Here is a 72089-nt window from a genome sequence, read left to right as displayed (position 1 = left end):
CCCAAGAAGAAGAGTTTGTTAAAGAACATGGATTATGGGATTTTATTCTTACTACATCAGAAAACGAAGAAGAAAGTGAAGCCCTACCAGTAGAAACTAGGAGTAAAAGGTCTATTGATCCATCGCCATCTAATAAAAAACAAAGATCAGCTACTCCTATCAATAAAGATAATGGTGCAATAAAAAAATCTCATCCTAAGTCTTCAGAATCCATTTCCCCTCTTCATTTAAAAATCTTGTTTCTTCTAATAAATATATAGAATATAACATTGTGGAAGATATGAAGAATTTCAAGGCTAACATTTCCCTGTATGAGGCGAGGAAGTTAAAGCAACAATAAAAATTATTTCTTAAAGAACTAAATGTTGTTCCTACATCTCCTTTGCCAACTCCAAAAGCATCACAAGGAAAAGTTAAGCCTTCGAGTGACTCCCCAGATAAAATCGATGCTTATGATGCAATTCTAATTGGAGACAGGTCGAATTCTTATACTCCTCCTTTTCTTTTAACCTTTGAAATTTTTAATAATTTTTTTCACAAATGTTTGATAGACTCAGGTGCATCATCAAATATCATGCCGTATTTATTTTGTCTCAATCTGAACATAACACTTGAGAAATCTGTTGTCCAAATTGTTCAATTAGATACAACAAATGTTAAAGTATTGGGAGAATTAAACGTTGTTTTAATAATATTATCTTGAAATTCAAAGGCATGCCAAATTATTGATCTTTTGGTTGTTGATATTCCTGAATTTTATGGTCTTATTTTAAGCAGAGATTGGTCTGAGAAATTTCATGGTTATTTCACGACAGATTGGTCACACATTTTGCTTCCTTACAATGGGAAAACAAAGTAGATTCGGGTGGATAGAGAAAAGCATATGAAATACTCAGTTACCGATCTGGATGAAGAAAATGAGCCTGTGGTTTTCACAAACAACATCCTTGGGAATTATTCTTCTGAATCTTACTTTGGAAGTTTTGCAGCCCAAAGATCCCCTTTCTTAGTTAATTTTGTTTCATCTCAAGTTGAAAATTATTCACAAACATATTTTACTAAATGTATAAATATTGTAGATACACCTGTAATTAAGCATGATTCTTTATTTTGGACATTTTATTTAGATGGTTCTAAATCTAACGATGGTGCAGGAGCTAGATGCATATTGATAAGCCCTCATGGTGCAAAAATTATGCTGGCATGTAGATTACAATTTCAATGTACTAATAACATAGCTGAATATGAAGCATTAGTGCAAGGATTACATAAATCTATAAGTCTTTATGTTGAATACCTTCATGTCTTTGGTGATTCATAAATTGTTATAAAGCAAGTAAGAAATAGTATTCATTGTGCTTCTAATCATCTCAAACATTATCAATCCTTGATTCAAAACCTTACTTCACATTTCATTGCATTTAATATTTCTCCAATTCCTAGGCTATAGAATGCCAGTGCTGATCTTTTGGCCAATGTTGCATCTAAATTGATCCCACCTGAAGAGTTTAGTCCTGATAGGTTTTCTATAGAGTTGATTTTTCACCCTTCCATTCCTGACAACATCACTAATTGGCGAGTGTTTAATGATGACGAAGATATCCTATATTTTTTGACATCTGAAGAATCTTATTTTGACCAAGTAATAGATTAAGATGAGCATGACAGACAATTGAATAAATAAAATGAAAAAAAACATTTTGCCAATGCCTCTGGTTAATCTTGAGGATCTTTATGATTTAAAAGGCAAGTTTAAAAAGGTCACCAACTACAAACTTCAAAGTTCAACTTTGAGATTTGAAATGGTTAACCTTGGATCTGATATCAAACCTAAAAATATTAACTTAAGTATTGGGATCTCATCAGAAGAAAGAAATTAATTTATTCGTCTGTTAAAGAAATATAAGAATATTTTTTCTTGGAAGTATGAAGATCTTAAAGCTCATGATACATCCAACACATTATCCCAATGATACCAAATGAGAAACCCATTTAGTAAAAGCTCAGAAAGATTCATCCAAATTTGGAAATTCAGATCAAAAGTGAGTTAAACGAGCCTCTAAAGGCCAAAATTATCTTTCCAATACGGAATTCCAAAGGGGTTTCTAATCTTGTACCAGTCATAAAAATAATGGTGATATTCACATTTTCATTGATTTTATGAATTTAAATAAGGCATGTGAAAAAGATAATTTTCCCCAATCACCAATGGAACAAGTCCTACAATCAGTTGCTGGTTTTGAACTAATGTCTTTTCTAGAGTGATTCTCAGGCTATAATCAAATCCTTGTTCATCTAGAGGATAGATTAAAGATCACATTCAGAATAAATTGGAGAACATATGCATATCAAAAAATTCCTTTTGGATCGATGAACATAGGATCCACATTCCAAAGAGAAATGGACATCGGGTTCAGGGGATTGATAAATAAAACTATTGTGGTATATCTAGATGATATCACCATATATTCCAATAAGAGAAGTAATCATCTCCGTGACTTCAAACAGACCTTTGAAAGATGCAAAAGGTATGGAATTTCTCCAAACCCCAAGAATTCATTTTTTTCTCTTAGTGAAGGAAAACTCCTTGGCTTTATTGTATCCAAAGATGGAATTTGTATTGATCCACAAATAATTAAGTCAAATTATGAAATGCCTATGCCACACACCAAAATATCAACGCAATATTTTCTTCATGATGGACCAGCTGGCGGGCACTACAGTGGAGATACAACTGCTTACAAGTTCTTGCATGTTGGATATTACTGGCCAACCTTTTTCAATGACACTCACATTTATGTGAGGAAATGAAAAATTTATCAAACTTCTTGAGGAAGATAGAAGAAACCATGCATGCCTTTGCAGCCAGTTAACATTGAACAACCTTTTGAGCAATGGGGACTGGACATAGTAGGTGAGATCCTTCCTCATACTTTTAAACAACATAAATAAATTTTGACTACAACTTATTAGTTTACAAAATGGGTAGAGGAAATACCTCTGAATCTAGCCAATTCTGAGAGAATTATTGAATTCATTGATCAATTTATCATTAGAAGGTTTGCTATACCTCATGTTATTATTTTTTATAATGTTTCTTATTTTTCTAGAAATTCAATGACTAGATTTTCTCTGAAAATAGGATTTAAACTTAATTATTCTGCAAATTAATACCCTCGGGGAAATTCTCTAGAAGAATCCACCAATAAAAACCTTATAATAATTATCAAATGAATCCTTGACCAAAATGAAAAGAACTCGGATAAGAATTTAATATTTTCTTTGTGGGTTGATAGAATAACTCAAAATACCTCTATAGGTACTTCTCCTTTTCATCTGGTATATTAGAAATATGTTACCTTAACTCCTAATCTAGCACTTCCCTCATTAGCCCTAGTACAATTCATTGAATAAGAGCCTTCTTCTGATCTGCGATTAATGATGTCCCAAATCGTTAAATTGTAAGAATAAAGAAATATAGTTAAACAAGTCCATGAAAACCATCAACAATTGGTCAAAGCTTCATTTGATATAAATTCAGTCAACAATAAAATTTTGAAATTGGAGAATTAGTTCTAAAATGGGATAAATCTCATGAGGATAAGGGGAAACACACTAGATTTCAAAAACTCTCGCTTGGTCTATTTCACATTTTTGATAAGGTAGGTCCATCAACTTTTATCTTGTGAGATTTACAAGTGATCCAGGTTCGTGTGTGAAGAAGGACCTTTCCAAGACCTTTTCCTTCGTGATGTGTTAAAATTGCTTTTTAAAAGAACATTAACGAATACATTTGCATGTTCTAAAGAAGAGGAACATATCAATCATCAACACATGAAATAACAAGATGTTGATAACTAAGTTCGTCTAGGAGGGACTACGTCTCTGGGCCCGGTGTCAAGATGGTGTAGGCCACTGCATTAGGTGTTGTCAATAAAGATGATGTACATAAGAGATGATGTCGCGATCATACAAGGAAAAATTCCCTCACACAGGAGTGGCTCTAAGAGATATTCCACAACTAGAACTCTCAATCAAAAGACTCCTATCAGTATGACACAAAACAAGCATGGTGCGCATCTCGCCAACATGGCACAAAAGGGATGTGAAAGCAAAACACATGCATGACAACAACAAGAGTATCCCAACAACATACAACAAGGGATCTCAAAACATAACATGATAAGTTATGACAGCAAGTACATCACAAATAAGATTCCACATCAAATCAAGCAAGGAATCATGACAACATGTCATAAACAAGATCCTACATCAATCAATTAAGGATCCATGTAGCATAATGTAAAAGAATAAGTACATGAAAAATAATCATATACCTCACCCCACTGTCCATCTAAAGAAGTGGATGAAGAAATGGATGTCCATAAGACAATCCACGGTGAATACGCTATTCACATTATCAATGCGCAGGCACAGCTCGCTACCAATCTGTCACGACCTCACTACGAATGGCCGTATGAAGAAGCAGGGCATCTGAAAAAGCTGTCAATAAGTTGAAGCTCATTGACACGTTGATTCTCACAGCATCGATCAAGAATAATCTATCATAAGGAGAAGAATCGATCAAAGAAGAAGAATAATCGATCTCAATGAGAATAACCGCTCTCGACTCTTGGCTCTGTAGCTCACTGGCTATCTGCCTCTGTAGCGCTCTGGCTTATGTCACTACAGCTCTGCAATCTGCCTCAATCAAGCACTCTCTAGTTTCTCTGCATAATTCATAGCATTGTCAGGCTATCTCTAGCTCTCTGGCCCTTCTCGTTATCTGTGACTCTTCATCAGGCGCAGCCTCCTCCTTGGCTCTCTAGCACTCAGGCTCTTAGGCCTCTCCATGTAGCCTCTTGAGCTCTCTGCCCTCCATCACTAGCCTTTTCACCTCTCCTCACACAGCCTTTCACCTCCTCCTCAGCTCTCTGCATCCATCGTGTTTTATAACACGTTTGGGACAAGGCCGCTTAAAAATCGGGGGTCAGTTTTTCTTTATAATGGAAGCTGTTTGCATAGAAGCATCGACTAGTGAGATGAAATCCTTGGAAGAGCCTTCTTTCTGTTAAAACAAAAATAGACTAAAAAACTGATAAATCCGACCAAAAGAAAAAAGACCGAATCTCAAATTTTATCAAATCGGGCTTATAATGCCCATCGGGGCTGCCCCTAATTTCTTATTGCTATCACTTTGGCTCGGGTCCTTCCTTCAGCATCCACCGACACCACTTGCTGATGCCGATCGTTTTGATCGCCAATATCGGTGATCGCTAATCGCATTGTTGATATCCAGGGGTCCTAGTATTTGGCCTTTGGGTTTCGCCAATGCCAATTCTCCATCGCCGATTCGCAAGCACCGATATCGCAACTAGCATGCCCCCGATCTCTGATTAGTCAGAGATCGATGATTGGGGGTTCTAAAGGCTCGCTTGAGTCTGCCCTTTGGACTCCTTCCGATGCGATTTGCCTTATAAGGCTAAAAAACCCATTTTTATGAGAAAATCCTCCTTTTTCAAAGGAACTAAGGCAAACACTGTTCATGATAACTTCATCATCCAGACTCGGATTAATGAAACATTCGCACCTTCGCAATTAGGAAGATGAGATCTACGCTATGTTCCTGGTTCGACATCATTCTAATCACTTTTATTTTTTAGCATTCATAACCCTCTTTGTCCTACATTTCTTTCTGGAGCCACCTGGATCAATCCTTCCCACTGAGTAGCTTTTGGTCCTCCAAAAGCATAAAATTAATCTGCAACTCTCTCTATACCCTATCTGCATCACAAGCATCCTGAAAATTCCTCACTTCCATCTCCTCCACCTTTGTTCTTCGGAGCCTTAATTGACAAACCGACACCTGCTACTTCTGCAACCTGTAGTACATTGTTTTGCAAATTACATGCTTTGAATGACATGACCAAGTAATGACCCCAAACACCCCACACTTGCAACGAGTTTATAACACATACTCGGTGGTCAAGTTTACATCAAGATGGACGTAATACTCTAGCTATGACAATAAGGCCAACCCATCATGGTTGCTTCAAAAAGTGATGGAAAACACATCTTCACTGCAACACATGATTTACACATATAAGGCCAAAAACTATTGTTTCGACACGTGAGGGAAACATAAAATCCCTTTGAGAGTTTAATATGTGACTCAAAACATGACCAAACATCATTGTTGCTAACCACGTGATGGAAAAACATCATCACATTTACATTTTAAAATGCAACAACTGATTTACAAAAGAATGACCATGAAATGACAACATGTCTATAAACCATTTCTCACTAATCAATGTGAATGGGTCACCTCCCTGAGGTGGTTTTGCTTGTTGAACAACTTCTCTTCCTGGTTCACGCGCCGACGCTTTTTCTTTAAGGCATTGTTATGGATGGAGCCTCCAACAAGTGGCTCTCTGATGGCCATTTCTGTCACAATGACTACAGTAGGCTTTCTTCCTCCAAATCTACTTAACCCGTTTCTTTCATGCTGTTGAGAGGGTTTTCCATGCCTCATGAGTGCTATCATTCTTTTCCAACACTTAGCAAAGGTATGGGTAGGTAAACCACAAAGGGTGCATGTTTTTTGATGCCTTGATATTCGTTCATTATTAAAAACATGATCATAATCAAAATGAACATTCGAAGATCGAAAGTGATTATACCTTCCTTTGTTGTCGCTGATGTCAGTATGGCAATGAGAGCTTGCCCATGCTCTCTCCCTGCAATGGAAACTGTCATGGGATGATGAGGATGTTTTTCCATCATTCTCTTTCCTCGACGATGTCTCGGACGAATCTGACACCTTTGAGTACTCTCCTTTAGTGTATCTCGAGCCTGCAAATCGATGTTCATGCACATCCTCCAAAGGTTGAGTCATGCCTTGGTTATTAGCACCAAGTTGTTTCTCCTCATGCCTTGTCTTTGTAAGGAGCCTCATGTTTGTCCCTGTAATTGAGATCTCCAAATCTCCAACAGACATCATACTATGAGAAGATGAAATCGGAAGGAATCAACATCTTTTGCCTTTTCTTTCTATTTGGAAAGAACTGATGAGGGTTTCTCATCATCCGTTGTTGGTGGTTCACTAACTATCTCAGCGCATTCCCCAACTCCTTTCTTGACATACCCAAGTCCTGTTCGACATGGTAATTCCTCTACTTGGATGGGGTTGACAATGCCTTGGCCATTAACACCCAAGCCTTTCCCTTCATGTCCCATTCTCTTCAACAATTTGGAGCCAATTCGTGTGGTATGATCTTCAAAAATAGCAAAATCATCATCAAGAAACATACATGAAGATGGAGAACTACTTTTTACCTCACATCGGTATCGCTGCAGCTTTTCCAAGGCCTCATCCTTTGCTTGCAACTGTAGTAGCAAACTCTTCTTCTCCTCTTGCTCTTCATGTAGACGCATCTTCAATTCATCATTCTTTGTTTGAAGATTATGTCTGTCTTGCTTCAGTTCTTTCATGGCCTCTTCTGTGGATTTCAAATGACACTGTAATTTCTCCTTTTCCTCTGTCTCTTTCTGTAGAGTTTTATACATGATTTCCACTTTCTTGGAAATGTTAAGCATGGTCTCGTACATTGCTCTTTCATCCTCTGTCATTGCACATTCCATTGTTCACACTGTAATTCACATCAACGCAAAGACTACTCTGATGCCACTTGATGCAGGTCTGGGTGTGAAGAAGGACCCTTCCAAGACCTTTTAGTTTCATGATGTGTTTAAATTGATTTTTAAAATAACATTAACAAATACATCTACATGATGTAAAGAAGAGGAACATATCAATCATCAACACATGAAATAACAAGACGTTGATAATGGAGTTCATCTAGGAGGGACTACGTCTCTGGGCCCAGTGTCAAGATGGTGTAGGCCGCTGCATTAGGTGCTATCAAAAAAGATGATGTACAAAAGAGATGATGTCACGATCATACAATGAAAAATTCCCTCACACAGGAGTGGCTCTAAGAGATATTCCACAACTAGAACTCTCAATCAAAAGACTCCTATCAGTATGACACAAAACTAGCATGGTGCGCATCCCGCCAACATTGCACAGAAGGGATGTCAAAGCAAAACACATGCATGATGACAACAAGAGTATCCCAACAACATACAACAAGGGATATCAAAACATAACATGATAAGTTATGACAGCAAGTACATCACAAAGAATATTCCACATCAAATCAAGCAAGGAATCATGACAACATGTCATAAACAAGATCCTGCATCAATCAATCAAGGATCCATGCAGCATAATGTAAAAGAAGAAGTACATGAACAATAACCATATACCTCACCCCACAGGCCATCTGAATAAGTGGAAGAAATGGATGTCCATAAGACAATCCACGGTGAATATGTTGTTCACATTATCAATGCACAGGCACAGCCCACTACCAATTTGTCACAACCTCACTACGAATGGCCATATGAAGAAGCGGCGGATCTGAAATAGCTATCAATAAGCTAAAGCTTGCTGACACGTTGATTCTCATAGCATCGATCAAGAAGAATCGATCATAAGGAGAAGAATCGATCAAAGAAGAAGAAGAATCGATCTCATCGAGAATAATTGCTCTGGACTCTTGGCTCTGCAGCTCGCTAGCTATCTAGCTCTGTAGCACTCTGGCTTATGTCACTACAGCTTTGTGATCTACCTCGATCAAGCGCTCTCTAGTTTCTCTGCATAATTCACACCATTGTCAGGTTATCTTTGGCTTTCTGGCCCTTCTTGTTATCTGTGACTCTTGATCGGGCACAACCTCCTCCTCGGCTCTCTAGTACTCAGGCTCTCGGGCCTCTCCACGCAGCCTCTTGGGCTCTCTACCCTACATCATGCAGCCTCTTCGCCTCTCCTCACGCAACCTTTCACCTCCTCCTCAGCTCTCTGCATCCATCGTGTTTTATAACACGTTTGGGACAAGGCCGCTTCAAAATCGGGGGTGAGTTTTGTTTATAATGGAAGTCATTTGCATAGAAGCATCGACTGGTGCGATGAAATCCTTGGAATAGCATTTTTTCTGTTAAAATAGAAATACACTAAAAAACTAATAAATCCGACCAAAAGAAAAAATGACCAGATCTCAAATTTTATCAAATCGGGCTTATAATGCCCATCGGGTTCGCACCTAATCGCTTATCGTTATCGCTTTAGCCCGGGGTCCTTCCTTTAGCATCCACGGACACCAATCACTGACGTCGATCGTTCCAATCGCTGATATCAGCGATCGCTAATCGCATTTGCTAATATCCAAGGGTCCTAGTCTTCGGCCTTTGGGTTTCACCGACGCCGATCCTCCATTGCCAATTCGCAAGTGCCAATATCGCAACTAGCATGCCCCCAATTTCCAATTAGTTGGACATCGCTGATCGGGGGTTCTAAAGGCTCGCTTAAGTCCGCCCTTTGGACTCCTTCCGATGTGATTTGCCTTATAAGGCTAAAAAACCCATTTTTTATGAGAAAAGCCTCATTTTTCAAAGGAACTAAGGCAAACACTGTTCGCGATAACTTCATCATCCAGACTCTATCTATGCTCTGGTCCTGGTTCGACATCATTCTGATCACTTTGATTTTTGAGCGTGCATAACCCTCTTTGTCCTGCGTGTCTTTCTGGAGCCACCTGGATCAATAACTCAAAATACCTCTATAGGTACTTCTCCTTTTCATCTAGTATACTAGAGATATGTTATCTTACCTCCTAATCTAGCACTTCCCTCATCAGCCCTAGTACAGTTCATTGAATAAGAGCCTTCTTCTGATCTGCGATTAATGATGTCTCAAATCCTTAAATTAGAAGAAGAAAGAAATATAGTTAAACAAGTCCATGAAAACCATCAACAATTGGTCAAAGCTTCATTTGATATAATTTCAGCAATGATAAAAATTTTGAAATTGGAGACTTAGTTCTAAAATGGGATAAATCACATGAGTATAAGGGAAAACACACTAGATTTCAAAAACTCTCACTTGGTCCATTTCACACTTTTGATAAGGTAGGTCCATCAACTTTTATCTTGCGAGATTTACAAGGGACTAAATATACTCTTCTTGTTAATGGACTTATTCTCAAAATATATTTTTCTTAAAAGAACATTTGTTCTCTTGTAAAATATTTAAATAATCATAAATACAAAGCAGTGCTTTTAGTTTTATGTAGTACACTTTTGAGTTTACATTGGAGGTTTCTCTTCATTGTTAAGGTGTGCACTTATTCAAGAAAGATTTCAGAAAGCAAAACTATAAATTAAAATTTAGTATTTCATCTATTTCAAATCTTTAAAATGTTATATCCATTTAATTGTGAAATCTCATGGCTTGGAACCTTTAAAACATCTAATTGTTTGTAAATCAGTTTTGAAAAGTTGGTTTTAACAAAGTAGAAATTATATTGAAGCTATAGAATCCTTTACTTTAAATGGTCATCCAAAACCCTTAAGGAGTAAATGAAACCTCCCCATCCATTAATTTTAAATTTGTTAAGTGTAATTCAAAAATATAAGAAAAAAAAAACTTAAAAGATAAGAGGTCTCATCACAAGCCTACTTACCATGATTATGGGAGACTAATGACATTGAGATCATCACTATTGGCCACCAAACCAAGATGATGGCTTGTAGTTACAAAAATATAAGACAAGAGGTCTCATTACGAGCCGACTAGGAAATTTTATTACGAATTGTGAGTGGCGTTATCATCATTTTTCCACCAAACACGGATAATGGCTTTTCAGTAAAAAAAAGCAAAAAAAAATTGTTCAAAATAAAAATAATACAAAAAAAAGAGATTCAATACCTCTATTAATGCTATTATAAATTCGATGGGATACTAGTTCATTTTTTCTTAAATGATAACCCTGTCGAGGCTATGGACACCTACTAGCAGGAGTGGCTCTACCAGTGACAAATAAGTTTAGTCTATATTCTAAAGCTTCAAATACTTTCTACTTCACTTTTTTCAACCTATTAGTGATTGATTTACACAATCAAGATTTTCATCTATAACAAGCTTTGGGAAGCTTTACAATAAAATGAGTTCTTTCAATTCAAAGTTAACTTTATCAAATTTTAATCATTTGTAACTTTCTAAGATTTCGTGATAAGATCAAGATCTTATCTATTATTACAAAGATAAATTATTTCGTCCAATATGTCGCCAATTGTTGTTGTACTCAACAACCCCCCATTATAATTAGACTTAGAATAATAAATAATGGGGACCCTTTAAATTTTTAGAAAAAAGTCCTTTTGTTTTAATAATTTTTAATTTTTTTTTTTTTTTTTTTTTTTTTTTTTTTTTTTTTTTTTTTTTTTATAGCAAAGCTTAGTCTTTTCTTTAGACTTAAAGGCCTTTTTATAGTTTCTTAGGAAATAATATTACATAAAGCCATAACAAATAAAATTTAAGTTTAAAAGTCTGATCAACAAACCCTGATAATTGTATTTCCGATATAATGCCTTTGAATAACATTTCAAAGTTTCTAAATGGGTTTTGAGTAAATAAACAGACATATTATAAAAATTTGGTCCCACTAAACCACATATGAAGCGCAATCGGCTTATCAACATCGATGATTTCAAAACAAATACAATAACAAAATGTTGATCTCCAATATGACATTTAATCAAGTCCCAGCTCCCCGAGATCGCCCATATCGCATTTCGGATTTGTGATTGATCACATGACTTGCGATATCGGAGTTCACATATCGCAAGGTTCTAGCCGTATCACCCGATTAAAAAAGTTGATATAATTTTTTCGATAGTGATCCATCAATATAATGACATCTAGCAAAGAACCGCATGAACAAACATTTGATAATTAATGGACACTCTATGTCATTTATGGTTTCAAGCTCATAAACAAACAGTTATGATTTTGATGTAATGCCAAAGGATTTTTTATTAAACTCGCATTGAATTGAAAAGACTATTTGCATTTACGAATCCTTGCCACTCATCCTTATCTTTCTTCTTAATAGGAAAATCCTAGAAAACAGAAGTCAAAAAAGATGTCTAGAATTATTAAAGCAAAGAAGAATTTTGTAGTTCAACCATAGACAGCTTCGCATCCTGAAGAGATTGTCAAAATGTCACTGTTATTAACAGACACTACATGCACACCAGACGCAGGGTCCTCCTCTAGGGAAATCATATAGAAACTGTTCAAAAATGAAAAGCCAAGGGTAATTGAGAACGAAACTCCTACTGCATATGCTACAACTCCAGATGCTAAGTCTACATGGAACAATGTGGCCAATTCCCTTTTACATAGAATTGCAGCTCGTCCTAAAATTTTTCCCTACTCAGATATGGTGAGATGGGTCATCGACCATTTATATATCACAGACAAACGTTTCATGATGCCAAAGAAAAATATCATCGGATCATTCAAGGTTGAATATTTGAGGAAAATGTACCACTTTCTGTTGCTGCAGAAAAAGTATGACACTCAGTTTGTCCAGAAATTTATGAATGAAAATCCAAGACTAGAAGAGCCTATCAGAGAGCAGAGAAGGGACCCGAATAAGCACAAATGTGACGATAGGGGTATGTATTCATTAGCTTCTATTGTTGGACCTTTCTCTCATGTCACATCCATGATGTGTCCTTTATACGGTTACCCTAATACACAAAGATTCTCAGAAGAATCGGTACCGTTAATGGAAGCTGTTGCAGATGGTTATAATATGGATTGGGAAAATATATTGTCTAGTAATTTAACTACGGAAATTCAAAACTATAGAAAAAAGAACAATATTAATGATATATCTTTTCACCCTTTCTTTATGAGTTCTTATGTCATGGATGCTATTTGTTTTTCATATGAGTTTTCATCCATGGGATGGAAATGGACAATTCAGGATCCTACCCCCATTCATATTTTCCATGATATCTTGTGGGAATCCAAGTTTCATTCTCATTTTTATAAGATTTGTCATGAAGTCATCCTCCCTATTCACCAAGATGTTTTTGGTAACAAAATGCTCACAATTTCTACAGAAGCTAATAATTACTTAATTTCATTAGGAAGGTGGTTCAAGGAGGAGTCATTCACTTATATTCGGGTTTTCGGTAGCCTTTCCAGTCGTCACATTTTACCTCTTTTTGTCCCTAATAAGTTGTTACCCAAGGAAATTTCATATCAAACAGTTGGGAATGGTTTAACTAAAGTACTCAAGAATGCCAAGAAAACCATTTGGCCTTCTTTTCCTATTTCTTGCGGTATCTATACATTGGACAATTTCAAACATGCTTTCTTGAAATTGACCAAATTAAAGCTTTAAATTTTCCAACCATCCCAAATAGATAGTATGATCTACATGGGGTCGCAAAAGATGTCATAACAGAGGCTAGAATCAGACAATTCGCAAGCAAGCCTAATAGATTTGATGACTTGTTTGAAATGGTTCTAGAATACTCCATGGTTGGGAAGTTAGCAACGGGTCGACTAAATCTTGACGAATTGACTGATTTCAATCAATATTGTAGTCAAAGAATAGCCCATTTGCCAAAATATTTGTTGAGATATTCTCAACAAGATACTGAAGTTCCAAAGGCATCAACCTCCTCATCAAGAGATCCAATTATTTATCACGTCTCAGAGATAGCTACTTGATCGGTCGAGGAAACAAAGAAAATTCAGGGAGAAAACAAGCTGGATGAAGTTAGGGAGGAATTTAATCGTGTCGTATCAGCAGAAGAAACTCATGAGTTAAACACTACAATTAATAAAGAACCATTGCAGATTTCAGAAATTGAAAGGAAAACCTCGTTCACTATTGAGGCCCCTGATTAAACTATTGTTGCTAAATATATGGATATCATCCCAATATTTCCTACATCATAGATAGTTTTGAAAATTGAAGAAAACCCTCCTTTAGATGTGTTTTATAGTCCTAAACACAAAGAAGCTATGAGAAGACAAAGAAGGAAGAGAAAATTTGAACATGCATAGGAATTAGTATCTAATGAGACTCCTTTTCTAGTTCTTGGGAAAGGATCCTAATCAGCCCCTGATGAAGAATTAAACAAACTCTCAAAGTTTGCAAGGGATTATGTCAGTGCAACTATCGATAAAGAAGCAAAATTCCAACTACTTATAAAGGAGAAGGACCAAAATATTGTTCAAATAGAACAAAGTTTCCAAAGTGAAAGGCAGGTGATAAAACAACAATGGCAAGCAAAGTTTTCCGAATTACAGAAGAGTTTCAATAATTTGTAACTACAATATGAATCTGATATCAAAGATAAAGATGCACAAGTACAACAACTGCAACAAAATATTAATCAGTTGAAAGAAAATCCATAAATCAATGAAGTTAAAAAGGAAGAAGGAGAATTCGATAAACTCCTTGTTAAACAACATATTATCATTTATCATAAATTAACTTTAATTCATGATTTGTGTAAGTCTAGTGATCCCTTAGTTAACCTGTTGTCTGAACTGAGGACATTTCATGAAGAAGTTGATGATAAGATTTGTGAGTATATAGATTCGCAAGATAGTGGTGAAGGAAGATCAAAAGCTTCCTTGAACTATAGAATCTGATAAAGATATTATTTTTCATGACGGGGACATATAGTTGAAGCAAATAGAAATGGCTCTCATCAAAGTCATAAATCTTGCTTCTAATCTCACTAAATATATTAGTGACAACTTTTCACAAGCCAATTTAATACAAGAATTTCCATGGGACACTTTACCGGATGTCCAATATCTAAAGAAGTCATGGTAGGAAACATCATAGAAAAAGGTTGAAGATATCAAAAGTTTATCAAAAGTAAACTTTGAAATTTATTTTCATTTCCTGGTAAAACCACATATTCAATGGCTTATGTTGAGGTGTCCTTCTAATGCAACAACTCATCTTCTACCAGCACTCAGTGATGCAATCTTTATGGAATGGATGTGCATGTAGTCGATTCATCCCCCCAATTAAAGCCAATGATAGACATATGTGGACTCAGAGAGAGAATCGAAAATTATCCTATTGCACAATCATGAACTTATTGTTACAACATAATGCAATCTTTACCTTATCCTAGCTTAGTTTGTTGGAACTGTTTTAAGATCTTTATTTTTATTTTACTATTTTTATAATATTAATAGACTATAAAACCCCTCTCATGTCTTTAGATAAGGGGTTCTGAATTTTTGAAAGAAAAATTTGAAGTTGCAGAATTGTTATTCCAAAGTTATCTAATAGAATAATTGACCAGAATTTATTTTTTTCATGAGAAGAGTCTTGATGTATTGGGTACTATTATCTTTATATTCCTGCTATGTTTCATTGAGATAGATAATAAATTTTCTATAAGTTATTTCATTGTATGTATTCTTTGCAACCAGTCAAACATTATCACTATTGATGTGTAGGATTATTTTATTTTTATAATATATGAAATGACGAGATCTTATATGTGATTGATTTAATCAACTAAATTAATTAATTATTTAATCAATTTAGTTTATAATTTTCACTTTCTTTTCATAAAGTGTTAATGATCTATATTCTTTCATACTTTGTGAAATATTTTTTATGAAACACATATAAAGAAATAGTATCCCGAGAGATACATAGAATAAGTTTAGTTATCAATACCATCTCTAGCTTTAAATTATTCCATTATTCGCATTCTAATTCCTTCATTCATCTATATTTCTTTTAAGGGAAATTGGTCCCATTATCCCTAGTTGGAGCCACTAATTCCAATGAAAACAGAGTTGTCTTAAGTTCCCAACCGAGTGGTATTCCCCGATGTCGAGGCAAAGAATTTCCAGCCTTCAACAGGTACATGCTATGTGTTGTAGTGGCTACAAAATCCTCCAAATTTTTTCCTTAGCTAAATTTTGGAGCCTCCCTACAAACCATCCTTAGCAACATGTCTTGCGCTAGCTAGGTACTTACGCTTTCAGTTGAGTTTCTTTGGCTTATCCGCTTATGTTCACTAACTTGTTTTCCTTTCACCCACAAGATGACTTCCCGTGACTTGTTCTTCTACCGGTTCTTGTGCTAACTGGGAGAATTGCGCAGAAATGGAGGGAAACCAACCTTACTCACCATAACTGCGCAGTGCATCCTTGCAACCACCTGCTCTCCAAAATTGCGCAAAGCAGACCATTAGCTTGATCTCATAATTTTCGTAGTTCTGGCAGGTAACCTTGGCTTCAATCTAGAAATTGCGCAGAGCTTAAGGTGCACCGAGAGTCACTCAGCCCAGAAACTATGAAGAAGACATCCCAAGGCTTGCTATTTGTTGCATGTGCTCACAAATTGATCGGTTCCCTCCAGGATTGAGCAATCTTGCCTTGCATGCATGGGAAACGTTTTCCCAAAAAATCGGAAAACAAAAAAGCAAAAACATCCCTAACTTTTAGGGATCTATTTTTAGCATTTGGGGGTTACATGCAAAAGTTGTTTTAGAAACCTCCCACCAAGTGTCACATTTTCCTAGAATTATGGCATGCATGTCATAAGCCTCGATATTGTCAAAACTATTTATTTGATACTTAAAAGCTCATTCTTCACTTTGATCTTCGAGCTCTGGCATCTCCAACGCATCTAGGAACCTTCGGCACACTCAACACAACTTTTTCCAGGTAAGCCTGCTTTTCATGTCTTTTTCTACTTTTCTGTCACTTTTTGTATTTCGGTTTGTTTTCTTGGTTTTCCATAATGATTGTTGTCATTTTAATTCATGTTATCTTGTAGAAGCATCATTTCAAGTTTTCCATTGCATTTCCTCATTGTCGCATGCATGAAATTGTTTCTACAATAACAGTCGTCGTTACGACAACTCGCTTCACACACTTTGTTGTCTTTCCATTTTACTGAATCTTGCACTTACTGATTTCATGCATATTCATTCACTCATGTCTGCACCCATCTTTTCACATGCTTTCATTCCTTATTGTTTTCAGTCGCTCGTTGGTAGGTTTGAGCTACCTTGGCCCGAACCTTGCCTTACCCGATTTAAACTGTGCATTTCTCAAATGGAAGGCCTTACCTTTCTCCCATAAATTTCATAGACCCTGCCTCACACTAGCCACCTAGGATTCGCTCTATGCAATTTTGAGAGGCACTACATCAGTTCGATCTCGGGATTGCACAATGCAATTTTCACGGGTTGTTGTCATGTTGACTGAAATTGTGCATTGCACAGGTCCAGTCCTCATTAGGCCAAGATGGATTGTGCTCTACGCATTTTTAGTAGTCAATGAGCTCACGGGTAGGGTGGATTATGCTCTGCGTAGTCATGGCAGTCAATATCCCAGCCTCCTAGATAAAATTGTGTGAATTTCCTAATTAGTCACCCAGGTGTGTTGTATGTCAGTCCTCAAGTTGCTTTTGGTTTTCAACTGATAGTTTTCTTTCCATGAGTGTTTCTTTGTCTCCAGGTATCACAGGTTTTCATAAGTCTCTCAACAGTACAAGTACAATGGATTCCAAGAGAGCAGGGTCAAAGGACACCATTGACAATGCAACTGGAGATGTGGTCGAGCAAGTGTCTATGAGCTTGCCCATCTATGAAGACACTAAGTTTTTCATAGACAAGGAGATTAAGATCAAATGGCAGGACATCAATGGTATATTTTCAAGCACATTTGGGGAAAATCTGGAGGACTGCAGAGTCTATGTCAGCATACACAAGTCTAGCTTGTACCGGGTTGCATGCAAATATCCCACATTTCCATGTGCAGACATGATCCACTAGATTGTCTCGCATACTGATCAAGATACAATGGTATTGAGAGTTGTCAATGGCAAAAAACTTGCTACCTTTAGGGAAGAGAAAGTTCAGGAGATGTACCACTTTTTGTAGTCGGTGAACACAATGGATGCATCCTTCACCAATCCCAGCAGCAACGCAAACTCAAGAGAGATATTGAAGAGTTGGGTAAGAGAGTCGTCCAATTTTAGGGTGACACCCAACCAAGTATAATATACAAACATACTGAAAAAGGCTTATCGCTTCTTCGTCATCTTCGCATGCTTCTTATATGGTCAGGAGAGTACAGAGACATTCCCTTAGAGTTGGGTGATTGTGTTGGATCAGTTGGTGAATGAAGGAAGACCTTTCAATTAGTTTGACATGTTGGCTCTCTGGCTGAATGGGTAAGTAAAATATGTCCGACATCTACCTAAGGGTCAGCAAGTTAAGTTGTTCATGTCCACCTACATTCTTGATGCAATCTATGGCCATCAGCAGTTCCCTCTCTTGGGTTGGGCATGGACACCTTCAGAAACCTTTGTGCACACCTATTGTAGGTTTTTCTTTGAGTTCACCTTCCATGGAGTTATACTACAACTATCAAACCACTTCGTGACCCTGATGTACAGGATGATCTTTGAGCAGGATCCGCCTTGCCTGTCACAAGCAGTGATGGAGGCATTGGTTAACATATCGGATTGGTATGCCTCACCCCTTGGCACCTTCATCTATATGTACAATGTGGAGAAGGCTCCGCATCTATTACCGAAGTTTTCCATGGATAAGTTGGTCATGCAAGAGGTAGCATAGCACATCTCGACAGGGTTGTCAGTTAGATTGTAGAAGAGGAAGAAGGCACCTTATTCTGCTCTTCCTTTGTGGATCGGGTTTTATGAGATCCATAATCTAAAGCATGCTGACGCGGAGACAAAGGAATTCAAGAGGTTCACCTTTGGCACCAGAATTTTCAATCCATATGACCCGTATCGCTTAGTGGAAGACCACCGTGCGAGAGTGTATCATCCTTGGATCCATGACACATGTCATTGTCTTAAGGAAGACCCATGGAGATACTGCTATAACTCCTCAAGGCTTAATGAACCAATCAGAGTAGCTGTATAATGGTTAGCAGTGCAAAAGGAAATAACATATTAGAGGGAAGCAAGATCAGCAACAACATAGGGCAGCACACCTGTGCATGACAAAGGTAAGAGGAAGGTTGCTAACAATGCAGAGGTGGAGAAGAGCTGCAAGTTCAAGGCAGATCCTCTTGTATTGAGAGAAACTTTGGAGATTGAGGCAAAGAAGCGACAACGCAACAGAAGGATTGCGCAAAGACAAAGGGAGAATAAAAAAACTAGAGGAAGAAGAAAAGAAGTTGCAGGAGGTGAAGCATCAACTAAGGGAAGAACAAGAGTTACGCAGAAGAGAGAAGGAAGTGCAACAGAAACATGAACAAAAGGAAGTGCAATGTCTACACATTGATGAAACTGCGCTAATACAAGTTATTGGACCATCACAGCTAGAAGATAGCGAATAGGGTGAACAGTCGCAGGAGCAGGACTTTTCTTAGGAGATTGAATAGATGTTGGAGCAGATGGACACAGATGTGGTTCAGCGAGAGCAAGATTAGGATACAAACCTCATGCCCAAGGACCAAAACATCACTCCATTGGCTTCACCAGATCCTAGAGCAAAGAAAGTCCCAAGTGATCAAGGAGACACTAAAATCCTTGAGGACAATCCAGAAGAAAATGAGCACAACATATGCTTCGACAAGTCACAACACAGAGTTTTGCAGTCGCATAGAGTTTCCACACTGGATGTCCATGTATCTCATGCGCATTTTCAACAATGAGTGATCAAGTTCGATGTGCGCAGACATCTAGCTCCATTGGCTGATGCTACAAAGGAATATGCCTAAGCCACCAGCCCATGTGTGAGAATCTTGATAGTTGAGAATGAGCGCATGGGTAAGGAGTTACTAGCGGCCAAGCAGAGTGAAGACCAAGTTACAGCATCCACCAGAGAAGAGTTGAAGAAAGCAATATTTCATGAAGTATCGTCTCTCAAGGCAATCATTTAGAAGTTATACTTCAGGTTCGTCACCGTGCATAATTCAGTTGTCAATCTTAATGGTTTGTAGTAGTGTTGTGATAGGAGAGCACGCATCTTGACAGACATACACATTGTTGTTGACCACATGAAGATATCGACAATGAGGTACAAGGGAGCCTCGTTGTACTTTCCAAAGGTGATGAAGCCAAAGGTAGTGGAGTTGAAGGCACACATCCAAAGTTAGGTTCGGAACTATGAGGAACTCCCACAACTCATCACCAACTTACAGGCTTTATATGCACGAGTGTTCAGGAGCATGGATGTCATTGTGCACACGCATGTTATCCCATCCATTGGCACACTCACCGAGGTGAGCGCAAAGAACAAAGTCCTGTTGGAGTTGGACATGTTCTTCGAGTAGTTGATGTGCATAGCCACCAACGCAGATTTTCAAATGAGGACAAACACTATGCACCAATATGTCATTTGTCTGGCTGCACTCAAGACCATGATGCACATGATATATGAAGAGTTGGACAGAGGTGCCAAATCAGTGAACTTGGATGCAACAGAGGCAAGATTTCACTTTCAGAAGGATGTCACCATGGAGTATGCGAACACCATAATAGACTACCAAGCTTGGACTCATCTCGCCACCATCGATCACCAAGAGAATGTCAACGAGTTAGTCTTCCCACAATTGTCTGAGTCTCAGTGATGTCTTGTATGGCTTACTGAAGCCCATTTTTGTCTCACATGGGTACATGTGTAGATTGTATTGTAAACATGTTGTAAAGTGAAAGACCAAGTGTTAATAGTAGAATGTAAATAGTCATGTGTAAGTTGAAGAGTCATGAGGGTAGTTGAAGAGTCACAAAGGGGAATGTCAAGGGTCACCCCACCCTTCACTATATATAGTACCTCATAACTCATTGTACAGGGTTTTGGGAGCCAAGCTTATGATAGGTATAACTTAGAGAAATCTTGGAGTGTATTGTAACTAGGCTTGGCTTCTCCACAGTGCAGAGTGAGTACATCTCTTTTGAGGAGTAGGCGACAGTGACTGTAACGTTCCACTATTGGGGCTAGTGGGTGTCATGGTTGTATGTATGATTGTATATTTCACTCTTTTCATATAAAAAATCCAACACATTTCATGCATATATTGTTATTGTAGTTCAGCTATCCTATTTACTCTAACGATGTATGTACTTGTAATTTACGCATGTATGTATGGACTATTCCGTATGTGTTTTAATGAATCTTATCGAAGTGTGTTGTTGGTATAACTCATCACTTTGGATTATCGGCTATCCTGCTTTCCATCTTGTGATTTCTTTTAGCTCGTGTGTTCCCTTTCGAGCTCATGTGTTCCCCTTCCATGTGCTAGATCCTTTCATGCACCTTCCTTGACTTGTTGCAAGGTCACACCGTTACTTCCAACAAGGAAATCTTACTTACATCTGTGCGCGACCGTAGCCAACGTGATACCATACTACCCACTGTTGGGACTCCTACTCTGAACATTCTTAGGTCTACTTGGGACTTCTTACCATGGAAATCCCCTGACATGTTGGCAGGTCCAAAACCATCAACATTTAAGGCACTAGAAGGAGGGATAGATGACAAGCTGAGTCCTCCCAATCTATTTTGAATATTCGCACATCTATCATGGAGTTTGTTATGGTTAAACCTCCGCAATGTTTTTCCAACGGACATCCCTTTGAAGTTGGGAGGTATTTCTTTGATGACTTGTCCAAAATCACATATGATGGTGAAGGCGAAGTGGCTTGGCCTGAGCACTTAGATGGCTTCCATGAATTCATGGAGAATGTGGAAGGTTTTATTGAAATAGAGGTCTATATGTTGCTCACACACTTCACAAATAACCATTGCTATGGTGTCGCACACTACCTCCTAATTACATGCACTCATTCAAGTAGTTTTGTGATCTAATAGAATATGTTTTTCACCATTTCGATCCTAAAGCACTTAATAAGAAAATGTTACAACAATGGAAGGCCCCACATGAATCCGAAACGGAATTTTGGCAGCACGTCCATCTTCTCTCTTTTAAAGCTCCAAAAATTCAAATGAAATTCCAATATTTTTGGGACAGGTATGAGTATGCCTGTATCAAATCGCTCTATCTCAAACGGAAGAAAAACCTCAAACCCTACTCAGCATACTTCGGTGATGGAGTTGTGAAATCACAAGTGGACACAGTCACTGTCACAAGTGATTGTTTTCCTTCCCATCATCAAATAGCTCCACCCCCGCAAAGTGATGCGGGAGAGCATTCACACAAGTCTGTTCAATTGTCACATCCTCCCACCCTCACTACTCTCAATTTTTGCACAAATTTGGTTGGGAAGCCCATGGGTTGTCATATGCACTTGTTACCTCAACCTCTATCCCCACATTCTGTTGATCCTCCGGATTGTATTGTCTTTTGTTCTTCCATTCTGGACTCCACCCTTATTGTGGATGAGGATCAAGCTATTGATGGAGTTGATGTTGCAAAACCAACCTGCGTCGTCATTTACGATTAGTATGACTAGGAATCTGAGCATGAAATTGTGGTGAAGGATGACCTCCTTCTATCCGCACCTCCTCCGCTTTTTCCTGACATCTTTGGTTATTCTACTATCTTTGATTTTCCTTGTGTAAATCCATCTACGAATGCATCTACTATCGATCATTCACAGAACACACCCAATGTCAGTCCATCATTTGAAAACAGAGAGGTAAAATCTTCCATTGAGAATCCACTTGAAATTTCATCTACTTTTTCCGGAAATGCAGAGGGCCAACATTCTTGTTTCTCGTCTACCACTCTGTATGATTCATCAGATCATGAGGATGATGATGAACTCATTGATTTTTCTTATCATAGCTATCACGGTCCCTTTAATCCTATATTCGATCAAGAAGTTGATTAAATCATTGTTAATCTTTCAAAGCCACCTATTTATGATGATCTATATATCAATGAAGTCGAAACCCCATAGGCTGTTGAGGAACTTTAACCTGAGATGATGGTTATGTTAGGTCCTCGCTGTCCTAAGGTTAGTTTCACTTATGATCAGGAAATTGTTGAACCACCCAAGGCTCCTCATCACTCCTCTGTATGCAATGAAGATCAATCCAATACATAGATTTCACTTCCTCCACCTGAATCACATGATCCCATTGCTCATGCATTAGAGGAATCACACACAGCAAGCACACTTTCAAGACGTAAGTTGTTTCTTTTTCTCATGTTTTCTTGTATGTCATAGTCAAAATAGTGTGCATTCTTATCATTCGCATGCAGTGTGTCACAACACCATGTTAATTCTGCAGAATGCTTGTCTTGTGATTTCACTCTTTTCTTTTTTGTGGATGAATTTAAACTCGGAGTGTGTTGGTCTTCCTTGTTATATATTTCATGTTTGTTGGTTCGCTTACCTGTCCTTTTCAAAAACCATGCCTTCACCAAAATGGGTCGACCAATGCGTCGGTGGCTGCATTGGAAATATCACTTCACGTGAGCAGACCCATGCATTGTTAGCTTAGGAGTAGGAGTAGAGTTTCCTTTATTTCTTGTTTTCTTGCATGCATGTTTGCTTTGTTTGTTTGTTTGTTTGTTTTAATACCTACTTGTGTTGCTTATTTTCTTTTCTTCTGCATTTTCTTGTGCTCTTTTCTTTGTTGTTTTGTTTGCTTGTTTACTTTTGTAGGTTAGTTTCGCATGTAATCATGTGACTCTTAAGACAAGAAGGGTAAAGTACAAGAGGACTTGTACAACTATCAACACTCAGTTATTTGTTGTCTTCTCTCTTTATGCAGAATTTGTTGTCTTCAATCAATGATACACCAATAGAAAATATGTTATGTTCGAAGTGAATCTTGGTGAAAACACAACACTTGTGCTCTAACTAGTACTACCTACTCTAGTGAGTTGTTTTTCAGTTAACCTTTGTCAACTCAGTCAAGTAGAGTAAGGTGAGGGGTAAAACCTTAACAAGTATGTCAAAGGTATAGATAACATACTTCTCTAGAGGAACAAACTCTTATGCTCTCAATAAGTTGGGATCCCTCTTCCAGCTCTGAAATAAATAAGTGCCTATGCACAGTTCTATGAAATTAAAAAAAAAATGAAAATATGAAAACATTGAAAGAAGAGAAAGGCTTTCTGCACTGAGAGGTGATGCAAGTAATTCCTCCAGGGTACTGATCAAGCTCATTGGTAGTAGAGCGATGCTTGTGTTCTTGCATGACTCCGCCAGGGGCCTGGTGGCAGCGAAGCAACTCTAGAGATGAAACTTAAACTCTGAAAGTCATATTACTTGTGCACCAATATAACCCTCAGCCCCAATCGAAACAACTAAGTTGACTTGGCTTGGAATGTGTCATAACCAATCAAGAGCATGGCAGATGCTACATCTTTCACTCAAGTTAGTGCGGAAACCATGATGATTTATGAATTGAATAATACTTCGGGAGGAGTTAGACTTTCTTTTCATGAAACAAGTTCCATTCAGAGAGCTGGAGTTCTACTAGTGTGTCGCCAATGTTGTAGCGGCTACAATATCCTCCAAAATTTTTCCTTAGCTTCGTTTTGGAGCCTCCCCACCAACCATCCTTAGCAACGTGTCTTGCACTGCCTAGGTACTTACACTTTCAGTTGAGTTTCTTTGGCTTATTAGCTTGTGTTCACTAACTTGTTTTCCTTTCACCCGAATGTTGACTTCCCGTGACTTGGTCTTCAACCAGTTATTGTGCTGACTTGGAGAATTGTGCATAACTTGAGGGAAACCAACCTTGATCTCCATAATTGTGTAGTGCATCCTCGTAGCCAGCTACACTCCAAAATTGTGCAGAGCATGCATGCTGCCTTCCCCTTAAAAATTATGCAGAGAAGCCCATCACTGGGCTTGCTCTTAGAATTTGTGCAGTTATGGTTGGCTGCCTTGGCTTCAGTTCAAAAATTGCACAGAGATTGAGGGGAAGCTAGAGACATTCAACCTAGAAACTGTGCAGAAATCATCCCAAGGCTTGTCATCTGTTGCATGTCCTCACAAGTTGACTGGTTCCCTCCAGGATTGACAATTTTTCCTTGCATGCATGGGAAGATATTTCCCATAAAGGGAAAAAGAAAAAAATCAAAAGCATTCCTAGATTTTAGGGATCTATTTTTAGCAGCTGGGGGTTACATGCAAAAGCCGTTTTAGAAACCTCCCTCCAAGTGTCGCTTTTTCCTAAAATTGTGGCATGCGCGTCATAAGCCTCGATCTTATCAAAAGTATTTATTTGATGCTTTAGAGCTCATTCTTCACTTCGATCTTGGAGCTCTGGCATGCCCAACATATCTAGGAACCTTTGGCACACTCAACACAACTTCTTACGGGTAAGTCCGCTTTTCATGTCTTTTGCTTCTTTTCTACCGCTTTTTGTATTTTCGTTTGTGTGAATGTTGTTTTCTTGGTTTTTTTTAATGCTTGTTGTTGTTTTAATGCATTTTAGCTTGTAGAAGCATTGTATTAAGTTTTTCATTGCATTTCCTTGCTTTTGCATGCATGAAATTGTTTCTGCGCTAACGGTCGTCATTGCAGCGACTCGCTTCACACACTTCGTTGTCTTTCCATTTTAGTGAATCCTACACTAAATGATTGCATGCATGTTCATTCACTCATGTCTGCACCCAGATTCGCACATGATTTCAGTCCTTACTATTTTCAGTCACCTGTTGACGGGTCTGCTCTGCCTTGGCCGGCTTGCGCTGCGAATTTTTGGGATGGAAGGCCTTGACTTGCTCCCAGAAATTGGTAGAGCCTGCCTCACACTTGCCACCCAGGAGGTTCCTTTCACAATTCTGAGAGGAAATGACTCAGTTGGCCTCCAGGATTGCATAGTGCAATTTTCTCGAGTTGCAGTCATGTTGACTGAAACCGCGCATTTCGCAGTTCCAGCCATCAGCAGGCCAAGCTGGATTGTGCTTTGGGCAGTTTCAACAGTCAGTCAACTCACTGGCAGGCTGGACTGTGCTCTGCACAGTCTCGATTTTCAGTCTCCCAGCCTCCTCGAGAGATTTCCTAGTCAGTCACCGAGGTATGTTGCATGTCAGTCCTCAAGTTTCTTTTGGTTTTCAACTGACACTTTTCTTGCCATGAGTGTTTCTCTGGCTCTAGGTATCACAGGTGTTCATAAGTCTCCCAACAGTACAAGTACAATGGCTTCCAAGAGAGAAGGTTCAAAGGACACCATTAAGAGCGCAATTGGATATGTGGTTGAGCAAGTGTCTATGAGCTTGCCCATATATGAAGACATTAAGTGTCTATGAGATTGGATCCACAGTGCATGTCATTGGTCTGAGGAAGACCCATGGAGAGACTACTATAACTCCTCAAGGCTCAATGAACCAGTCAGAGTGGATGTAGAATGGTTAGCCTTGCATAAGGCAACAACATCTCAGAGGGAAACAACATCAGCAGTAGCAGAAGGTAGTAGACCTAAACACGATAAAGGAAAGAGGAATGTTTCCGATAGTGCAAAGGTGGAACAAAGCTACAAGTTCAAGGAAAATCCTCTTGTATTGAGAGCAACGTTGGAGATTGAGGCAAAGAAGCGACAACGTAATAGAAGGATTGTGGAAAGATAAAGGGAGAAGCAGAAACTAGAGGAGGCATAAAAGAAGTTGTAGGAGGTGAAGCAACAACTAAGAGAAGAACAAGAGCTACACAGAAGAGAGAATGAACCGCACTAGGAACAGGAACAACAGGAAGCACAGTGTGTACACATTGATGAAACCGTGCCAATACAGGTTATTGACTCATCGAAGCTGGAAAATACAACACTTTTCTCACGAGATTTAACAAATGTTGGAGCAAATGGACATGGATGTGGTTCAGCTAGAGCAAGATCAGGATACATACCTCATGCCAAAGGACCAAGAGTTCACTCCACTAGCTTCACCAGATCCGAGAGTAGAGAAAGTCCCAAGTGATCAAGGAGACACTGAAATCCTTGAGGACAATTCGGAAGCAAAAGTGCACAACATATCCTTCAACGAGTCACAACACAGAGTTGTGCAGTCTCATAGAGTGTCCATGTGAGGTGTCCATGTATCTAATGTGCATTTTCAAGAATGAGTGATCATGTTCGATGTGCAGAGACATCTAATTGCATTGACTGATGCTACAAAGGCATATGCCAAAGCCACCAAGTCAAGTGTGAGATTCTTGATAGTTGGGAACGAGTGCATGGCTAAGGAGTTAGAAGTGGCCAAGCAGAGTGAAGAGCGAGTTACAACATTCACCAGAGCAGAGTTGAAGAAGGCAATACTTGATGAAGTATTGTCTCTATCCCCAATCATGCGAAAGTTGTACTTCAGGTTCGTCACCGTGCAGAAGTCCGTTTTCCATCTTAATGGTTGGTAATAGCACTATGTTAGGAGAGCACACATCTTGATAGACATACACACTCATTTTGACCACATGAGGATATGGATGTACAAAGGAGCCCCAATTTACTTGCCAAAGATGATGAAGCCAAAGGTAGTGGAGTTGAAGGCACGCATCCAGACTGAGATTCAGAACTATGAGGAACTCCCACAGCTCATCACCAACTTACAGGCTTCATATGAACGATTGTTCAGGAGCATGGATGTCATTGTGCACACGCATGCGATCCCATCCATTGAAACAATAACTGAGGCGAAAGAAAAGAACCAAGTCGGACTGGAGCTCGACATGTACATCGAGCAGTTGATTTGCAGATGAGCGCAAACATTATGCACTAGTATGTCGCTGGTCTAGTTGCACTCAAGACCATGATGCACATACTATATGATGATTTGGACAAAGGTTCCAAATCAGTGTACCCAGATGCAACAGAGGCAAGAGTTCACTTTCAGAAGGATGTCACCACGGAGTACGCGGACACCATAACAGACTACCAAAATTGGCATCAATTCACCACCATTGATCACCAAGAGGATGTCGACGAGTTAGTCTTCCCATAGTTGTCTGAGTCCTAGTGATGTCTTGTATGGCTTACTCAAGCCCATTTTTGTCTCACATGGGTACATGTGCAGATTATATTGTAAACATGTTGTAAAGTGAAAGACCAAGTGTCAATAGTAGAATGTAAACAATCATGTGTAAGTTGAAGAGTCATGAGGGTAGTTGAAGAGTCACAAAGGGGAATGTCAAGGGTCACCCCAACCTTTGCTATATATAGAACCTCATAACTCATTGTATAGGATTTTAAGAGCCAAGCTTCTAATAGGTATAACTTAGAGAAAGCTTAGAGTGTATTGTAACAAGCTTTGTCTTCTCCACAGCACAGAGCGAGTACATCTCTTTGGAGGAGCAGGTGGAAATGAATGTAATGTTCCACTATTGGGGCTAGTGTCTGTCATGGTTGTATGTATGATTGGATCTTTCACTCTTTTAATATAACAGAGCCAACATGTTTCATTCATATATTTTTATTGTAGTTTGACCCCTTGTTACTTTAACGATGTATGTAGCTGTAATTTACACATGTATGTATGGACTCTTCCGTATGCCTTTCTATGAATCTTATCGAAGCATGTTGTTGGTATAACTCATCACTTTGGATTTTTGGCTATCATGCTTTCCATCTCGTGATGTCTTTTAGTCCGTGTGTTCCCTTTCAACTGCGTGCTATCACAGGCTTCTAAGGGGCGCACTCTTCTCCCCTTCTTTATGTTAGACCCTTACATGCACCTTCCTTGAATTTCTACAAGGTCGCACCATTTCTTCGAACAAGGACAACTTACTTACCTCTATGCGCGACCGCAGTCAAGGCGATACCGTGCTAGAACTCCTACTCCAAATGGTCTGAGGTGTAGTTGGGACTTCTTACCAGGGAGATCCTTTGACATGTTGGCGGGTCTAGCACCATCAACAATGTGCGAGATGCAAATTTCCCCCCTGGAACGTCTAGAAATGCGGATCTTTGCCCCTGCTATACCATCTAGAAATCACAGGACAACACATCCAAGTGCCCTTGAATATATAATATATATGCATTAGAGACATGTGTATTTGAATATATACTTCGTGGTTATTATTTTATACACTGATTTGCATCGCTCCTCTTATAACATTGTCCATCATGGCTGCAGCCTGAATATTCTGAGGCATTCTTCATATGTATTCTTGCAGAGTTTGTTTCGCTTCCATTGCTTGTCTTATCACATTGTCAATGGTGGCTCCCACTAAGTTACTTTTGCAATAATTCAAGTTTCTATTTTAAATTATCACAACACACATTTTCATATTCACTGTTATTAAAACCTAATCTAACCTTTTCCAAGTTGAACATTGGTTAGATTGATCAGTACCTGGAGCTTTGCCTCCAAGAAATCAAGGATAGTTGCTAGAACATTCCCTCAGACTAGTCTGTCAATACTTAGAATTGTTATCATGTTTCCAGTAGATAGGATTCCTACAAGCGGTAGCCATGGCTAATGTTCGATGACATCTAATGCATTAAACGAGTCAAAATCCAATGCTAAGTATGAAATGTGGTGTCCAGGTGTTTCTTTTGTAAGTTGTATCACCACGACCAAAAGTCATTAGTGCAACTCATTATGGAAGATCTTGTGGGGTCATCTGTAGGATTAGATCATCATCAAGAAGCAACTGGATGAGCATTCTGGCAGTGAAGGGTAGTTGGAGTATTGTCTCATCATCAGGAATCATCAGAAGGCCTAGCGTAAATATTCACCCCTAATCGAAAAGAAAACCAAATGAAGCAGACGCTTCAAAAACAAATAATAGTAATTAATTCCACAGGAGTTGAAGTCATTCAGGATGAAGAATGATTGCATTGGCGTTTTGAGAATGGAAGAAACAATTAGGGTAGCTTCCAAGTTATAAAATAAATAGAGCCTAAACCATTAATTCCCGTTAATTACTTGTGAGATAGTTATGGCTTCATCTGACAGCAAGTCGTGAGACGGTTATGCCATCATTTGATGGTTGGCGATGGTTCAATCATCTAACACCATATCTAACGATGTAGAGTGGTGCAGAGTGGCATCTAGATAGTTTTTCCCAAAAAAATGCCTTACAACTTAACAATTGTATCAATTTTTTTGTTGAGAAAATAACATGGCATGTATGTATGGGTAAATATTGATTACATTATAATGTTTATAGTTTTTTAATAAAATTATAATCTTTGTATAACAATTAATTACTATTTTTATGAAAAAAAACCCTTCAACATTAAACTATATATATATATATATATATATATATATATATATATATATATATATATATATATATATATATATTACTGCTATTTGGAGAGACTATACTAGCGTGAAATACTGGTTTTAAATGGATTATGAATAACTTTTACCATCTCCCAACAAATTTTCTGTATAGTTTTTTCTATTTCCCTTTGTCTCATATATATATATATCTAAAGAAAGTGGATAAAATTTTCCATCTCCCAACGATTTTTTTCCGTTTCCAAAGAAGATAGCGGTATTTTATGGACATCCTTTTCCCATCTCCCAAGAGGATAGCAGTGTTTTATGGACATCCTTTTCCCATTCCCAAGAGGATAGCAGTGTTTAATGGACATCTTTTTCCCATTTCCCAATTTTTTTTTTTCCATTTCCCAAGAAGATAGCAGTGTTTTATGGATATCTTTTTCTATGTCACGACGATGACGATGATTAATTGAACCTGGAATAATTATGAGGTTTGAGTGTCATGTAAAATTCTATGACGGAGTTGATGAAATGACATTTTTGGACTATATTATTTCGGGTGGTCATACATTTTCCTATCACGTTTCATTTCATAAGCGCTACGATTCTTGCTTTACCGACCAATTATGCGACGCACTTTTTGTCCACATCGATATTTCCATTTTATCGCGAAAAAATCGGGACACACCATCTAAAAACGAAATGAAGATAGGAGAAAGGAAGAGTGTTATTTTTAAATTCTTCATGGCCAATGAAAATTTCATGGCACACCGGGGATGGAATTGGATAACTAGCATTTGCACTTTATGTTGCAAAGGAAACGTCGTAAGGCATAGAGTGGGGAAGAATAGCATAGAGTGGGGAAGAATAGGGACATGTGAATGGACATTGTTGAAAACAACAGTGGATGATAATGAGTTACAATTGCAATAGTTAATTATGTGTATTCTGAAAATGGATATTTTGTAAATAATAGTAGTTTGTGGAAGAATAGTGACATGTGAATGGAGATTGTTGAAAGAAAGAGTGGATGATAATGAGTTAGAGTTGAAAGTATTACTTATGTGTATTTTGAATATGGATATTTTGTAAATAATAGTAGTGTGTGGGAAAAAAGCAACATATGAATGGACATTGTTGAAAGCTAGGGTGGATGATAATGAGTTATATTTGAAATGATTAGTTATGTGTATTCGAATATGGCTATTTGGTAAATAATAGTAATGTCTTGTAGAGGTTATCCATTATCCATGTTGTTGTTTTGTTTATGTGAACAATTTTTTTTATTTTTTTTATTTTTTTTATTTATTTTTTATTTTTCTATTTTTTTTCCCGAGATGTAATTTTTCCATATGCTACCTATTTATGGTGTTATTAGAAAATACTATTATATTGTAATGGAAGAGGTGAAAGAAACGATACGACATTGTGAACAACATCATGGTCGTCATTCCATATTTGAAAATGCATAAAAAATTGTTGGAGCCATGATGATAATAATAAAAATTCCAGCATGATTTTGAAAAAAATTAGCTAAATTTTTTCAAAATGTGGATTATAGTTGTCACTTTTTAGAATTTTGAGTGGCTTAATTTTGCACAGAAAATGATAGAAATTACAGGATGATTTTGAAAAAATCCAGCGAATTTTTTTTAAAATGTCAATTACAGCGGTCAAGCTTCAGTATTTTGGGTACCCGGGCATTCATGATGGATGCTAAATCCATTTCCGCCATCCAAAAAAAATGTAAACACTCCCACAATCAAATTTCGGAATTTTCCGTCCAGACAAAATTGTGACCTCTTTAGATAAGACTGGAAAAAAAAGGTCTACCTTTGTGTGGGAAACATGATTGAACATCAAAGTTTCTAACGAATGCATACACGCATAGAGGATTATTATGGAAGATTCCTTCTTCAAGGAATCGTAATATAAGCCATGAGGATATTAAATGTCCTTAAAAACTAAAGCACAGAACTTGGGAGCTTCAAGTCCCAGGAATGGAATTTGGCATTTGGTAACATTTTACAAGGGAAACATGATTGAACATCATAGTTTCAAACAAATGCGTACACGCATAGAGGATTGTTATGGAAGATTCCTTCTTTAGGGAATATTAATATAATCCATGAGGATATTAAATTTCCTTAAAAACTACAACACAAAACTTGGGAGCTTCAAGACCCAGGAATGGAATTTGGTAACATTTTTAAATGGAGTTTCCAATACAAACTGGCATGAATCACCCAGAAGCTTTCAAGTCCATGGCCCCTAATTTTTTGCATTCTTGATAATGTTTTCTCACTGTTTCAGTGTCAATTTCATGATGCTTCCAAAAAAAAAGTTACAAAACAATTTTATAAGTTTTAATTTCTATCTATAAAATAGCTACTCCATCGTGAAGAACAGAGATTATTGCTACTCCATCATGAAGAATAGAGAACTTGCGAGCTTCGGGACCCAGGAATGGAATTTGGTAACACTTTAAATCGAGTTTCCAATACAAGCTTTCTTAATCTGACAGAATCACCTACAAGCTTTCAAGTTCGTGGGCCCTAAATTTTTGCATTCTTGATGATGTTTTCTCACTGTTTCAATGTCAATTTCATGATGCTTCCAAAAAACTATAAAACAGTTTTGAAGTGTTAGTTTTTATCTATAAATTAGCTACTTCATCATGGAGAATACACATTTGTTAGGTATTATTTGGCATTTCACATCATGTTGTATTATGAGTCATTGTGTAAGTAAAGCAACATTGTGAATCTAGTGTGAGGAGGACCAAGGTGTATTTGGTAGTCACAATTGATTGAGGGATGAGGCACATTGAAGAGTCATAGATAAGAGAGATGGATTGAAGAGCATTTTGGTAGTACATCATAAGAAACTGTGTGAGGCATTTTTCCGCCATTTGGTCATCTCAACATATTTGTTACTTTCTGAAACTAGCATTTCCCATGTATGATTGTCCACTAAAGTTTGTTATGTGATTCACTGTAGTGTTGTAAGTTACACTGCATGGTTTCTTAAATTTTGCTGTGGTTTTACTAATTCCCTTTATGGTATGCTAAAGCCAAAATATTATAGCTTATGACATGAGGCTCAGATTTTAATCAGTATTGATTACTGTTTAGAAAACAAAGCGCACTAATCAGCACAGCATCATACCAGAGTTTGAATTCCATACATAAAACATTAGAGTAAAAAACAGAACTGATTGAAAGAAAAAATTTGTATATAGAGAGATACAGTATAATTGTAAGGAGATCGTCCATATTTATAATAAATTGGGAGAAGCCCAACATTGAAAACTGGTCGTTGGACAGTTCACCAACCAAGTAATGATAGGTCAAATGTGCACAGTAATTAGATCACTGACCTAAATAAATTTTAGACTTTAACTCCATGGTGTATGTACAACAACAATTATGATTACCTTTTCATGAGATCTGCAGGTAACCCTTGTTCGTCAAGCCTCCATTGCCTATACACTACCGAAGAAATCTCCAAGGCATACTTTCCAGTAAACACTGTTCTTTCAAGAATGCCTCCGCCATTTATAAGAATCTGGCAAGCCAGAGCATTGATGTTGATTGTATCCCGGAAATGAGGGCTCAATAGCTTGTGAACGGGATGCATCACACTCAGTTGTCTGTTAGTAGCAATAATAAATGGTTCCATAACTGCATGAGTCTTGAGCCTAAAAGAATCCGACCATTACAGTCTCAGTCTGGACTATATATAGAATGATATTGTAAATATCAAACAAATTCTCCAGGTATTCTATTAGTTGTGGCTATTTGGGTTTTACCAGTGACTGATAAGCTGATGGTAACCAGAATCATTAACGGTCACGTACGCTTTAGCCAGCTGCCATAGAGCTCCTTCTGCGCCTTCCTCTGCTGGAGTAAACACCTTCCCAACACTTGCCCAATCTTCTGAAGGGGGTAGGCTCAACTCGATTGCAACTGGCCTTAATGTGCCATCCTTCTTCAGGAAGAGAATTGAACGAGAAGCATATGTCTTGGTGATAGACAGAGCATTTATTCGATCCAGATGGGGCATCAAGGCGTCATGGTGGTCCAGAATGAAGAGTCTGTTATCCCAGAGACCCTGAAAATATCATATCCATCTATGAATACATGAATCTATAAGAGTTCATTAGATAATGTGTTCTACAAACCCCTCTCACATACTCAACTGCATGAATGCCCTATTCAAGAAGCCAGCTATTCAAGTAAGCATGTGAATGAAAATCACCTATACAATTTACAAATTACAACAACAACCAACCAACAAAAAAAAATGTAATCAGTAGACTAAGGCAACAAACTGGTCAAGTAATAATCCTCAAAAGGGCGAATATACTGGGACTGTCCATTCAACTAGGTACTACCACCTATATTTTATCCTGATTTAACTATATTTCCAGTAACAATTCACCAAACCGTACTCAACCTATGTGATGAAACAATATCACCAAAAGTTCAAAGTAAGCATGTTACCAATAGAACTGTTGGCTAAACCTATAGACAATCTTAATCATCCACTTCTACCAGGTGTGTGATTAAGTTGTTTCTCACCGTTTATCAGCTACCAGGTTTGACAGAAAAGAAGTGCAAATTTCCTGCCTCCACTATCTAACAGATCTGCTAATTTCTGAATCATTCAAAACTTGAACAGGGCCAATGTATTGAAATAACACCATGAGAGTCTCAAAACTTGTGCCTCCATTTATAAGCTATCTTAACTAAGCCATTTCTTATTCATGGGACCCTTTTTCTGGAATGAACCTTCTGCTTATGGTGGGCCGATTAGGCATGTATCCGGCCTAAGGGTATTGCCCAAAATTAACTGTAGCATGAAGAGCAGAGGCCACCCATATGATTGTTGTTATTGCCTTTTCAACTTCTTCCACTCTCTCCATGCTATACCACCATGTCTCGTCCTTCTTGTCTCCGTGACCAACATTTCTGATTTCGTTCCACCATGCTTGCAGCTCTGTATCAGATTTCACTGCATCATCATTCTGGTAGTACAAGGACAGGTACTCCTTAACCCATGAAACTATTGTGAACCATATCTCCAATCAATCCATAGCGTAAGGGTAGTCTCCGATCATCAGCTTCAGCCCGTAGGGCATTGATGAATCCACCACTGCCATACCCCTGTCAAGTTGTAGCCACGTTCAGGTAAAAATATTAATCAAAATTCAAATGGTTGAAAAAAAGATGAGGCTTAGATTTTAATCAGTCTTGATTACTATTTAGAAAACAAAGAGCACTAATCAACACAACATCATACCAGAGTTTGAATTCCATACATAAAACATTACAGTAAAAAACAGAACTGACTGAAAGAAAAAATCTGTATACAGAGAGATACAGTATAATTGTAAGGATATCGTCCATATTTATAATAAATTGGGAGAAGCCCAACATTGAAAATTGGTCGTTGGACAGTTCACCAACCAAGTAATGATAGGTCAAATGTGCACAGTAATTAGATCACTGACCTAAATAAATTTTAGTCTTTAACTCCATGGTGTATGTACAACAACAATTATGATTACCTTTTCATGAGATCTGCAGGTAACCCTTGTTCGGCAAGCCTCCATTGCCTGTACACTACCGAAGAAATCTCCAAGGCATACTTTCCAGTAAACACTGTTCTTTCAAGAATGCCTCCGCCATTTATAAGAATCTGGCAAGCCAGAGCATTGATGTTGATTGTGTCCCAGAAATGAGGGCTCAATAGCTTGTGAACGGGGTGCATCACACTCAGCTGTCTGTTAGTAGCAATAATAAATGGTTCCATAACTGCATGAGTCTTGAGCCTGAAAGAATCTGACCATTACAGTCTCAGTCTGGACTATATATAGAATGATATTGTAAATATCAAAAAAATTCTACAGGTATTCTATTAGTTGTGGCTATTTGGGTTTTACCAATGACTGATAAGCTGATGGTAACCAGAATCATTAACGGTCACGTACGCTTTAGCCCGCTGCCATAGAGCTCCTTCCGCGCCTTCCTCTGCTGGAGTAAACACCTTCCCAACACTTGCCCGATCTTCTGAAGGGGGTAGGCTCAACTCGATTGCAACTGGCCTTAATGTGCCATCCTTCAGCTACGAGGTTTGACCGAAAAGAAGTGCAAATTTGCTGCCTCCACTATCTAACAGATCTGCTAATTTCTGAATCATTCAAAACTTGAACAGGGCCCTTTTTCTGGAATGAACCTTCTGCTTATGGTGGGCCGATTAGGCGTGTATCCGGCGTAGGGGTATTGCCCAAAATTAACTGTAGCATGAAGATCCAAGGCCACCCATATGATTGTTGTTATTGCCTTTTCAACTTCTTCCACTCTCTCCATGCTGTACCACCATGTCTCGTCCTTCTTGTCTCCGTGACCAACATTTCTAATTTCGTTCCACCATGCTTGCAGCTCTGTATCAGATTTCACTGCATCATCATTCTGGTAGTACAAGGACAGGAACTCCTTAACCCATGAAACTATTGGGAACCATATCTCCAATCCATCCACAACGTAAGGGTAGTCTTCGATCATCAGCTTCAACCCGTAGGGCATTGATGAGTCGACCACTGACATACCCTTGTCAAGTTGTAGCCACATTCAGGTAAAAATGTTAATCAAAATTCAAATGGTTGACACAAAGATGAGGCTCAGATTTTAATCAGTATTGATTACTGTTTAGAAAACAAAGAGCACTAATCAGCACAGCATCATACCAGAGTTTGAATTCCATACATAAAACATTACAGTAAAAAACAGAACTGATTGAAAGAAAAAATCTGTATACAGAGAGATACAGTATAATTGTAAGGAGATCGTCCATATCTATAATAAATTGGGAGAAGCCCAACATTGAAAACTGGTCGTTGGACAGTTCACCAACCAAGTAATGATAGGTCAAATGTGCACAATAATTAGATCACTGACCTAAATAAATTTTAGTCTTTAACTCCATGGTGTATGTACAACAACAATTATGATTACCTTTTCATGAGATCTGCAGGTAACCCTTGTTCATCAAGCCTCCATTGCCTGTACACTACCGAAGAAATCTCCAAGGCATACTTTCTAGTGAACATTGTTCTTTCAAGAATCCACCATTTATAAGAATCTGGCAAGCTAGAGCATTGATGTTGATTGTGTCCCAGAAATGAGGGCTCAATAGCTTGTGAACGGGATGCATCACACTCAGCTGTCTGTTAGTAGCAATAATAAATGGCTCCGTAACTGCATGAGTCTTGAGCCTGAAAGAATCTGACCATTACAGTCTCAGTCTGGACTATATATAGAATGATATTGTAAATATCAAACAAATTCTGCAGGTATTCTATTAGTTGTGGCTATTTGGGTTTACCAGTGACTGATAAACTGATGGTAACCAGAATCATTAACGGTCACATGCGCTTTAGCCAGCTGCCATAGAGCTCCTTCTGCGCCTTCCTCTGCTGGAGTAAACACCTTCCCAACACTTGCCCGATCTTCTGAAGGGGGTAGGCTCAACTCGATTGCAACTGGCCTTAATGAGCCATCCTTCAGGAAGAGAATTGAACGAGAAGCATATGTCTTGGCGATAGACAGAGCATTTATTCGATCCAGATGCGGCATCAAGGCATCATGGTGGTCCAGAATGAAGAGTTTGTTATCCCAGAGAGCCTGAAAATATCATATTCATCTATGAATACATGAATCTATAAAATAAATTCCTATCTGAAGCCCTGAGTAGGCTATGAGTGAGACTTTTTGCCTCTACATAAGAGTTCATTAGATAATGTGTTCTACAAACTCCTCTCACATACTCAACTAGATGAATGCCCTATTCAAGAAGCCATCTATTCCAATAAGCATGTGAATGAAAATCACCCATACAATTTACAAATTACAACAACAACCAACCAAAAAAAAAAAAAATGTACTCAGCACTAAGGCAACAAACTGGTCAAGTAATAATCCTCAAAAGGGCCAATATACTGGGACTGTCCATTCAACTAGGTATTACCACCTATATTTTATCCTGATTTAAGTATATTTCCAGTAACAATTCACCAAACCGTACTCAGCCTATGTGATGAAACAATATCACCAAAAGTTCAAAGTAAGCATGTTACCAATAGAACTGTTGGCTAAACCTATAAACAATCTTAATCATCCACTTCTACCTGCCTTCTTAGTATTAGGATTTTACCAACAGGTGTGTGATTAAGTTGTTTCTCATCTTTTATTAGCTACCAGGTTTGACAGAAAAGAAGTGCAAATTTCTTGCCTCCACTATCTAACAGATCTGCTAATTTCTGAATCATTCAAAACTTGAACAGGGCCAATGTATTGAAATAACACCATGAGAGTCTCAGACTTGTGCCTCCATTTATAAGCTATCTTAACTAAGCCATTTCTTATTTTTGGGACCCTTTTTCTAGAATGAACCTTCTGCTTATGGTGGGCCGATTAGGCATGTATCCGGCGTGAGGGTATTGCCCAAAATTAACTGCAGCATGAAGAGCTGAGGCCACCCATATGATTATTGTTATTGCCTTTTCAACTTCTTCCACACTCTCCATGTTGTACCACCATGTCTCGTCCTTCTTGTCTCCATGACCAACATTTGTGATTTCGTTCCACCACGCTTGCAGCTCTGTATCAAATTTCACTGCATCATCATTTTGGTAGTACAAGGACAGGTACTCCTTAACCCATGAAACTATTGGGAACCATATCTCCAATCCATCCACAGTGTAAGGGTAGTCTTCGAACATCAGCTTCAGCCCATAGGGCATTGATGAGTCCACCACTGCCATACCCCTGTCAAGTTGTAGCCACATTTAGGTAAAAATGTTAATCAAAATTCAAATGGTTGACACAAAGATGAGGCTCATATTTTAATTAGTGTTGATTACTGTTTAGAAAACAAAGAGCACTAATCAGCACATCATCATGCCAGAGTTTGAATTCCATACATAAAACATTACAGTAAAAAACAGAACTGACTGAAAGAAAAAATCTGTATACAGAGAGATATAGTATAATTGTAAGGAGATCATCCATATTTATAATAAATTGGGAGAAGCCCAACATTGAAAACTGGTCGTTGCACAGTAATTAGATCACTGACCTAAATAAATTTTAGTCTTTAACTCCATGGTGTATGTACAACAACAATTATGATTACCTTTTCATGAGATCTGCAGGTAACCCTTGTTCATCAAGCCTCCATTTCATATACACTACCGAAGAAATACTTTCCAGTAAACACTGTTCTTTCAAGAATGCCTCCGCCATTTATAAGAATCTGGCGAGCCAGAGCATTGATGTTGATTGTGTCCCGGAAATGAGGGCTCAATAGCTTGTGAATGGGATGCATCACACTAAGTTGTCTGTTAGTAGCAATAATAAATGGTTCCGTAACTGCATGAGTCTTGAGCCTGAAAGAATCCGACCATTACAGTCTCAGTCTGGACTATATATAGAATGATATTGTAAATATAAAACAAATTCTGCAGGTATTCTATTAGTTGTGGCTATTTGGGTTTTACCAGTGACTGATAAGCTGATAGAATCCGACCATTACAGTCTCAGCCTGGACTATATATAGAATGATATTGTAAATATCAAACAAATTCTGCAGGTATTCTATTAGTTGTGGCTATTTGGGTTTTACCAGTGACTGATAAGCTGATGGTAACTAGAATCATCAATGGTCACGTACGCTTTAGCCAGCTGCCATAGAGCTCCTTCTGCGCCTTCCTCTGCTGGAGTAAACACCTTCCCAACACTTGCCCGATCTTTTGAAGGGGGGTAGGCTCAACTCGATAGCACTTGGCCTTAATGTGCCATCCTTCTGCCATCCTTCTTCAGGAAGAGAATTGAACGAGAAGCATATGTCTTGGTGATAGACAGAGCAATTATTTGATCTAGATGCGGTATCAAGGCATCATGGTGGTCCAGAATGAAGAGTCTGTTATCCCAGAGAGCCTGAAAATATCATATCCATCTATGAATACATGAATCTCACTACTGCTGTAGATCAAAAGACAATCCAAATTACAAGGAACAAGCATTGAGTTGGATCAATATACCTGCTCCACTGTTAGACCGTCGAGATTATTTTCGATGTGTGAAGCAGTAATAGAACTGATCTGAGGACCAGATATCAAAGGGTCCAATTTACTTCTCGGAGGAAAACTCTGTGAATTCAACCATTCACAACATTAAAATTATGTAGCCTAAGCTTAATTAAAAATAGAGAGGAGACAGATGGGGACTAGAGGTCTGATTACTTGGAGTCTGCTGATTACTTGGAGTCTCTGTATAACAAGAGGATTGACTCCGGCCAGCATCTGGCGCGCAAATTCTTCATCTTTCCTCCATGCAAATTCGTCATATGCACCCATTAATCCCATTTCCAGTAAGTTCGATTATTTAGAATCTGGTAGAAATCAAGCATAGAATAAGAAGATGCATGGACGTGTTTGGAAGAGAAATACTTACGGGCTATAACTTGAGAAAGGGGATACTTGAACAATTTTTCGCCGTCTGTTGTAAGAAACTCTTTGACAAGCTCAAAGGGAATGAAATTTTTGGCAGCTTCCAGAATTGAGTTGTTGGGCAACTTTTTCCCATCGGAAAAGAGCTTCTTAATGTCTTTAAAGGAGTCGAACTCATTCATAGTTGAATCAAACAGCGATTTGAGCTCTGGTACCAGGAATTGAACAATTGCCTTGAGGGAATGCGCTAAGAAATCAGACATTTTCAGATGCCCAAAACGCTCATCTCGTGGGACACATCTCGTACTGTTTACAGCATCGACACCCAAAATCCAGGTTCCGCTGGAGAAATTGCAGCAGCAATGGCTGCCGCGTCCATCGTTTTCTGAACATCCGACTTCTCTTATTCTCAAAGTCTTTTCAAACTGCAACTCAGGGAAATTAAACCGCCATTGCCATGAGCGAGAACCGCTAGACGAAAATTCATGAACCGTTTCAGTTTCATGAACCGTTTTTTGGACTAACGACCAAACTTTGTTCAATCGTCTAACACCACAAATCTACGATGAACAATAGGACACGGCGACGGCTGGGGCAATTCATTTCAAAGGGAAACGCCTACAGCGTAATTATCTTTGCAATGTAACGCAGATAAACTAGAAGGTAAAATTCAGGTGAAAGGGATTCAGTACGGTCTCTTGGTGTTCTTGCAAGGAAGGAGGAATAGATAAAGGCGGCAGAGTGCATGCAAAAAAAACTAATATGTATTCAGTATGGCCACGCCTCCTTTTTTAAGAGCTAGGATCCTCGTTTGCAATACAAAGCTTTTCCTTTTCCACTGGTAAAGGTGGCGGAGAGTCAAATTGATCGTAAATGAATCTGGACATTTGCTAACTGCAGATATCAAATGCAGCATGCCCATTCAAACTTTAAAATTCAAATTTTAATCTCCCTGTAGAGGGAATGGGCATGGTGGCATGGTGGTGGGGTTCTGGAGGTGGTGAACCCAAAATCTGTTTTGAATGAGATGCAGAGGGAGAAAAGAGGGGGAAGAGCTTGGTAGGAAGTTTAAGTTTTCATAATGGGTTCATTGTGTGATGTAGTACTCAACATAATGGGCTTCTGTTGGAATTAACTTATGTCAGCATTAGAGTTATGAGGAAGGGGGTGTGATTGCGAAAGGAATTTGTGAACGGTCTTATCCAGGATGATAGTGAGTAATGAGGTGATTTAGCTAGCCCATATCCCACGCTATCCAGGGTATGACAAGTTATGGGCACAGGTACCTGAGTATAATACCTAGTACGGGTACGTAAATCAGACCCTGTGGTACACATTCCCTACCATAGATCATAACTTGAAAATTCCCTACCATAGATCATAACTTGAAAGATGCAGAGAGACCAGTGCCTCCATATGTGTCGGATTACAAAATTTATTGAATCAGACAAAGGAATTAAATCTTTGAAGCTCTAAAGTTTGGTAGAAAAATGGTCACTGAGGATACTGGAATTTACAGGCAAGAAACTAACTATAATTATTGCATAATCACAAAATTAATTAAGAAACATTTATACCTTCTAATGGAAACTCACAAAATTTCTTGACTAAAATCAAAATAATGAACAGGTTGAGTGAATAGTAAAGATTGCATCGATTGCAATCTTAAAGATTGCATCGATTGCCTATTCACGAGAATAGAATGCCCAAGGGCAGTAACATAAATCCATGAAGAAGTTAAGGCATGAAACCATAAATGTATTCAATAAGTATGATGATACAATATACATAATGAGAGGCTATCTATATAGTACAGATGCCTCAGTCATCTATATAATTACGGCTAATCATAAATAATGACCATATCATACGTCCATTATGATATAGCAAACCATATCACATAATGCCAAAAACCCATTGAGATTTTCAATCAGCAGTGTCACATCCTGCACATTGGTTCTGGGAGCTTAATTTGAGACTAGAGAATTCTCAATGTCAATTACAAAGCGATATTTCACATCTTTGTTAATCATTCGTTCTAAGGCCTCATTAATACACTGGATAGGAATGACTTCAATGTTTGGATATACTCTTTCCTTTGCACAAAAATCAAGCATTTCTTGAATGTCTTTGGTGCTACCTGTTACACTCCCTACAATCGAAATCATGCCTGCATGCAGAAACTCAAGTATGGATGTTATACTTAGTGATTCAGAAGATAGACGAGAATTGTGCAAATAACACATTTATTTTTCCATCAACTACAACTGTATCAGTCTACTTATCAGATTTTTACTTTTATCCTCAGATGATGCACCTTTAGTTTTTTTGGTAAAACACATAATGCACATAGAAATTTATGTTACCTTAAACCTAACACGTTTAGCATTTAAATAATGAATATATCTAACTTATAAATCATTGCTGTCATAGGCAACACGTGGTTCTTATGGTCTGTAGTATATTACAAGTTCCATTCTACAAAAAATACTGCATGGATCTTGGTGCCACACACATACGCCTAGTGACTTGAAACCAGAGAACTCTTAAGAAATGAAATACAGTACACTTGATGAATCTTTCCTCTTTACAAAATAAAAATATATATGTATGGCATGGACTACTATTTTAGGAAAAAACCGTAATTTACTAATAACCCTTGTAAATTTGGCAAGCATGGTAAACCTGGGCTCTATCTTCCATAAATGGATTTTAGAAAACCTTGGCCAATTGGTGAACTTAATTTGTTAACAAAGGTAGAAGGATAATCGATTGGCAAAGAATGGCACACATTGCTAAACATTGTAGTGGTTTTTTTGGCCTAAGGACAATAACAATGAGATGCATCTAAGGATAACAATGCAATGTAATGTAATAAAGTGAGGAATAAGTAAATATATAATAATAAGATACGACATTTACGTTAATCTTATATTAAAGAGATTAGGTAAGTAGTTCTTGAGAAAATAATGAAACTTTCCTGATATAAATATAACACCCTTGTATGCCATTTTTTAGCACAATGATATAATACTAATAACGGGATATCTCATTTTCCATCTCTTTTGTCTCTTCATATTCTCCATATTTTAGTTTAACATTATGTCAGAGCCACGCCACATTGATTATGGCATTGGCCCATGACAAGAACCATGCCATTTAAGGTGACAAAGCATTGTGTCAAAGAACAATATCAAATCAAGTTCAATAAGCAGTTCGAGAAATAGAAATTATATCAGTGGTTGTTACAACAAAATTGTTAAGAGAAAAGACTTCAATTAAATGACAGATGAGGTGAATCAATTTTTTCTAAGGATCAAGTCATTGGAAAAGGGGCCAAGCTTTAAGAAGCAACTGACATCTAACCAAAGAGAAAACAGTCCAGCAGTTGTAGAAGTAGACCGACCCCAACCTATGATCAAAGGACAGTGAGTTCAAGTTTGTTGAGCATGGTTGTATAGAGATTAGTAGATGTCTAGCAGCATACAAGTCTACAGTGACATGTATTGACCTGTTGAAGGAGGTGCTAAGGGTAGACAGATACTTGTGTGTATTGACCTGCAGCATACAAGATAGTTGGACCTTGGAGCTAATTAAACTGCTAGTGACTGATAAATAGCTTGAGCCCACAAATCTAGAGCAGAAGATTGATCAATTCAACCTAGCATCATTGAACCTTTGAGAAAGTACACAATAATTTATTTCTAAGTGACAGCAATTTGAAATCTGTCTTTTAGAAGCAATATGAAGTAAATCCTCAGTTTTAAAACCCTCTGCTAATTGAAATTTTGTTTTAAACTGAAAAGTATGTTTTAAAACCCACTGCAAATTACAAACTGCAAAACCCTTATTGCATCTTGCAGTTACAGGCAACATTCTCAGAGGGGTTATAAGTTGAAATTTGTAAGCGAACCTTAAGGGTTTATGTTCTATATTGGAGTTAGAAAGAATTTTTTCTTGGAGTAATAAGGTGATTGTGTATGGAACCAGGCACAAATTTTTGGAGGCACAAGCAGATCTGACCCATACCAATAATATTATGTCAGAATATCACATCACAAATTGAATGGGAAGAATTACCCAGCAAGGAAACAAAGAATGAACCTACTCCTTTCCTATCATGATCTTTGGGAGTTGGTCACTCCAACATGTCAAAAACTAGATCCCATGACTAATCACTATAAGAAGAAAAATAAAAATGTAACACTACTCACTTTTGCTCTTGAGGTCGTCATTCTTCATCATATCAGAGGCCTTAGCACTACTATTGAAGTATGGAAGAAATTATAAAGTTTGTATGAAACCTCTAATGAAATTTATAATTTATTATTGAAAAACAAATTAGCAAATTTGAATATAACAAAAATCAATTCTATAATAAAACATGTCCAGTAAGTGCAAGAATTGAAGAAAACTATTTTCAATCGATACCGAAATTAAAGACAAAATAATGATTACTATTTTATTCATTAGCTTGCCTGAGTTGTATTAAAATTTCAAATCATCATTTTATTCTCAAAATGAAACTTCAACTGAAGAAGTTGTAGGTTTTCTAATCCAAGAACAACAAAAAAGAACGAGTGTGAAGGTCCACACAGAGCATTTACAAGAAGGCTCAAAGGAAGTGGCCAAAACTAACGTCATGGCAGAGACAAGCATAATAGGTAATCAAGTTAGCAAATAATTATATAGTTGCCAAGGTAATTCACAAAATACCAAATCCAAATTTTGCAAATATTGTGGTGGAAATAATCAGTGCAAAAGATTGTTTTCTAAAAAAAGACAATGACGATGAAAGGATTGGAGGTAGAGGTTGTAGTGGCAAGGGAAGAGGATAAAGAGATCAAAGTGATTTTGCAGAAAGTAATACAATGGTTCCTTTCACTGAACAGAGAAAATAATAATCTTTTAATAGCCAGACACAGAAGTCAGTGCATCACGATGCATTTGGTATATTGATTCTGGTACTACCAAATACACCATTCATAAAAGAGAAGCCTTTTTCCGAGATTGATAGATGTGAAAATGTAGATATTGTTTTGGCTGATAACAATGTACATGAACTACAGGGTGTTTTCCCCTTTGATGAAGTTCAATTATTCAGAATCTGGTAGAAATCAAGCACAGAATAAGAAGATGCATGGACGTGTTTGGAAGAGAAATACTCACGGGCTATAACTTGAGGAAGGGGATACTTGAACAATTTTTCGCCGTCTGTTGTAAGAAACTCTTTGACAAGCTCAAAGGGAATGAAATTTTTGGCAGCTTCCAGAATTGAGTTGTTGGGCAACTTTTTCCCATCGGAAAAGAGCTTCTTAATGTCTTTAAAGGAGTCGAACTCATTCGTAGTTCAATCAAACAGCGATTTGAGCTCTGGTACCAGGAATTGAACAATTGCCATGAGGGAATGCTCTAAGAAATCAGACATTTTCAGATGCCCAAAATGCTCATCTCGTGGGACACATCTCGTACTGTTTACATCATCGACACCCAAAATCCAGGTTTCGATGTCGCTGGAGAAACTGCAGCAGCAATGGCTGCCGCGTCCATCGTTTTCTGAACATCCGCCTTCTCTTATTCTCAAAGTCTTTTCAAACTGCAACTCAGGGAAATTAAAATATGGGCGACTAATAAGCATCTAATGACCGCCATTTCCATGAGCGAGAACCGTATCTAATGACCGCCATTGCCATGAGCGAGAACGGCGAGACGAAAATTCATGAACCGTTTCAGTTTCATGAACCGATTTTGATCAACGATCAAACTTTGTTCCATCGTCTAACACCACAAATCTACGGTGAACAATCGGACACGGCGACGGCTAGGGCAATTCATTTCAAAGAGGAACGCCTTACGGCGTAATTATGGAAGATGATGAGCAAATTGTTTGTTATATGGAGATTTTTTTATATAAACAATTAATTATATGTAAGAAAATTATTTATATGATAAATAATATTATAAGATAAATATGATAAAAAATGGATATTAGAGTATTCGAAATCGCCGATCTTATCTCGATTGCACATTGGTTGGGGGCTTGTCGACGTGGCCAGCGTAGCCTTTTAGCATTATGTTTCTTACTTTTTGAGCGAGCCCTCTTTTTTGATCGTAGCTTTTTACAGGTTGAAAATGTTTTTGGATGATTTCGAGCGTAGCTTTTTACAGGTTGAAAATGTTTTGGATGTTTTTGAGCGTAGCTTTTTACAAGTTGAAGATGTTTTTGGATTTTATTGCAGAAACTTGGGCAAACTCTATCATTATAGCGCTTCTTCATATCCCAAGAATACCCCAAGAATGTATATGGTGGAAGCATATTTGAGAAATTGGCGTTTCCATTGTCGAAAGCTCTAGCTATGTATCAGGCATCCCCCAGACAATTTCAGTACAAATATTATTCTCACCCTCTAGACCTACAAAGATGCGTGCAAGGATTGAGGATCATCGTAAAAGTACTCAATATAGAGTCTATGAGGAAATCTGCATATACAACCAGGAGTCCTCTCATGGCGGGACCGCTAATGGATTTCAGAGTTGCCACTGAACAGGTGGGATGATGCAGCCGTGGCAAAATGTTTCATTCTCATGAAGAAGGTCAGGTTTGGTCTGTGTTAACAAGAACCATATGGAGTTGAAAAGTCTCAGGACGGTGGATGGCTGAATATTTAAGGGCGGCCCTGGAACCAACACACAGGACACCACCATGATCCTTGCATTTATAATTTTAATACTATTTTTTTATATATATAACAAGGTTAACCATAACATTTTATTTTTATGGTTATCAAAATGTTATTTTGCATATATATGGGAATGAATATTTTTCGAGGAAGATTCTGAAGGAATAGACATTCCCACTGTTTCATGTAATATTAATGTGGTTGTTTTATTTAAGCTTTTGAAAAGTTTGTTTGGTAGTAGGTTGAGTTGTAAAGTCAGTGACTATAAATAACATTACCACGTATTAACGTGTATTGCAGTGGCAAACCTATGCAAAAGTGTGTATTTTTGAAGATCTTATCGAGCAATCCTGAGATTGCATAACTTTATTCCACTGTGGGATGTTATTTGTAATCTTGAAGTTATGGAATTTTTATGTTGTTTTCTATTTTTTCATGAATGTTTATGTATTTTCTGTAATCTTGAAGTTACAGAATTTTTATTCTGTTTTCTAATTTTTTCATAAATTATGGTTGAGGTTATCAAAATTTGACCATATGTGTTGAAGAGATGGTTAGTTTTAGTTTTCTGCATATTTAGAAAGGTTAGTGAAATTACATAAATATTATAAATTATTATATTATATCACTATTTCATTTTTAATAATCTGTTTTATATATATATTAAATTTTTAAAATTTATTTTTATGAAATATTATTTTTTTAAGAAAAAAAATATACTGCAATTTTTTTAATATTATTTTCATGGTTAAAAAAAATGTAGCTTTTTAAATAAAAATAACAAAAAGAGAAATCTAAATTTTCAATTCGTTTTTAGCATAAGGTTAAATGTTATTTTAAAATTAGATTACTTTAATATATTATGGTAAGATAAAATTGTGTTTTCAGAATAAAATGGACCTATTACTTAAGGCTTATGTGTGGAATAACACATGGTTCCATTACTTACATAAAGATAAAGTTAGTTTTTGCTTTTTGGGATAAGATTTAAAATTACTTTTAACTAAAAGTTTAGCTTTCCAAAATGTAAATAAATAAATTAAAATAATTTTATTTATTTATTTATTAGAATTACTTTTAATTGATTAAAAATTTAGATTTACTAGAAACATAAGAAAGTGTAAATATTTACTTCTCATAAATGAATAATATATATATATATATATATATTAACTAGCTCAAAGAAAAAAATTAATATAGCAAAGATTAGAACGAATTCTCATGAGCTCCATAGTGAAACAGGTCGTTGGGCAGTTCCTAAAACACCATGGATGGAAACATCGAGGATGAAAACCACTTCCTCTTAGAGTGCCCCGCTTACAACCACATTAGATCTCAATTTCACAATATTTGTTACAATACTTACCTTCCTAGCCTTTTACAATGTCAAAATTATAGTGAGCTCGGAAGGCTTCTCTCCAAGCTTTTTGAGCATAGGAATAAAATCTTAAATCAAATTAAATAATTTGTTTTTAAGTCCAATAGACCAATGTTTGGTCTCAGGGACGTTAACCACCATCATCATCATCATAACTGTTTTTATTGTTAATTAATAAATTAAATATGTAAATGAAAAATGTAAAAAAAAATATAAATAAATATTTTAATAAAACCTTAAATAATATATTTATGTACATAAATTGAAAATTATATATAATATATTTGTAAATAAAATTTTACAAGGTTGCCATTTTACTTCACTATTGCAAAGTGGTGAAGAGAGGTGTGTCAACATGTGTGGATAGGTGTAAAATTTGATTCTCTAATTTAAAAAGAGAATATTTTTAGTTAGATTGATATTTTAAATAGATATGAGATATTTAATATTTTTAAAATCAATTTATATAAGTACATTTGTTGTAGAATACACAGTGATGGGGTGTGCTCTTAAGACATTCCTTGATGTGAAGGTCATGGGTTCAAAATTTAATGGGCAACAATCCACCCATGTTAAGGGTTGGTGTGGCCAAGGCTGAGTGCCATCCCTGAGTGATTTTGACAACTTATATTGCCCCAGGGTTGTGATTTCTCAAGCCAAAGGTCTAGTGTGTGGTCATTTTAGGACTCACACAATTTAGCAAACAAAACAAATATATAAATTTAATAATCTAAATTTATTTTTTTAATAGTTGTTGAACTAAATTTAATAGATAAATAAATGAATATTTATGTTTGAGTAAAATAAAAATATAAAATATTTACATTGGATTATTTATCAAGGTTGTAGAAATTTTTGTGTTTTTGAGAATGTGATATACGATCTTTGGTAAAATTATCAATTTTATTTATTTGTTTAAAATATGTTTTTAGATATATAAAAATATTTAACACCCTAAAATACTTATAAAACATTCGAATTATACAAATTATATATACTATGAAAATAGAACTTAGCATTTCAAAAAACTCCGAAAAGTTCACAAAATTGAAAGAAAAGACTACAAAAAGACAAAATGAAATAGATGATCATGTAATGGTATTGGTTCATACTTCAAGCTTGGATTTCAAGATTATTTTCCATATATTCCTACTAAATCATTAGCTTTTGACGTGCTTTGGAACAAGGCTTTTTGGGATCAACACACATAGAATTACTCCTCATGAATAAGTTCGTTTTTCTAACCTTTATATACAAGCCTAGTGAATAAAAGGTGCTTTGATGTATTGAATGGTAGTAAACTAAAGGTAGTAGAGATACAATTATTAATATGTTTTTAAGAAAAATCAACTAATAAAGATTTTGAATTTTTATTTATAAATATCATTTTGCTAGATTAATGCAATTGTATTTTGGATTTTCAATATGTGTTTTTCATAAATTAGGGTTGTTTTGCATTTTTTTTTAAAGAAACAAAGTAATATGTATTTATCAGGTTTGATTGAGATTAAAATATAATTTTAAGTTATTTATAATTTATATAATTATTATATAAAATTAAAGTTCAAAATTTTTATTTTATAAAAAATAAAATAAACTAAAATTAATATACATTTAAATTATTGAAATTGACTAAGTAATATGTATTTTAAATAATAATATAAGTTTAAATGATTTCTAATGATACAAATTTTAAAAATATTTATATTTTTTCAAATTAATTTTTATATTGTATTAAAAATTCTTAGCTTTGGTAAATCTGAGATGAAAATGAAATCCAAGGATTTGTAGATAATTCCTAAATGCAAGTGGGTGCGTCCAATATCTCCATAAAGATGTCAAAATTATGAAAAATGTTGCATATGAAAAAATATTATAGATGTCGCCAGTTGCGAGAGGGAAAAATCCGAAATCTAGGGTTCAGAGTAGTCGCAGAGGCAGTGATCCATGGAGGGGCGCAAAGGAGGGAGCTCCACTCCCTCCTTCAAGCAGGTCATGATCAGCAAGGGGAAAAAACCTATGGAATATGATAGAGGACCTGCAAAGGGAAGGAATAAGAACTGTGAAAAGGAACAAGATGGACAGGAATCCAAGGAGAACAATATTATTAAAGAAAATGAGGAAGAAGACAAGGAACAGGGAACAAAAAACAAAGCACACATGGGCCCATGTAAGCCCAGAGCTGCTGTTACTCCCAAAGTCACGTTAAATGTGCCTGCTCTACAGGAGTACAGGGACCATATGCAAACCTACACAATCATTTGCAAATTCATGGGTGTATGGCCCACTGAAAAAGCCTTACAAATGTGGATAAAATACCACTAGAAGCCAAAAGGAAGTATTGATCTACACTTGGGTTCGAAAGGTTTCTTCACCGTAGTTTTTGTGAACATTGAAGACAAGGACAGAGTTTTTGAAGGCGGGCCTTACTTCTTTGCTGCTGCAGGTCTCTATATGAGACCTTCGATCATGAACTTTGTTCCTGAACGTGAGACCTTTACTTCAATCCAAGTTTGGGTAAGGCTCTACTCTCTTCCACTTGATTATTAGCAAACAGAATCCTTAACAGCCATAGGAAATAAGCTAGGACGGTTTGTTAAAGCCTCTGATGCCACCAAGAGGGGAAAGTATACTTCCTTTGCTCGAATATGTGTGGAGATGGACCTCTTTGGAGCTCTTCCAGATGAGATAATTTTGGAAGTTTATGATGAAGAATGGGTTCAAACCATAGACTACGAACATATTCCGTTTAGATGCCGCAAATGTCATGAACATGGGCACCTATTCAGGAACTGCCCTCTCACTAAAATAGAGAATCAGAGTAAACTGAAAGCTGTGACAGACTCCGAAATCATTCACAAAGTGGCACACAAAGGAAACGGAAGCAAGAGGGGATCAAAGGCTCAGAAATTTGAAGAAATACAAACCAGCCAAAGCAAGTTCCAAGTCTTGGAAGTGGAAGAAGAAGTTGACATAGCAGAACAGACGAAGGGGGAAGAATTAATGGAAGAAGAGAAAGAAGAGGACAAGGAGCAAACACCAGATAAAATCCTGTAGACAGAAATGACAGGGAGAGATATAGAAATAGAAATGGATCATGAGATGACCCATAGTGAGATGGAAACAGAGGACCAAGAACTTCAGGCGATTCTTGAGAAAGAGAATCCTAATCTGGAAGATTTCTTGTCTCAAGGAACTAAAGGAGGGATAGACTCTTTACCTCCAGAGGAGTTCAATAAAGTCCAGCAACTATATCTATGGAAAACCCAAAACATAGGACCGGAGAGGCAAAGAAGCGAGGAAAAGCATAGCAATGAAGGGGTAAAAATGACAAAACCCATACCTGGATTAGCACCCAGAAACCCAGGAAGAAAAAGAGGTCAGAAATAGCTGAACGAGTTATTAATGGAATGTGGAAAGCTCATGATAGACTCAGGTAAGATGAAAGACCTAACCAGCTACTCCTTTACAAATCTTTAACAATGAAGTTTACTTCTTGGAATATTAGAGGTCTTAATAGTAAAAGAAAGCAGAAATTGATTAGTAACAGAATGAAATAAACAGCTCCGGACGTGATCTTGATCCAGGAAACCAAATGTTCCTTTCATAGATTAAAAGAGTTCAATAGCAGATGGCTCAATAGTTATGAGTTCCTAGAAGTCGAAGTGGAGAATGCAGCACGAGGTATACTCACCTTTTGGAATCCTAAGAAAATAGAAATTTTAGATGCAGAGGCATCTCGAGACTATCTTTCTGTGGTAATCCAGCTGGTAGGAGACAAGGAAACATACCTAATCACAAATGTGTATGGACCTCAAAGACTGGAAGGAAAGCTAAAATTTCTTGATTCTCTGGAGGAACTCAAGGACAGACACGCAGGCATGCCTTGGATACTGGGAGGAGATTTTAACATGATTAAATCGCTTTTAGAGAAAAAAGGTGGAATAAGAATTCAAAGTAAAGACTCTCTGAAGTTTTAGTCTTTTACAGATACTATGAAGTTAGTAGACATGGTAACTAGCAATGGAATGTTTACTTGGAACAAAAAAAGAGGAGGGGAATCTCAGGTGGCTTCAAAATTAGATAGATTCATGATATCAGAAGACCTTATGCTCTATAATAAGGAAATTTCAGCACGAATCCTACCCTTTGGAGGATCTGACCACTGGCCCATTCTTTTGGAGGTGAAGAGTATTGGCACTCCAAGGAATAGACCTTTTCGATTTGAGAACATCTGGATTTCTCATCCAGATTTCAACAGTAATATTGCTAAATGGTGGTTAGAATATTTGAACATTCAGGGCACCAGAATGTTCCTTCTTCAAAAAAGACTAAAACACATCAAGCTTAGGCTCAAGGAATGGAACAAGAATGAATATGGAAACATTTTTGTAGCCAAAAACGCAACAGAGGGTAAAATGCAGGATCTCAACCAAGTCCTTATCACAGACGAATTTGATGAAACCAACAATGTTTAGGCAACCAAATACCAGCAAGTTCCTTCTTCAAAAAAGACTAAAACACATCAAGCTTAGGCTCAAGGAATGGAACAAGAATGAATATGGAAACATTTTTGTAGCCAAAAAAGCAATAGAGGGTAAAATGCAGGATCTCAACCAAGTCCTTATCACAGACGAATTTGATGAAACCAACAATGTTCAGGAAACCAAATACCAGCAAGAAAGGGAAGAATTATGCAAACAAGAGGAAATATTTTGGAGGCAAAAATCAAGATTTTAATGGCTCAAAGAGGGAGAAAGAAACACAAGTTTCTTCCATAGATCCACAATGGCGAAAAGAGTTCACAACAAAATCTCAGTGATCAAAGATGAGAATGGCATTCTTCACAACTCTCATGCTGATATAGGAAAAGCTCTGGTCAAGCACTTCCAAGGTATCGCCAAAGAAACTTGTTATGACAGAGAGTACTCCATTAGAAACTTCACAAGACCCATTCCTAGGCTAGTGTCCAGTGAGGACAATTTCAACCTCAACAAGCCAGTAACCGAGGAGGAAGTCAGCAAAGTGCTCAAAGAAATGCAAAATGGTAAAGCACCGGGCCCAAACAATTTCAACGTTGATTTCTTCAAGGCATGCTGGAGTACTGTTAAACAGGATGTTCTGAATGTGGTTGAAGACTACAGGATGAATAAAACCATTCTGAAAGCTCTGAACACTTCTTTCATTGCACTTATCCCCAAGCAGGAGTCTGCTCAGACTCCCGAAAACTTTACACCAATAGCTTTATGTAATGTAGTATACAAGATAATATCAAAAGTGATAGCCAACAAACTCAAACCTCTCCTCCCTTCTCTAATTTCGGAGGAACAAGCTGGTTAAGTGGAAGGAAGAGAAATTCTTAACAACATCATTCAAGCTCACAAGGTTGTTCATTCTCTGACTAGCAACCGAAAAGCTGGTATGATCATCCAATTGGACATTGCTAAGGCCTATGATAAAATAAGTTGGACTTATATCAGGAAAATACTCATAGCTTTTGGGTTTAGTCACAATTGGGTAAGATGGATCTTGGCCCTGGTTTCCTCATCAAGTTTTTCTATTTTGGTCAATGGATCTCCCTCTGAAAGTTTTCTTCCCTCTAGAGGCCTCAAACAGGGGGATCCACTCTCTCCCTTTCTCTTCATCCTCATGATGGAAGGACTAGGTCGGTCTATCAATCATGCCAAAGAAGTTGGCAAGATCAAAGGTCTCCAACTCTCTGACAGAGGTCAAGCTTGGACTCATCAACAGTTTGTGGATGACACCATGCTGCAAGGAATCCCCATAGTCAAAGAAGCTCATGCTTTCAAACAGATTCTCAATGAATTTGCCATGGCTTCAGGTATGGAAGTTAATCTTACCAAATCCAAGATTTTTTTCTTCAATACTAATGTTGCCATTCAAAAGAACATTGCTAAAATTCTGGGTTTTCAAAGAGATTCTCTTCCCTCAAAATATTTAGGGATTACTCTAACTGCTAAACCTCTACACAAAAGCATCTGGGAGCCAGTTATCAACAATTTGCAAGACAAAATTAGAAAGTGGATGATAAGGTCCATAAACCTGGCTGGCAGATTAGTGCTCACAAAGGTGGTTCTACAAGCAATCCCAGTTTTCATGCTATCTGCCCTCCCAGCCCCTAAAGGAGTTTTGCAGCTTATCAGAAACATACAAAGAAACTTTCTTTGGGGAAAGGGGGAAACAAAGAAAAAATGGGCCTTGGTAGCCTGGGAAAAAATCTGCAAACCTAGAAATCACGGAGGCCTAGGATTGGATGATCCTGAAACTTTAAGCAAATCTCTAGGGGCTAAATTATGGTGGCGATGGCTAAAAGAACCAAAGGCCCAGTGGGCTACAATTTGGAAGGAAAAATATGCCAGTTCATGGCCTAGTGAGGAGCATATAAGAATCGATGGCAATATCAAAGGATCACACATGTGGAACAAGGCCTGGGATAATAGAGGTCTAGTGCAAGAGAATGGATTTTGGGAGATTAGGGAGGGAAACTTAGCTCTGTTTTGGGAGGACAGATGGCAGCAGGAACCCACTACTTTAAAAGAAGAATTAAAGGAAATTAAGGTAGAGACAGATGCTCACAGATTAGTCAAAGTTAAGTATTTCTGGGATTGCAACAACGAGGCAGGAAAGTGGAGAAAATGGAGGAAAATAGATCTTAGAGATGACAACTCTTTAAAGGAAAAAGCTGAAATACTAATGCAAGAGTTAGATTGAAGGAAAATTCTAGTTTCAGAAGGGAATGACCAGCTAAGATGGGGCAACAACAACGAAGGCACCTTTAATCTTAAGGAGGATAAAAATGTTCTCCTTGGTTTAGCTTCAAAAGCGTTGGATAAAGCATGGCAAAAACTTTGGAGACAAGAAGGTTGGATGAAAATTAAACTCTTTATGTGGCTGGTACAACATAGGAAGATTTTGACATGGGATAATATCGTGAAACAAGGTGTCCTGGGTCCTTCCAGATGCCAGCTCTGTGAAGTTCAAGAGGAAACTTTGGAGCATCTTCTCAACGATTGCTCCTTTTCCTCCAAGCTGTGGGATTCCTTTGCCTCCATTTTCCAACAGTCGGACAGAGACCAGGGAAGCATCATCAACACCCTAAGCAAGTGGAGAAGCAATTTTATGAATAATGAAGTTCTTAGCACTACCTCGGTTCTAACACTAGGCTTCATCATCTGGAACACTTGGAAAGAAAGCAACAACAGGATTTTCAAGGAGCAAAAAAGATCACCCCTTTTCCTTTATAATCAGATCCTAAAACAGATACAAGAGACTGTAGGTTCTATTGTACGAAAGCTCCCTAACGATTCTCCCTCGGCTTCTGAGTGGAGGATTCTCTGCCAGCTAGGTTTACAAATTTTTATTCCTCAAAGCCGAAGTGGGAAGAATCTCTTTAAATGTTCTAAGTTTGAATTTTGGCAACCTCCCCCCAAGGGTTTTTGGAAGTTCAACATTGACAGAGCCTCAAAGGGGAACCCAGGCACAGCAGGTCATGGCGGAGTCTTAAGGGATGAAAAAGGGAACATCCTGTTTATTTTCCACGGTCATATTCAAAAGGCCACCAACAATATGGTAGAAATTCTAGCTATGGAACAATGTTTAGAATTCTTGCTTCATGATAATCAACACAATGTGATTGTTGAAGCTGATTCTGAATTAATTATCAACTCGGCCAAGAAAATAAGCTGGGGTGCGGCACCGGAAAAGGTCTCCAAGAATTGGAGGCTCATTTTGATCTTTCAACGAATCCACAAACACCTCCAAAGCCTCCGTACTATCATCTTTAAACATGTTCGAAGAACGGCCAATAAGCTGGCAGATCTCCTGGAAAATCAAGGAGTGAACTGCACATAGGAAAAGTTTGCAAAAAAATGGCATGAGCTAAACAAACTAAGTCTCAAGGCGAAATGCCATGATCAAGCCGAGGAAGATTGGCTGCTGTTTAGAAGCAGAACCATGGAGTGTAGTTCTATTAATCCTCAAATGTTATGAATCCTATGGGAGACGAGTCAAGGTCGGCCTCTGCATCTATGGAAATCACATCCCTAAATATCTTTGGAGTTGGTCGCAAAGACATCTTGGTCAGAAGGGAAGTGAAAAGTCAACAAACGACAGCTCCTTTCATGGCGGCTCCATCCCTCAATTCCAGTGGCGGGAGACAAAACCGCTGCCAGAGTGGTTTTGGTGCGATCGCACCACCTTCAAGCTGAAGGCCGTTTTCTATTCTGGGCAACGATCACAATCACATCATGACACGTGGATGAGGGCGGGCCCTAAAAACCACCCTCATCGCACGCTATTCTTCGTTCACTTCGTCCTTGCGATATGCATTTCCTCCGTTCGATGGGAGCTGGACAATCAACGGCAGAGATTGAACGTGCATTTTGGTGGGGACCAGGGGTTATCCTTTGCGCTTCTTCTGGGTGCGAAATGTATCTCAGGCATTGATTTTCTTAAGAAGTTTGGACGACAGTGATTTAAAGGCATGTCAGGATTTTGATGGCGTGGGTGTTTAGCAGGAAGGGTTCCTGGACCATGTGTTTTCCGTGAGATACTTTTTGTTTGTACTCTTTTGGTTTGGGAGAGTTTTTTTTAGGGGAAGGCTCAGTTTCTGTCAAGCTCGCTCTTGAAAAGCATAAGACCAATCTATTTGGCGGCTTGGTGTAAATTATGTAAATTCTGCTTGTTTTAGTGAAATAGAAGGCCCGTCCCTTGCTCAAGCAAAAAAAAGAAAAAATATTATAGATGTCTAAATTTTGAAAAACAATAGTTTAAAATTCATACACCCATACCACACTTGTCGAAAGCCTCATTCAGTGCCTTGGAATTTGAACGCTACAAGAAACTTGAACCTTGGAAAATTCCTTTTTATGGCTTCTTCTAGTTTTCCTTTATCATTTTTATGATTGCTTCCCACTTCTACACCTTCAAAAATTCTTCCGAAGGGATCAATATTTTTAATTCTCTTGCTATTTTCCGATTTGCAAATGTTTGGTTGACAATCTACGACAATTTGAGTCCATATGAATGATTGTCATAGTGGACAAGCTTCCCTCTCTACAAATGTTGGCATCACTGCAGAGCAAGATGCACATTATGAGGAAAATATCAATATCAAACACTCGAAATTGTAGGCAATAACAAAGAATATTTTTTTCTAAAGCATCCAAGTTTCATATATTTGGGCACTAGACCATACTTGTGAGTACCCTATTGTTCCTCGCTACAATTTTTCCTTCTCTATTCATTGATCTGCAAAAAATCCAAAGCCTCACGTCAAACACTCGATAGACCCTAATCTCACTATTCTAAACCCAAGACTGCCCTCATAAAAAACCATTCCAAATCACTCATGAGAACCCCGAATCTCAGAGAATCTTGATCTCTTGCCGCTAAAGGTGCTAATAGTACTGGATATTCCACCAACCCTTGATGCTTCGTGGCCTACAAAGGTCCCCAGTGTAAATCACACTCCCCAACCAGAAACTTTTCCTTTGGCCTGGATACCACCAACCCTATTCCACCACAAGTGCCAGAGCCTTTGATATCTATAATTTTGACTATAGATCATATTGTGAAGTTTAAAGTCCTTAACTCTAGTAAGGTTGTGGAAGGAGTGAGATAGGTGTTATCAGGGATGGAGCTAAGGTCAATTCTTAAAGCATGCATCTTAGAGACAAAGCCAATCCAATATGAATTAACACTTAGAAAAGGAAAAAATGTATTAGATATAGAAAAGACAAGGTGAAACTATTGCTCAAACTTGATGTAGTATGGATAGGGTCGAAGTTTTAATGAACTGACCCTTCATCAGCAATATTATTAGAAAACTAGAAAAAGAAGACTCTCCGATACTTTGGTTAGAAGCAATATGGTGAAATATTTGTGGATACCCCCCCCCAATATAAGTTTGAAGTCATGGGATGTATATCCTTTAAATTCAATAGAGCAAAGGATAATACTATAATATTTAAATATGACTAGTTGTAGGGGCCTTCCACTAGTATTGTATAGTTGGAAGCTAGGGTTTGACCCCCATCATGAACTAATGAATATCCAACATGTTTAGATACTTCTTCTTAAAATAACACTAGAATTATGTAATGAGGTGGTTTTACAACTAATTGGAGGTAACATTGGGTGTTTCATTATGGTTGAAAATCTCTAGGACTCCTTTGACAAATGAGTGGAGAAAGTGCTCATCAAAGTTGATATCACATTTTAGTTGTCAACATCAATTGAATTTTTTGGGGGGATTCATTAATAATTTAATAATTAGACTACTAGAATTGTTTCATCACTTCACGTGTCATTGGGGAGACCCTTTTGTGGAGAGAGTGTAGCATTTGAAGACCTTAATGGTAGCCTAAGAATAAGTGATGGATTAGAAAGTAATATGTCCTTAATTATTAGACTCCATTGGATCAAGAAGAACCAAAAGGAAGAATGCTTCCCATTTAGGGGGTTGACATCAACCTAGCTCTCCCTAATTAGAGATAAAACTTCTCAATTGAAAATGGGGAGTCTCATAAGGAGTCAACTTTTGTTGGTGCATATAAAGGTAAGGAGTCTCTTTCTTTGGATTCACAACCTCTGCTTTTTTTTAATGAAGAGCCCCTATCACCTAAAGGAGAGATTTTGGAGGGGAAGCTTCAAATATATTTTATACCGAGTGTTATTTCATTAATGGAAGCTGGAGAATTGTCAATTTTTTAGTGTGGTTTCAAATGCCCTTCTGCAGTTGCATTAAGGGCGACCACTCAATAATGTTGAGCAAGTTGTGGATACTTACATAATCAACTTATTTATCTCCTATGTCATTTTTCTTGTAGGAAATATAGCTTGGAAAATGAAGGAGAAAGGATCAAGGTTGCTTTAGGTTTGATGCACTATAAACTGGATCCAATTGGGATAAAACTATATATCTCAAAATAAAAATTGAAGGCCTTAAGGGAGTTAAAAGCCGGAAAATAATTGACCATACAAGGGATACTTAGAGTACAGAACCCTAGGAAGGTTGCTACATCATGATTTATTTTTCCTTTAACATTAGCAGGTTAGGGGGTTTTCCTACTGAATTTATCCCTCATAGTGTTGCTTTCTATGTGTAGGTTGGATGTGATTATGTTCCAAGAGACAATGTATGAGGGGACTAAAGCAATTGACTTTCTTTCCTCTATCTTGAAGGATAAAATAATTTGTGGTATGGATGCACAAGGATTCTCTAATGGTATAGTAACTAGTTAGAATGACATATTTGAGGGTACTAATTTTATCTGTCTCATTTCTAGAATTATGGTTGAAGGAAGGGCCAAGGGCATAGATGAGCTATTCAAACTTATGAAGTTGTATGCTCCATATAAAAACTTGTATAGTTCTAGAAAAAAATTAAATATCAATGAATCTTGAGTTGGGTTAATGTGATCGTAGGAGTTGACTCAAAGCTTACTCTGAATTCAAGAGAATACTAGGGTGAGGTTACTAGATCAGATCCACTAGAAAAAAAAAAGGCACTCATGTATTTGAAGACCGGATATTGATGGATGTTGAATCAATTAAGGTGGTTTCAACTTGGTGAAATTGCGAAAGTAGCAAGGTTGGTGTTTTGGAAAAATTGGATCATTTTCTTGTTTCTAAGAAGACCCTTGAGGATATTTGTAGATAAAAATCATTTGGTAGGTTTTGATGGGAACCATAACCATCTATCTACCCTATTTTAATTTGAGGTGGTGAATCAAAATGCCTCATTTCCATTTAAGTCTAATCACTCTTGGCTCTTGGAAGAAAGCTTTAGACAATTGATTCTAAGCAATTCGATAAAGTATAAAATTTTCACCGGTGAATCTACAATGCTTCAATTCCCTAACAACTTGATTAGAGTCAAGAATGTGGTTGTAGTTTGGGAAAATGAAAAAGCAAAAGAATACCAAAAAGACTTGAAGGTTGTGGATGCATTGATATAGGAGATTTTTGACCAAAATAACAGTGGTGATTTCAATGATGATGAGGATGAATGGTTAAAATACCTTTAAGGTAAAAATAAATTCCTTCCGAAGTTGGAAGAAACTAAGTGGAAATTTAAAATCCATCTAATTTGGTTTTTTGAGGAGATAATAATATGAAGTTTATTAAAAAATATGTTTCCTATAGAAGGGAATTCAACCATATTTTGGAATTGGTAGGTCTATATGGTTCACATGTCTCATCCTTTAATGATATTTCCCATGTAAGTAAACAACACTTCCAATCCTTGTTTAGGGAGAGTGATGTAGCTAATATAGGAGAGATTATGAAAGTATTTATATAGTTTCCTATATTCTTTAATGATGTGATGAATGAATTTACAAAGTTATAGGTAACAATTAGAAGAATTAAAAGATGTTGTAGAAATTTTTTGGTTGGCCAAAATTCCACACCTTGATGCTTGGATTATGGAATTCTTCTTAGGATTCTATGACTTCTTAGAGGATGTGTTTCTTAGGGTGATTTAGGAAGGAATAAGAAATGGAAAGATATTAGTGGATTTTATGACAATTATTTAAAAAAAGAATGACCTTTCACCTTCGATGATTTCATAACAATATCCATTTGCAATCTTATCTACAATATTTTCTCAAAGCCCATTGGAAACAAAATGAAATAAACACTATATAATTCCATTTTAGAGGAGAAACTTCAATTTATTTTTAATAAGTAAATCCATGATGTTGTTGGGAAACATAGGAGGGGTTTCACTCAATAATAATTATAAAACAACCCATAATAGTTATGAAAATTGATCGTTCAAACACACATTAGGAAATGAAAAGGATCTTTCTCATATTGATTTTTCTTCAAATAGGTTTATGACTTCAATTTATTAATTGTATGATGGGTTGTGTTGAATCTACAAATTTGAAGTGCCAATAAATGGCTCCCCTTTGCATTTCTTCATGAAATTTAGGGTCTCAAGTAAGGATGCCCCTTGTCACCATTTTTATTCCTCTTCATAGCAGAAATGCTTAGTAGACTGATTGTTGAAGCAAAGAAAAATGGATTATTCAGAGATGTACAAGTTAAGGAATCCATTAAGGTAACCACTTGTCATTTATGCATGGAATTTTAATTTTTGGTAGAGGGAATTTGAGGGAAAAAAGTTACTTAAAAACTATTGTAGACTTATTGTGCAAAGCAATAAGAATGAAAATCAATATGAACATATCTTGTATTTTGGAAAATGGTCTAAGTGATGCTTTCATAAGGAGACGATATATATATATATATATATATATAATGTTGATGTACTAATGGTGATCCTCATTGGGCAAACCTGCAAAATGAGGACCACCACACAAGAAATGGAATATTTATCCTACAAGTGTAATCAAGACACCATTAGAGGTTTGACATGTTAATGATTTATGTTAGGGCCCTAACCATGATGTAAGGGCAACCACTAGCATCTTAGGGACAACCACATAACATTTTCTTAATAGATGAATTAATATAACAATTAAAGGATTAAAATATACCAATTTAGGATGCTTTTACAACCCCAAAATAAAATATTAATCTCTTAATCTATCTATGTATTGTGCTTATTCAATGAGGATCACCACCAATATACCAATGCATTATGTATTCAATATATACACTACTACTAAATGTATGTTGGTACATATACTAGTACAAATATAAACATAATATATGTGAGTATATATATTGGTATATATATGGAGACATACATATCAAAATTATATATATATATATATACACTGACATATTATTCTTATATATTCTAGCTTATATATTGATACTTATACCCAGTATGTATACCAACACAAATATACTGAATACATATTATCTATGTATACTAATGGTGGTCCTCATTTGGCAAGTTTTGAAAATGAGTATATCTGGCCTTGAAGTGGAATATGGTTTCTCCTAAAATTCCTTGAATTGTAGAAATGGGCCTAAAGGCCTTGCTAATGGTCATGTGAGGAAAATAAGGCCCTTCGGGTCTAAATGAAGTCTCCAGGGACCAAGGGACATGAATAAGGCCTCAAACTACAAAACATACCTTGTATATGATATCATCATTCTTAACATGGGATATGGGCATTGATATGGGGTTTTGTGCACTAGGGATAATATGAAGCTATGTGAACTAGGGATGAGTTTGAGACCATGGTCAAGGAAGAAATTGAGGGACACTAACATGAGTTTCTTGAGCTAAAGGGTCATGATCAGGACCATGAACACAACATGGATTCTTTAAATTTATCTTTGTCATACAAGATTGATATGGACATGATTAGGAGTTTTTCCACAGTAGGGACATGGGTATTTGGGCCTTAAGTAGTTAAGGGCCTTATCATCCTTGGGTTCCCACTACAAAATGGTTTTGTACTATTATGATTTGGTTTGTTTTTTCACTTATTATGTGTAGTGTTCCATAACCCATAGATCTAAAATGTAAATTAGGTTTACAAATATTATAAATGTAATAAACTAGATTAAAGAGACAAGTAAGATGAGATATGTGAAATATACCCTTGTATTATGATAATTAGGGGAGGTGTTGGTAGCAGTTTCATCCATTTTGAGGAACCTTTTTGGAATTAAATTTAGCTATTCACCCAAGATTGCATAAGGACTTGCAAAGTCTCAGGTGTTGGGGAGACATTGGGCCTTCATTTTGAGGCCTTTACTACTATCAAAAGTGTAAGTTTTTCCCTTTCTACTCCCTCATATAGCCTATTATCATTCCCCTTTTGTCACAATCATTTGCATTAAGGTCATCAAATGTTGATAAGGTGTGGTGTTGTTAAATTCAATGATTTTCCCTTATTTTTAATGAGTTATTTGAGCTAGAGATTTCATTTTCTAATGTTAGTATCAGATCCTGTAACACTAGTCAAAATCTAGTAACCAAAATAATTAGTTGTTATATATATGCACCCCCAAGGTGAAATATGCCACATTAATTTCATTTCTAGGTGGCTCGAGATGGATTAGTGTTGGTTGGATTGCTCCTAGGTTAGACAAGGAAGGCACCAGCTCACAGTTAATGCTCAAGTCAAACATAGAGTGACAATGTATACAACACAACAATAGTTGAATATTAATAAATTTCAAAGTTTTGGAAAGTGGCATGGATATTTTCATGCATACCATGTCATGCAAATATCTTATTCCAACATATAAGCAGTTACCCATGTCAGCGAAAGTTGTATATGTTAATGGCATTACCCCCTACTCTATTTTTGGGATGTAAATCGTTAACAAGACTTTATATCCTCAGGAGTTATTTATGGTTCAATACACACTCCCTTATATTGTATAACATCTATAAAACGTGAAGGTTGAAGATCGATGCTTGTAATATTAAAGGATTGATCAAGAAAGCAATCAATCTGTGTATTGAAAAGTTTTTCAAATGGTCCAATTTGAAGGCCATATGTTGGTGTATATTGTAGTTTGATGACAAAGTATATGTGGATCCATGTTGATTATATGCAGATTGTCTTTATAATTGTAATGTGAACTTGTGTATTCCTCTTTTAATATAAATGATGCTTTTCTAATTTTTATTTCATAGCAATGTACTTATACTACATTTTTCCTTTGTAGTGAAAGTCAGTAGGTAGCCCCCCCTAACTGGTTTGAACTGCAAATTCATTTATTTCTTAGTTAAATTAGATAATTAGATATATTTTTATTTTCATTTTTATTTTGTAGATTCATATGTCCTTGATTGCAAAAGTGTGGATTCCCTATAGAGGTTTGGTGCTGAAGGTTGAAGAACAAACATGATTTTTAAGGAATTGAAAAACTATTTGATGCCTTTAATGCAAAACAAAGTACTGTGATCAAAGCTCGTAAAATGCTCATGTAAACATAATCCTAGTGATCCAAGAAACTTGTAGCATTTTACTTTCTTCCTTATTGAATTTCATGTTTTAAGTGTAAAGTGTAGATTCCCCCTATAGAAGTTAGGCACTGAAGGTTGAAGAGCGAAAGTGTTTCTTAAGGAATCATAGAACCATTTAATGACTCTAATGCCAAACAAAGGACTATGAATGGAGTTCACAAAGTGTTCTTGAAGACATACGCTCAATGACTCGAAAAACTTCTGCAGCCCTTTAATTTTCATTATGATAGAATTTTGTTGTGAGTGCATCTCTTAGAGCGTTAGATTGTAAAATTTCTTCCATAGCTTGAGAGTCATTTATATACTAGTTTGACACATAAAATGTTGGTGTTTATAAATTTATGACTACAAATTGACAATTGAATGGAACCGAATTTAAGCCATTAAAGTGACTGACAACAACTGTCTCAAACTAAAGGAGGTCATATTCAATCAATTTTGAGAAACCTCATCAAATCAAAATAGGTTTACTATAATTTAAGGTTCCTCAAATTTGATGTGGATAAACTCTTGGAAATCTAGGAACCCTCTCCAAATTTAAGAATAAGAGGTGACACAAAATCCATTTTAAATAACCTTCTCAAACTAATGCATGTTGTATAGAATTAATTTGAACAACCTCCTCAAATCAAATTTAACATTCCTTAGATTTTATGGGGATAACCTTTTGAAAATCTAGGAACACCTTCAAAATTAAGGTTAAAATCTTAATAGGAAGCATGTCCCTCATAATATACATATTTTAATTGAAAAAAAGTTACAAAAGGACTATTTTTTAATACAATAAATAAATATCATGTAATAATTGTTCTATAACTAATCAATATTATATATTAAATATTTTATTACAAAATAATTGTCATATGATTTTTTTTCCATGGAAAAAGTTGCACTTTATTTATTAATAAAGAAACTGCATTTTGTAGATGCATAGCATATACAATATTCAGGCATAGCCTGTCCTTCTTGCCCAGTCAAAACTGTGTTCGCCAATTAAGGCTTTTGGAAAATACATAGAGAGTCTATAAATATATGTACTGCTCTACGCAGAGAGCTCTGTAACTGTATATACTGATAAAATGTAAGCAGTGAATATTTACATATGACTGTCGACTACTGTTCAAAAAACAAAAATGCAAAATTGCAAAAGTTCATTTTTGTAGAGCTGTCATGTTTCCAGCTCTATGAACGGCCTATGGTAGTACTGATAACAGCTGTCGTCCCTTTCCTCCATGATTAACCAGCTAGTGTTGTCCTTGAGCGCCGCCTCCTTGGATAAGCTGTTGGCGGCTGTGTTGCGTTCCCTGTAAATGTGACGGCAAGAGAAGATATCAAAATGAGTTATGAGTCGGTGTGCTTCATCCAAGATATGTTGTAGAGAGTATGAATTGCAGTGTGCTGATTTATTCAACCAGTTACAAATTATTTGTGAATCTCCAAAAAGTTGTAATTTATGACAGTTTTTGGATAATGCAAATAGTATGATGTTTTTTGCCGAAACCAGTTCTGCAAAATTATTTGTTCCCCTTCCCAGGCCCATTTGTATTTTGAAAACATGGGAATCAGATAAGTGTAGTATAGCTCCACCCCGTAGCCCCTCTCCTGTGCTAAATCGTCAAAATAAGCCCAAGGGTAGGAATGATCGATGGGTTCAGGGATAATGATCCTTCGGTTCAGGGACTCCTCCTCATCAGGGAGGGAATTGTAATCAACTAGTATCCTTGAAGTGATGGAAGGCCAGTGGGGAGGTCTTTATAGAAAAATGGCTTGATTTCTAGCAATCCTAATAAGAAGTGGAATGTTTTTGAGTTTAGAGGATTTGCAGGAGTACCACACGTTCCAAGTATCCAAAAGATGAGGTCCCTGCCATTTCAAATCAGAAGAGATAGAGTGTAGGAAACCATTCCAGAGCTCTTGAGTGAGCGGGCAATGTAGAAAAAGGTGTTCAGTATCCTCATTATCGCTTTTACAGAGATGGCACCAGAACGGCCCAGCATAAGATCTTCTCATCAAGTTGGCCCCGGTCGAGACTTTGTTGTGAAGGATAGACCACATGAGCAACTTTGTCCGGGGGGCGCCTTCAGCTTCCATAGGTGTTTCCACCACGGGACCAGATTCGGTGGCTTGAATCTTTCCATCAGTACCAGGTAGCCTTCCTTGGGGGAGTATGTTCCATGTTTAGCATGTGCCCAGATTAGCTCGTCCTCTCCATCAGTTATCCTAATGTGGGCCTCCGACAATGCATTTGTGTAGTTGTTCCATTCCTGAACCCAGCATTTAGGTATATTCAGTGCGGTAGCAGATTTCCATGCTTGATGTAAGATGGTGGAATGAACCTCATCTGTAATCTGATTGATATGTGTAATACCAATAGCCTGCAGGTGTCCTCGCAGGCCATCTGAGAGAGTGTGAGCATTTCCACAACCCACCCAAGGGTCTGTACCTATCTGAATCTTAGACCCGGATCTAATTCTCCAAGTTAGTCCACTACAGATGAGCTCCTTCGAGTTGTTGACCGCCTTCCAGATTATAGAAATATTATTATGCTTGATGTCTTGTCTAATCTAGTCGAGGACACGTACAGGATGGATGTATTTAGATACTGCAACCTTCATCCAAAGCCTGTCATTATTTAGCAGTTGCCACCCTAGTTTGGAAGCCAGTGCTTGTGAGAAGGATCCCAGCCTCTTTATGCACCATCCTCCCCAGCTCTTAGGTAAAGCCAGAGAGTCCCAGCTTGTCCAAGAAAATATTCTCCCAGGTTGGTTCCCTTTCCACAAGAATCTACAGCACAGATTTTGTAGGCGCGACAGAATACATGTGAAAAAGATAATTTTCCTCACTCACCAATGGAACAAGTCCTACAATCAGTTGCTGGTTTTGAACTAATGTCTTTTCTAGAGTGATTCTCAGGCTATAATCAAATCCTTGTTCATTTAGAGGATAGATTAAAGATCACATTCAGAACAAAATGGAGAACATATGCATATCAAAAAATTCCTTTTGGATCGATGAACATAGGAGCCACATTCCAAAGAGAAATGGACATCGGGTTCAGGGGATTGATAAATAAAACTATTGTGGTATATCTAGATGATATTACCATATATTCCAATAAGAGAAGTAATCATCTCCGTGACTTCAAACAGACCTTTGAAAGATGCAAAAGGTATGGAATTTCTCCAAACCCCAAGAATTCATTTTTTGCTCTTAGTGAAGGAAAACTCCTTGGCTTTATTGTATCCAAAGATGGAATTTGTATTGATCCACAAATAATTAAGTCAAATTATGAAATTCCTATGCCACACACCAAAATATCAACGCAATATTTTCTTCATGATGGACCAGCTGGCGGGCACTACAGTGGAGATACACCTGCTTACAAGTTCTTGCATGTTGGATATTACTGGCCAACCTTTTTCAATGACACTCACATTTATGTGAGGAAATGAAAAATTTATCAAACTTCTTTAGGAAGATAGAAGAAACCATGCATGCCTTTGCAGCCGGTTAACATTGAACAACTTTTTGAGCAATGGGGACTGGACATAATAGGTGAGATCCTTCCTCATACTTTTAAAGAACATAAATACATTTTGACTACAACTTATTAGTTTACGAAATGGGTAGAGGAAATACCTCTGAATCTGGCCAATTCTGAGAGAATTATTGAATTCATTGATCAATTTATCATTAGCAGGTTTGGTATACCTCATGTTATTATTTTTTATAATGTTTCTTATTTTTCTGGAAATTCAATGACTGGATTTTCTCTGAAAATAGGATTTAAACTTAATTATTCTGCAAATTACTACCCTCGGGGAAATTCTCTAGAAGAATCCACCAATAAAAACCTTATAATAATTATCAAATGAATCCTTGACCAAAATCAAAAGAACTCGGATAAGAATTTAATATTTTCTTTGTGGGTTGATAGAATAACTCAAAATACCTCTACAAGTACTTCTCCTTTTCATCTAGTATATTAGAAATATGTTACCTTACCTCCTAATCTAGCACTTCCCTCATTAGCCCTAGTACAATTCATTGAATAAGAGCCTTCTTCTGATCTGCGATTAATGATGTCCCAAATCGTTAAATTGTAAGAAGAAAGAAATATGGTTAAACAAGTCCATGAAAACCATCAACAATTGGTCAAAGCTTCATTTGATATAAATTCAGTCAACAATAAAATTTTGAAATTGGAGACTTAGTTCTGAAATGGGATAAATCTCATGAGGATAAGGGAAAACACACTAGATTTCAAAAACTCTCGCTTGGTCTATTTCATATTTTTGATAAGGTAGGTCCATCAACTTTTATCTTGTGAGATTTACAAGTGATCCAGGTTCGGGTGTGAAGAAGGACCTTTCCAAGACCTTTTCCTTCGTGATGTGTTAAAATTGCTTTTTAAAAGAACATTAACGAATACATCTGCATGTTGTAAAGAAGAGGAACATATCAATCATCAACACATGAAATAACAAGACGTTGATAACGAAGTTCATCTAGGAGGGACTACGTCTCCGGGCCCGGTGTCAAGATGGTGTAGGCCACTGCATTAGGTGCTGTCAATAAAGATGATGTACATAAGAGATGATGTCGCGATCATACAAGGAAAAATTCCCTCACGTAGGAGTGGCTCTAAGAGATATTCCACAACTAGAACTCTCAATCAAAAGACTCCTATCAGTATGACACAAAAAAAGCATGGTGCGCATCCCGCCAACATGGCACAAAAGGGATGTGAAAGCAAAACACATGCATGATGACAACAAGAGTATCCCAACAACATACAACAAGGGATCTCAAAACATAACATGATAAGTTATGACAGCAAGTACATCACAAATAAGATTCCACATCAAATCAAGCAAGGAATCATGACAACATGTCATAAACAAGATCCTACATCAATCAATTAAGGATCCATGTAGCATAATGTAAAAGAAGAAGTACATGAACAATAATCATATACCTCACCCCACTGTCCATCTGAAGAAGTGGATGAAGAAATGGATGTCCATAAGACAATCCACGGTGAATACGTTATTCACATTATCAATGTGCAGGCACAGGCCGCTACCAATCTGTCACGGCCTCACTACGAATGGCCATATGAAGAAGCGAGGCATCTGAAAAGCTGTCAATAAGCTGAAGCTCATTGACACGTTGATTCTCACAGCATCGATCAAGAAGAATCTATCATAAGGAGAAGAATCGATCAAAGAAGAAGAATAATCGATCTCAATGAGAATAACTGCTCTCGACTCTTGGCTCTGTAGCTCGCTGGCTATCTGGCTCTGTAGCGCTCTGGCTTATGTCACTACAGCTCTGCAATCTGCCTCGATCAAGCACTCTTTGGTTTCTCTGCATAATTCATAGCATTGTCAGGCTATCTCTAGCTTTCTGGCCCTTCTCGTTATCTGTGACTCTTCATCGGGCGCAGCCTCCTCCTCGGCTCTCTAGCACTCAGGCTCTTGGGCCTCTCCACGCAGCCTCTTGGGCTCTCTGCCCTCCATCACATAGCCTTTTCACCTCTCCTCACACAGCCTTTCACCTCCTCCTCGGCTCTCTGCATCCATCATGTTTTATAACACGTTTGGGACAAGGCCGCTTAAAAATCGGGGGTCAGTTTTTTTTTATAATGGAAGTCATTTGCATAGAAGCATCGACTGGTGCGATGAAATCCTTGGAAGTGCCTTCTTTCTTTTAAAACAAAAATACACTAAAAAACTGTTAAATCCAACCAAAAGAAAAAAGACCAAATCTCAAATTTTATCAAATCAGGCTTATAATGCCCATCAGGTCTGCCCCTAAATGCTTATTGTTATCACTTTGGCTCGGGGTCCTTCCTTCATCATCCACCGACACCACTTGATGACGCCGATCGTTTTCATCACCAATATCGGTGATCGCTCAACGCATTTGCTGATATCCAGGGGTCCTAGTCTTTGGCCTTTGGGTTTCGCCAACGCCAATCCTCCATCGCCGATTTGCAAGCACCGATATCACAACTAGCATGCCCCCAATATCTGATTAGTCAGAGATCGATGATTGGGGGTTCTAAAGGCCCGCTTGAGTCTGCCCTTTGGACTCCTTCTGATGCGATTTTCCTTATAAGGCTAAAAAACCCATTTTTATGAGAAAAGCCTCCTTTTTCAAAGGAACTAAGGCAAACATTGTTCACGATAACTTCATCATCCAAAATCGGATTAATGAACCATTCACACCTTCGCGATTAGGAAGATGTGATCTACGCTCTGTTCCTGGTTCGAAATCATTCTAATCACTTTGATTTTTGAGCATTCATAACCCTCTTTGTGCTACGTTTCTTTCTGGAGCCACCTGGATCAATCCTCCCCACTGAGTAGCTTTTGGTCCTCCAAAAGCATAAAAGTAATCTACAACTCTCTGTACCCTATCTGCATCACAAGCATCCTAAAAATGTCTCGCTTCCATCTCCTCCACCTTTGTTCTTCGGAGCCTTAAGTGACGAACCGACACCTGCTACTTCTGCAACCTGTAGTACATTGTTTCGCAAATTACATGCTTTGAATGACATGACCAAGTAATGACCCCAAACACCCCACACTTGCAACGAGTTTATAACACATACTCGGTGGTCGAGTTTACATCAAGATGGACGTAATACTCTAGCTATGACAATAAGGCCAACCCATCATGGTTGCTTCAAAAAGTGATGGAAAACACATCTTCACTGCAACACATGATTTACACACATAAGGCCAAAAACTATTGTTTCGACACGTGAGGGAAACATAAAATCACTTCGAGAGTTTAATATGTGACTCAAAACATGACCAAACATCATTGTTGCTAACCACGTGATGGAAAAACATCATCACATTTACATTTTAAAATGCAACAAGTGATTTACAAAAGAATGACCATGAAACGACAACATGTCTATAAACCATTTCTCACTAATCAATGTGAATGGGTCACCTCCCTGAGGTGGTTTTGCTTATCGAACAACTTCTCTTCCTGGTTCACGCAAAGACGCTTTGTCTTTAAGGCGTTGTTATGGATGGAGCCTCCAACAAGTGGCTCTCTGATGGCCATTTCTGTCGCAATGACTGCAGTAGGCTTTCTTCCTCCATATCTACTTAACCTGTTTCTTTCATGCTGTTGAGAGGGTTTTCCACGCCTCATGAGTGCTATCATTCTTTTCCAACACTTAGCAAAGGTATGGTTAGGTAAACCACAAAAGGTGCATGTTTTCTAATGCCTTGATATTCGTTCATTATTAACAACATGATCATAATCAAAATGAACATTCGAAGATCGAAAGTGATTATACCTTCCTTTGTTGTCGTTGATGTCAGTATGGCGATGAGAGCTTGCCTCCGCTCTCTCCCTGCAATGGAAACTGCCATGGGATGATGGGGATGTTTTCCCATCATTCTCTTTCCTCGACGATGTCTCGGACGAATCTGACACCTTTGAGCACTCTCCTTTAGTGTATCTCGAGCCTGCAAATCGATGTTCATGCACATCCTCCAAAGGTTGAGTGA

At 37.3% G+C, this 72089-nt stretch overlaps 2 protein-coding genes and 2 pseudogenes across 2 annotated transcripts; all 4 read right to left on the bottom strand.

The window, feature by feature from the left end:
• Positions 1-33481: 33481 nt before the first annotated feature.
• Positions 33482-34114, bottom strand: LOC149250763 (putative linoleate 9S-lipoxygenase 5). The gene is made up of 2 exons (XM_089453745.1): positions 33861-34114; positions 33482-33749 (listed from the first exon to the last, which is right to left on the bottom strand). Exons 1-2 carry the CDS (start codon positions 34112-34114, stop codon positions 33482-33484), a joined length of 522 nt encoding a protein of 173 aa, XP_089309871.1.
• A 697-nt stretch (positions 34115-34811) lies between these two features.
• LOC149250762 (linoleate 9S-lipoxygenase 2-like) lies at positions 34812-35866 on the bottom strand (annotated as a pseudogene).
• A 383-nt stretch (positions 35867-36249) lies between these two features.
• On the bottom strand, positions 36250-37689 carry LOC149250761 (linoleate 9S-lipoxygenase 2-like). The gene is made up of 3 exons (XM_089453744.1): positions 37439-37689; positions 37069-37203; positions 36250-36664 (listed from the first exon to the last, which is right to left on the bottom strand). Exons 1-3 carry the CDS (start codon positions 37687-37689, stop codon positions 36250-36252), a joined length of 801 nt encoding a protein of 266 aa, XP_089309870.1.
• Positions 37690-38474: 785 nt separating this feature from the next.
• LOC149250760 (putative linoleate 9S-lipoxygenase 5) lies at positions 38475-46112 on the bottom strand (annotated as a pseudogene).
• Between the last annotated feature and the right edge of the window lie 25977 nt (positions 46113-72089).

Source organism: Pinus tabuliformis, chromosome 7, assembly GCF_031772625.1.
Source record: "Pinus tabuliformis cultivar Carrire ecotype Pingquan chromosome 7, CPIR1, whole genome shotgun sequence".
NCBI lineage: Eukaryota > Viridiplantae > Streptophyta > Pinopsida > Pinales > Pinaceae > Pinus > Pinus tabuliformis.
The sequence above is the reverse complement of the archived record's forward strand: the minus strand, read 5'-3'. Positions and strand labels throughout refer to the sequence as shown.

Coding starts and splice junctions, on each gene's coding strand:
- LOC149250763 (XM_089453745.1), bottom strand. CDS start 34,114: ATGCCCCATCTGGATCGAATAAATGCTCTGTCTATCACCAAGACATAT. Junction 33,750..33,860: donor CATCAGCTTATCAGTCACTG/GTAAAACCCAAA, acceptor GGATTCTTTTAG/GCTCAAGACTCATGCAGTTA.
- LOC149250761 (XM_089453744.1), bottom strand. CDS start 37,689: ATGCCGCATCTGGATCGAATAAATGCTCTGTCTATCGCCAAGACATAT. Junction 37,204..37,438: donor CATCAGTTTATCAGTCACTG/GTAAACCCAAAT, acceptor TCAATGCTCTAG/CTTGCCAGATTCTTATAAAT. Junction 36,665..37,068: donor CCTGCAGATCTCATGAAAAG/GTAATCATAATT, acceptor ACAACTTGACAA/GGGTATGTCAGTGGTCGACT.